Here is a 60,948-nt window from a genome sequence, read left to right as displayed (position 1 = left end):
AGAGAAGGTTATTCTTTAGTTCCCTAAGCACATAAGAAAACATTCATTAGAAGCTCAAGTGTTTATACATATTCATAAAAAAAAAATGTTTTCTAATTCTTTTTTCTTTCAAAAATGCCTTCTCTAACTCAAAGGATACTAGAAAAGAATTTATATCTCAAATGATTAAAAACGGTTACTTTTATACATTATTAGTTTTTGATTATTTGAAAACGCTTACAAATAGAAACGAAAAAAACAAAGAGGGTTTATCCATACAGCCCATAGGTGCTTGCTTACACACATTATCATCCTTAGCAATTAGAAATTCCAATGAATTATCAACTATTAGTTAAGGACGTGGCCACTCGCAAAACAAATTGGCTGCTGAGGGGTCATTCAAAGAGACATTCTCAGGGGGGGTCAATGGCCTTCAACTATATCCATTAGCAATTGGCATAGTAGAAATATTGATATATCAGAAAAATGCTCTTGTGGTTTTGATAAAACAACTTTGCCCACTTGTGGAATATATTAAAAGAGGCCCAGGCCTTTTTAGATGCATGATTTGAGAGAGAGAGAGAGAGAGAGAGAGAGAGAGAGAGAGACAGAGAATCTTCTAATCATTTCTCCTCTAGAATTCTTTTCAAAAAAATTCCCCACCTCTTCTCCTTCTTCTTTAGGATCTTTGTGATATTGTGGGTGATGTGTAAACATGGCACAGTCAGAGTCCCCTTTGAATATTTTTACTCTTCTCTTCCATTCATATATAAAGAAGAAGGAAAATCAACAACCCAACCCACCTCTCTTCTTGAAAAGAAAAAGTGAGGGGTGTGGTCAGCTTGCATCAAATTGGCCTTTGAATGATATAAAGTAAGTGTCAGCCTTCAGTTTCTCAGCTGGTCAAAAGATCCTTGAAAATAATTTGTTTTTTTTTTTTGAGTTTTTTTCAGTATATATTTATTTTCATGGTGGAGCCAAATTCTGGTCATAAATCATGATCATACTACAACACTCAAATATAAGCAATATTAATATTAGGAAGCCTCCAAAAACGAAGACAGTAGGCTTTAAGCAATTTGGAGAGTTTAAACTTAAACAAACTCAATAATTCTTTGTCCACCATTTCACAGACTATCATGCTCCCATAAAAGTCTGCAAAAATTTAGTCCCCCAACTTTAGTAAAGCATAATCAAACACAATTGACAAGAAGCATGCATTAAACAAACCTCCAAAAGCTTAAGATTTTAGCAAGGGCTTTAAATATTCTTAAGAGCAAAAAGAATTTCTCCTTTCTTTCTGTTTAATTTTTGGGCCACTGTGATTTTAAAATTATAAAATTTATTAATTATGTACTTCTTGTGGTCATCAAAGGCAAATACTTGTTAGTCAATTATGATATTTGAATAGAAACAGTGTTAACTTTTTGATCCACTAGCAAAAGCAATTTCCATCTTGCATGTGACAAACTGTCACACTTCTAACTCCAAATATAGAACTGCAGCCAAGCTCCCATGAAGTGTGGCTGTGTTTAATGATGGTCATCACATTTAAACCCCTCACAATCACCCTCCGGAGTATATGATCACCCTATCCTATAACTTTTGCTACAGAAGACACGGTGACAAAATCTCCCAAAATTCATCACAGTTTATAGTTCCGATAACTCCAGCCATAGTGAGCATTTGCCCCATACTTGGGTCGAAGTTCGTAACTTCGTACCTCATCTGCCCCTCTTGACCTCCTTTACATAAAAAGAAAAGTTTACGTAAATTCAAATACCCTTCCAGCATTCAAGCCCAGGTGATGCATCCAAAATTTTCGTATCAAAGGAACAAAAGTTGATCTAAGACTTAGCTGATCGAAAGTATTAGAAAAAGAGGTAGAACAGGCAGTGTGACTAGATTATAGGGGCTAGATGGAAGACTGCCAGTACACTGGAGGAATAGGTCTTTTAGGTATGGCTGATTCATGGAACTCTATAACCCAAGTCCAATCTTCCGGTGGTAATTTTGACACCAACTAATCACCAAGGCAATGGTACTCTTCCAAACTTTTAGCACAGATCTCCGTATACCCTTAACAATGTATTTCACTATTCATGGCTACCTGATTCACCAAATCGTTTATAACTAGTCTAAAATGTTCCATTCCTTGGAAACAGTACTAGAGCACAGTAGAAAATGACAAAAGAATTCAAAACCATATGGATGATTGGATGATTGTACATTGTAAGTGAGGACATATGCTCCATCTTGGCAAACAATCTTCCAACCCAACAAAGTTCATGTGTAATATATTCAATTGTTTTATTTTATGACATTTGATGCTTATTCATAGGGCAAACAACAAATTTTAACTTTGGGCATAGGGTGTGCCTTCAGAATAAGACCAACACCATTCTAAATGTACATGCTCGTAACTTACCTGCCATTACATTACACATGGATGTTGGTTGCTAATAGAAGAAAGAGAACAATGAAAAAAATAATAGGGGCCGTAATGATATAGTAGACAATACCCTGAAGGAACTTCACAATGAAGATGCTGAAAATACTCATCAAGGAGCCAACCGCTCAATTTTCCACACTTGTTGTCCATTGATCTCCTCCGGAGAATATTGCAGCCTATCAAGAAAACATAATTTACTCTGAGAATTTTGAGTTAACTACACGCTGCTCTTTTGTTTTTTTTTTCTGTGGCAGGGGGCAACAACATACGATCATTATATGTAAGTATTCAGATTCCAACAATATGATAAACAAATCATAAAATAATAAGATTTCCATTTAAGACCACCACAGAAAAGAAAAATCTTTTAAATAAGCAAGAGTATCCAAGATAACAGGATTTAAGATAACTTTTTTGAAATCAACTAACAGTATCAAAACCCGAAGGTTTGCTAGAATGAACTCAATCCATCAAAATGGTTTAGACCAACCCAACTCAACTTATATCAGAGTAACAGTTCATATCCAAGCCAGAGAAAGAACAAATTCTATTTAAGTTTCAAGTATCCACGATACAGACACCAAAATATTTTGATATTTTAGGCACATATCTGCTCCATTAATTTGTTACAAGCCATCTGTAGATGCTATAGAAAAAGCAATGCAATAAGAACCACCCATCATAAAGGGGATAGAAACCACCTGTCATGCAAGCGAGACTTTTGGCCTTGCCAAAACTCAAACAGCTCTGGCTTAAGTCTGTACCCTCCCCAGTTTTTAGGTTTAGGAATTATACTTCTGCACACAGAAAAAACAAGTGGAATTTAATTTCATATTGCATACAAAGAATGCCAATCTGTCTCATTTTACTTAAAGGTTGTTCTGATAGGAAAGTAAACACGTTACAAAGATTACACCCATAGTCCATGGCATATAAGATGGTTCTAGGGGATTGGGCCAATGACTTACCCATCAGAGAACTTTTCCTCTAGCTCTTTGTATTGGTCATACAAAACATGCCTTCCAGGAACTACAGTGCTCTGGAGGAAGAAGATGCAAATTATTTATATTATTATAGAAAATTAATAGTATCTGTAAAATTGAGAATGAAAAATGGAATAATAGTAAAATTAATAATACAAAACTACCTTTACCCACTGAACCACCCAGTCATCCAAAATCTTTCACATTTATCTTCCCATTTACTGTGTAATCTTTGTTTTACATTTTAAACTTTTGTAATTTATTTTTTGGTGGTAGGTTTAAATTTTGACGATACAGTCTGTGGCATTGCACTAAATTTGGTTTGATAAAATTGGAAAGAAAAGAGTTGAAGAAACATGAAGACAAGTTTCGCCAAATGAAGTTAATTATCTCCCTTATTGATCAAATAATATTAGTTTAAATTTTCTCACATTTTTAACTGATTCTTAAAGAAAACTTGCGAGCTTCAAAATTTATGCAACAATCAAGAATGAATGTATTCCGTCACGCTAGTGTTCAGGATATCAGAGAAATTTGAAAGAAACAAACCTGCTTACTAACTATTGCTCCAATCTGACTTCCTCGAGGGCGGCTATGGAAGTACTGATCGGATTCCTCATCAGAAACTTTCTGTACAGAACCTTCCACTCGTACCTACAAATCATTGATAATGTTAAGACATGATCTTCATCCACAAACATCATCAAAGAGCAATGCCCCAGTAGTGCAAAGGCATGAAAACAAACATTTGCTTCTAGATCAAACGTTGGTAGTTCAGTAAATCAAAAATATATTCCTTAAAGTCCAGGATGAAATCCCAGAATCACTATTAATGCTCAAGGTGGTCAAGGTGGGCCAGAATATAGGATCACATCCAAACTGCACTATTAATTGAGGGTGACCATCCAAAAGTAACAGGACTCGTAATCCAGAGAAGGCACCTAATTATGCATAGAAATAAGAAAAAGAAGCAAACATTCACAATCCAGAAAAGGCACCTAGATAACCCTTTTTTTTAATACAAGGAACACAAACTCCTCCACCCCCCACAAAAAAGAAAATTAAAGAAAGAATAATTGCATTAAAAGGAATGAGAAAATAAGCAATAGTACTATCAACAAAATACTTAAGTTTACTATCTGTATTCCAAATTTACAGAGCGAGTAACATCAGAGTTACTGAAACTTCAAAAGCAATTAGCATAGGGAGTATGCAATTGTGACTTTTTTTAATTTTTTAATGTTTATTTTTTAACCACATGCCATGGCCAAACTCAGTTCTGAAGTAAACCATGCAAAAGAAATCCTTCAAGCAGGCATTCTATCATTGACCACACAATTACCAACTTTCAAAAGTGCGAAAGATATACATACTCTCTCTCTCTCTCTCTCTCTCTCTCTCTCTCTCTCTTTTCAGGAGGTTATTTGTAGCTCCTAAGTTAAGAGGAATACAAACAATAACATCATGATTTTTTGAGAGAAATACATCATGATAATTTATGATAATGTCATTTGAACTTGTTTAGAGGAGTGCACAGCAAAATCAACACAAAATATCTCATCGCGAGAGCCCAAAGAAGGATATGGCATACATGCTTCGAGATCAGGTGTATGTGCACTAATGTGGTTTTCTTTTAGCCAGAAAATTACCATTCTTCTACTTTGCAAAGGGAATGGATATGTAAACAAAAATGACCTCTCTCACCCAGTTTTTCTAGTATCAGTATTTAAAGCATTTATTGAAAAAGCACCAAGGAGGTACAACCTACATCAGGCCAAAACAGATAAGTAGGTGTAACCCATGCACACCAACACTATATGCCCAACATTCTAAAATAATTAGTTCTAAAGTGAAAAACATGGCTTACCTGCCGATTAAGACCATCCCAGTAGAACAGAAGAGATGCATGAGGATTTTCAGACAATTCATGTGCCTTTCGACTTTCATAGTTGGTGTACCTGCATACATTAATAGCATTGAATTAAAAATATTACAATCATTTAATGAAAAACACCATTCACGACATTGTTGATGTATGTACGGCCATAAACAGACGGATACTAACCAGACAAAACCATTCTTATCAAATCCTTTGAGCAATACCATGCGAGATGAGCTGTAAAAAAAAAAAACTAAATTATGTTGAGTAAACTAATAAAATAAAATAAAATATTTGACAAAAAAAAAAAACTAATAAAAAATCAACAGATCATATATATGAATAAGAAAAATCATATTAAAATCCAAAATGATAATTGCAGAGAAAGAAATTTAGAAACTATAGTGAAACCAATAAAATTTCATCTAACATGCAAGAACAATATGTGAAACATAGCTTAGTATTAATAAAAGATGCATAGTAACGAAGGAAACAGATATTACGGTTTTCCATTCTTGCTAGCAGTTGACAAGGCCATAGCATTTGGTTCCCTCAAGCCAGCAGCCACTACATCGTCGAACCATTTGCGGAACTGTAAAATAGTTAAAGGCTTGAAATATGAGGGGAAGCTTTGCAACTAAATGTGACAAAATCAAAATCAACTGCGTGTTTAACTAATCCGTACCCTTTGCAACTAAATATGATAAAATTGAAATCAACTACGCATTTAAATAATCTGTACCTGATCAAAAGGATCAGCCTCAACCTGTTCCTCCAGAAACTCAGGAGAAATATAGTTCTCTCTTAGAGCTGATATATCAACTTGTGCTGGCCTTCCAATTCGAACACACATAGAAGTTCCAGGATATGGTGGAAGACGAAGCTTATATTTATCAGCAACAGATGGTGGGACAAATCTACCACCCAGAAAATGGTGTGGACCAAAAAATTTCTTTGCACACAACTTCGGAGCAGTCAGAGAAACCTGGAAGGTAGCAAGTTTTCGTCAACAATGTTCATCACAAATAAAACAATGTACATGTACATGTAAATACACGTCAAATTTTCTAAACAAAACTCAAAGTGCAATGATGTGTAGTTGAGGTGTTCCTCAAGAACATACCAACATGTCAGGTTTGATGCCTTCAGCACCACCACCCCCTTCAACATGCCACCCAGATGGAATATCTATGGAGACAATAGCGGAGGACTTTTGGCGTGTTTGATCATAGTTCTTTATACAAACAAGCTTTTGGATCAGAATATCAAAAGGGGGCCTTGGGGAACCTGAAGCATTACAAATGAAAGCAGTTAGATATATCATGTAGGCAGTTAAATAAACACCACAACCATCAAGAGTGAAGAATTTATAATCTGGATGAGACTTATCAAGTGGTCAGATGTCAGGGTCTACATGAACAAAAAAGAGTACAGACCCATAAATCCGAATTGAGAGTTTTTCAAAGGGCAATGGCTTATCCAAAAAAATTGAGCATGTCAAAGTTAATCCTATGAAAACACCAGAACTATCTTCTGCACTGAATTCTTATGAAGTTCGTGTATAGCAACATGTCAATTTAAACATGAATGAACTGAATATGTGGGAATTTACTAGGTCCAACATGAATGCGTTGAGAATTACCTAAGTTGAATTCCAATCTATGGTCCAAAAGGGAAAAAATTGAGATCTCATCAAGCTGTAGAACAAGTAAATTCAGCACCGGGGAGAAATAACAACCCAGACATTATTTTGAGAGATTGCCTGGCAATTTCAGGCATCCACTGTTCATATGTTCACAGAGGTTTTAGATAAATATAAAGTATTTCCTACTTATCAAGATAGCTCTTTTACACACAAGACAATAATCAAACGACAATCAGAGTGGTTGTGTAAAAAAAAAAAAACTGTATTGGCATGGTGACTACATAGAGAAAAAAATAATTTTTCCAAAACAAAAATTTAGTAATTACCATGGAATGAGAAACCAAACATTGCGTCTACAATAATATCAAAGTCCTTTGACAAGTCCAAAGGTAGATCTTCCACTGAGATGAATGGGACTGACAGTGATTCCAGCTGCAAAATCACTCCATCAAATAAGAATATCTTCTAAAACAAGTCTCCACGGAAAATCCAACAGCCCCCATATATATGTATAATATAACCCCGCATTCAAAGAGTTTTCAACTTTGAGTTCTATTCCATACTTGAGTAACCAGACTAGTATAAAGAGGCTTAGCAGTACGCTTTGGATAACAAACAGATGGTTTGTATCCAAAGTGATGCAGGTGACGAGCAGCCACAAGACCATCACCACCATTGTTTCCAGGGCCACAAATCGCAAGGACACGATTATACTCGCTCGGTTTATAGACCTGTCAAATAAATCAAGCAACAAAAATAAAACGTCATATCACATGAATGAAGTTCCTCAATCCCACTAAATGAACATTGCAGTAAGTAGTAGCGTATTGCAGAATACTTAGATGAAATAATCTCATTGCATCTCAACAGAATGCTGGAAATATCACACCATTCAGTCATAATGACAAGGAATAACACATCTTCTATTAGCAAATTAAAGATTACAATTTGAATTCGTGAATGTGCATGATCATCATCAAGAACAGGACCAATCAAAAAGTGCAAAAGCAAGGAAACAATAGCATAACAAACTGCAAAGACAATGAGCTCATATTCAATTAATCTCAATAGACAGAGAGAAGAGAACAGAAAAGCATTACCTCTGCTATGGAAGTGGCCACGCTCAAACCAGCCAATTCCTGCGAAGTCAATACAAACGAAACTTTATGCGAACCCATGATTAGGATTGTGAAAAAATTAACTATTAACGGAACCCATGATAGAAAGTTGCTTAAAAAACCAAAAAAGAGACTAACCATTAACTGGTCGACACTGAAGCCGAGAGGACCCATCAGAATCTCATCAATCTCAGCAGCTTCACGCTGCGTCAGGTGCGATATATCCTCAGTCATGCTGGGTAGTGACCCAACTCCCGCCGCGCTACTGGGTTTTGAACAAAAAGCACAAATTGCAGGGCTTCGAATTGGATGAAGAAAAGCCTAGAAGATGAACATACGATATGAATTCATTGAATTGCTGGTTATGGTAAGAATAGCTTTTTATTGAGAGAGGCTTAGTAGCTTACCAAGGAGAGTTTGGAGATAGAGTTGTGGAAAGAGCGAGAGACACTGTAATTGTAGTAAGTGTGAGAATGAGAAATGGGTTTGGGATTGGAAGAGAGTGATTGGGTCAAGAAGAGGAGACGTGTCATTTTTCTGCTTCTGCGTGCCAATGGCCACATTGGTCGAGCAGCAGCGTTTGCTTCCTTTGCATCGCTTCTGCTTCCACTTCTTGCTGATAGTGAATTGTGAATTGTGAATTTGTGAATTTGTGATGGACCAAGTGTTTGTTTTGATTTCTAAAGTTTCTGGCTTTTGGTGCAGTGACGTTGCCTTTTAGCATTAAGCTCCAAGAGACCGACCACAACTTGTACATACATAGACTAGGCAAAGTTCTCGTGGCTTACGGTAAAGTGTATAGTCATTCAAAAGAAACCTCCTTTTTTTTAAATTATTTTTTTCTAAGAATGTGATGATTTTTATATTGTTGATATGTAATTAGCAATTATCACATGTGAACAATATTTCTTCCCACCAGTAGGCCATTGCAAAACCCTACCACATGTTTCAGGTGGCAATTTTCAACACAACATGATTCAAATTCGACACAAAATAAGTGAGATTATCGATTTAACATGTGTTAATATGAATAATAGACGAATTGGGTTAATATCGAACACAAAAATTTCAATTTTGACAAGATAAGCACTTTAAACTAGTATTAGGTGAATAGAATTATTTATTTTCTCATGTGTATGAGTAATGGTATGATTATAGGCTTTTCCTTATAGTTTTGTAAGTATCATAATTAAGGTAGCTTTCATTTCACAATATATGTGAATCAATGTGAACATGATACAATTATATACGGGATAATTTAGTAAGAGTGCTGCTAAACGAACCTTAAAATTAACTGAGTACACCCTATTATAAAAGTATATATTGAATTACTGATTTACCTTAATATAAAATGACCAAAAGGATATATGGAATTGTGAAACAAATATAATTTTAGTAAGTACACCCTACTAACTATATTCAACCCTAATCAAGAGATTGCTTGTCCTTGTGTTTTTAACGAAAGATGTGGTAATTGCAAGAACTTGGAATTGCAAAAAAAGTGTCAACAGTTTTAGTAAAAGCACAAATCCATATGAAAAGTCAAAGATTTATAAACACTATTAAAAAAATCAAGCTGAAAATCAACTATAAAATAATGCTACAAATATTAAGGTATACCAAGGGTATTTTTGGTAGTTTTATAGGGTGTACTTAGTTAATTTTATATTTTAATTAAAATATTAGGGTGTACTTAGATCATAGGGTGTACTCAGTTAATTTTAGAGTTCGTTTAGCAGCACTCTTTAGTAATGAGTCATTCAGCACAGTTAATTAAATGAGTTCAATTAATATTGATTACTATCAAACACAAAACACGATCCGTTAATAAAAATTGTCACTCCTAACTTTACACAAGTGATGTGGAGGGAAGTTTGAAGATTATACATTATCACATTGGTGGAGAGATGAATGACGGGTTCCTTCAAAGAAGCACAACATTTACCAGCTAAATCCGCTGACCAAATGACCTAAAAATTATAACCTATGAACACCACATTCATCTGACTGCAGGATTATGTTTAATCAGATCCAACCAAAATATTTTCCAACGTAGAAGGCGAAACCCATTTGGTGGGATCAATGCCCATTTTATATTTTATATGGAGAACTCTTTTTTCCCACAAGTTCGCATTGGTTTACTCCCTCATCAATCCCATTATCTCTCTAACTCTAACTTGTGATCAAGCGGGATATTGGCGTGTGGTTCTAAAAATTAACACCATGATTTATCATATTTTACTAGAATCAGAGTTAACGTCTGGTACAATTGGTTGTGTCTTTACGTTGTCATATACTTTGGTTGCATATATCTTAACTTAATATATGTTTGGTGTCTATGAGTTTTCATTTTTGGGTCCTTAGCTGAGCGGAAATGCACAATAGAGTTGCAGACTCAACCCTAAAGTGCACACGGTATCGATGATTCACAATGCATGAGGATGGGAAGATCCTAACTGAGGAGTATCCAAATATAATTCCAGAAAAACTCTATATATTGTTCTTATGAAATTAAATTTGACACAACATGGGAAGTAAATGTGGTTTTAAATGGCACCAGCATATTGAAGAAAAAAAAAAAAAGATTTAAGGGTCATGGCCAGAATGAATCTTCAAATGCTGCATTATTGTTACTGTTGGTCTTTCTCAGTCAATGCCTTTTGAATCTTGTCAATGAAGCTCATCATGGTCTCTAAACCCTTTTCATCAAGCCTAGGGACTGTATGACCCTTGGGATGATGAATGATTGTAGGTTCTACACAGTGTTCCAACAGCTCAAGTCCATATGGCTTCAAGAAGTCCGTCTCTCCTGCAAACGTATAACACACTTTGATCAATAATCACTAACTAAAGTTGAATGATTATGAACCGTTGATTAAAATAGGTCTTGTGATACAAAATTCAAGAACAAACAACGTTCACACGTGCGTAGACAACATTAAATAAAGTAGTCTTGCAATGAAAAAACTCAACGAACTAACGGACCATTCACATGCATAAACCACTCTAAATCGTTGATTGAAATACCTTATCAATGTAGAATCCCATTTTCTTTGTGCATTTGGAACTTTGACCAAATAAAAAAAACAGAAATTACCTAAAAAGTGTAGGGACGGGCATTGAATGGGAGAAGCATAAGCATCGTCAGCCACTGCTGGGGACTTGAATTTGGCCCCTCCAATTATGATGAGGAATTTAATTTTAGGTACTTTAGTCAATGCCACCCCCTACAAGCAAAGCATAAAAAGTAACGCAAAACAAATCAAAATTTTATTATAAATTTAAAATAAAAATATAAGCCAAAACAAAACAACAGTCCCCACAATTTAAAATTTGTTACATTATAGCTTCTGTGTATACCTTCGTTTGTAGCCCCGGCAGCGCAGCTGACAATATTGCACCCTGCATTTATTCATTTCCAACTAACTAGTGATCAAAGATTGTAAACACAACAAAAAAAGAGTTAAAAAAGGAGGGCATTTTGATTTGGAGACAATTTCTTTCTTTAGGAATGCAATACCATCATTTTGTGATTTTCAATATCTCATTTCCAAATTGCATTTACTAGAAATGAAAAATATACACATATTGCTAAAATTAAATTCAAATATTAAAAGAGGTCACAAATCCGAATTTCTGCTCTCGATTCATGGAAAAAAAACCATGAAAGGATTTTAAAAGTGGTAAGATAAATACCTGGGAAAAACCAACTAGCCCATCAAATGGTCCCTGCTTTATAATGTAATCTTCTATGTATTCCAAACACTTGTCAAAGTTTGTGTACTCAGAAAATTCCTGCGCAAAAATAAAATAAAATAAAAACTTACCCTTCTACAGAAAAACAAAAAACAGCAAATCAGAATGGGAAGGATGAATCCGGGAAATTCTTTTTTCTTTTCTTTTACCTTGTTGAATTGGAACCACTCATAATAAGGAGGATCAAAAATGCCCTCAACGTCAGATTTACCTAGGGCCGGAAAAGGCCCATCAAGATAAACAAGGTCGAGCTTCTGCAGCACAGATTCAGGCCACTTACCCACTTGTTTCTTCATGATTTCTCCACTGGTTCTGAATCCATGGAGGCAGAGAAATCTGGGTTTCTTCAACAACAACCCTCCTTCTTCGCTTCCCTGGCTACCCATGTAATTTCTTAGTTTTTCTGGGGTTTTTCTGTAATAATAATAAGAAGAAGAATATGCCAATGGGTCGATGAGTTTTTTCTTCTTCTTCTTCTTCTTTTCAGTTCCGCTAGTGTGGGAGGAATGAAATGTGCATTGAATTTGAGTGGCGTGGTGGCTGAATTTAAAAGGCGAAGGTTCAAGGCAATTATTGTTGACTGGAACGACGTCGTGTGGGAATCTGCCTCGTTCAATGTGAACGGCAGCGGACCAACGAAATTGAGATATCATCATCTGATTTAATAGAGCCGCGTGTACCGTGTGAGTGGAGGGATGGTAGATATGGATGGTAGATGCGTGCGTTTTTCAATCGACGGTGGATGATGTGGGATGTGACATCATGTCACACGAGAGAAAGAAACCAAAGGTGGATTCAAATGGAAGGAGAACGCAAGTTTTGACCCGCGTTCTCTTCCATCACGTTGTCTGTTCAATTTATATTCAATTTATTTATATTTATATTTTATTTACGGACAATGTTAATTTCCACTTGGGGTGGGGCTAAGTTTTGCGTTATTCACTATGAAAGGAAAATCTCTTTCAGAATTCAAAGTATTTTTTTCCTTTTCTCAACAATGGAAGTAAATTTAACCATTTAGTGAACCGTAATTCTAATATATTTATCCACCTAACCTCACCATTTAGCTAACCCCATGGGCTTTAAAATTGATGATTATATTACTGGGATGCTTACACAAGCTTGAATTTACCAAAACAAATATGACATACTAATATATAAATATATAACAAATGCAAACACTAGAAAAAAAAAAAACAGTAACCAAGAAATATCTCTTTATTTCCTTTCACATGTTTGGTTTGTGTAGGAATGTAAAACAAACTTTGTTTAATTTTTCAATTATATCCATATGAAATCAAATAAAAAAAGAATGCATTTAATACTATATTGTAATTCTAAATTATTAATGGGGACAATATGATCATGAAAAATATGTATTTAATGTTGGCTCATTTTCTCAAATTTTTTCATGAGGACGAAAACAAAACTCAATGGGGGAGGAGGGCTTCACTTTCCCCCCTATTTTTCCATGTTCAAGGCAACGATTTCCTATGCATAGACTTACCAAACATGGAAAAACAATTGATTTCTCATACCCAAGCCTCCTTTTCAATATGAATCTCCTTAGTTCCTTACATAGCTCTAAAGACATTTTTTTTCCCTTGTGGATTTAACTTCTTGCTTCATGCTTAAGACAAAAGATATCTAGTAAAATGACTTGTAGTTCAATTGATTAAGAACATTTATTTTGCATTCGATATCCTAGATTTAATTCCCTCCTCCTCCAATATCATTTGTATAGAAAAGAAAAGAAAATAAAAGATATCTAGGGTTAAAATGGAAAATATACGGACCTCAATGAAAATGGAGGAAAACTGTACTGGCCACTTCGGTAATTTAGGCAAAACAATGTTGTCCAAAAACGTAGAAAACGAAGAAGTTTGTTTTGTTTCATTTTAACGAAATATTTGAAATACCTTGACTCTTTCCTCAAATTAACAGCTTCTATCCTCCTTCGTCTTACGCGCGAGGTTTCCATTTCTGCTACTTCTCTATAACTTTTGTCAGGGGCCTTGCTGTTGTCACCGTTCGAATCCCTTGTGTTGTTCATCTACGACGAAGGTATTGCCATTGACATCTTTTCTCTTTTTATTTCTTTTCAAATAATATGGCTTTTTTTCTTGATCAGATTTGATTTACCAGTTTCAGAATTCGAAATTCATCCGTGATTGATTATCAAAATGATTATATATGTTGGAATTCGTTAGAATCCTTTTGTTTGGTTTGCATCAAGAGATTGGGGGGACATGCAATTGAAACAGAGCCCTAATTCTTTTGGCTAATAAATTGGAATAAGGGTTTCGGATGGAGATCATATGTTTTCAGTCATCAAAATTGGGTTTTTTGTCTGCCAAATTGGGTTTAGCAGGCAGGGAAGCAATTTAAATTGGTATTCTCTTTAGGGCCTAAATCCTAATGATGGCATGTAGAATGGGTCTGATCAGCAACCTCAAGCCGGAGTCTGCCGACCCGGGCCTTGTGATGTACTGATGTACAATGTGAATTTTGTGTTGAAGGAGTGTGCTCTAGTAGAATATTATCTTCCCCATTGAGTGGTTCTTGAATTTATTTTATTGTTTCTTCAAACTCGGGCACTAGTTTTGTGGTTGAAGCTGCATTGTGCATGATATCCTCAGATAAATTCTTTGTGAATATTTTATATTTCTGGCTTATTCTACATCTCTTAAGTACATGTAAAATTTACTTATGTTTTGTGGTAGTCCATCTCCTTCAAATTATGGTTTATAACAAAAGTTCACGCATGGTCAGATATTTGAGATTCAAAAACTAACGGTGGGCAATCATCAAGACAACATCATCACCAATTCAATTTGAAATAAAATACGATTGTTCATAGAAGCCAAGTCAGGCCAGCTCACCAAACACAAACTCTTGTCTGTCCAATGGCGGCCTTTGGCAATGCTGCTCCATACAGATCAAGGTATTCTTTACACTATGCAATGTTTCTATTTTGTTTGATTTTGTTTGATGTTGATAAATGAATGATGGTTCTTCAGGGAAGGTCTTAGCACAAGACCAGCAGCTAGCTCTGATGAAATCCAATTGAGGATTGATCCAATGCATGCCGATTTGGATGATGAGATCACTGGTCTCCGATCCCAAGTGAGAAGATTGAGAAATGTATGCACTCCATTTATCTTTTATCTTCTTTTTTATTTTTTCTTTGTGTGTTTTATTTAGGTAACTGAATTTATGTTTGTACAAATTGGAAATAGTATTTTATTTCTTTGTATGTATGTATATTGGTCCCATAATTGTTATATATTGGCAGTTCTGTTACATTGTTCTCAGTGCATGCGTATTGCTTGATGGTTTAGAGACAGGTCCAAATTAAATGAATTATACTTGACCTTTTCAAAGATTGGACGCTTCACTTTAACTTTTTTGTTTCTATTAGCTATAGGATGTAATGCTTTAAGTGAGCCATATGTTTCTCATTTGAATTCTCAGTCTTAATTACTCACTTGCATTGCACCTGTTGTCGTGGTCTTGAATATATTGATGCTTGCTAAATGTGATAATGTTACTAGCTAGTAAATCCATGGTTAATTACTACATTTCTACTTGTTACATATTTCCTTTACTCTTCATTGCCATGCATTACTCTTCTGAATATGGATTCTGTCCTAATGTTTTAGTTATATATGTTATATTTGTGCCTTCTCTCAAAATTTCTCTAGAAGTTTATTTATTCTGTGTACAGTTCTATTTTGTCTTATCGGTTTGCTTGTAAATGTTGGTTTTGCTGGATATGTGCTTGCATTGTATTTCTTTGCTTGGAACTTATGGATATATAATGGAGATAGTGGCTGACGCCTGTCTGCAGACTCAGGCTTTTACTATCTTGTCTATTAGGACTATATCAGTTTTCTTGGAATTTCATCTTTTGCCTTGTAAAATTGTTTATTTCAGCAATTTGATTACAACCAAGTTATAGATAGCATTTAATCTTGTTCTCGTATTCTGGGGCAGGTAGCGCAAGATATAGAGGCGGAAGCAAAATTCCAGAATGAATTTCTCAATCAACTGGTATACCATCAACTCTAGACATTGCTACTTGCATAATTCACTTTATTTTGAACTGCCTGGGAAGGATGAAATGGATTACTTTACATTCTACATTCAACAATTTTTGTTAAAATTGATGGATTATAGGTCTCCATCAGTTTGACTTTATTTGTGCATGTGTGTGTGTGGAGGTGGTACAGCTTTCTGAAACCATTATTTGTGTCTGGTTCATTACAGCATATGACGCTGATGAAAGGTCAAGCAGGGTTGAAGAACAATGTCAGGAGATTGAACAAGAGCATCGTCCAGAGTGGAGCAAACCATGTTGTCCATGTAGTGGTTTTTGCGCTAATTTGTTTCTTTATGGTATACCTTTGGTCCAAAATGTTTAGATGAAGATTTCAAAGGTACTTCATGCCTTCCAAACTCTTTTGTTCAAGGCTAAAACAGGGTTCTGGGGTACACAAATACTAGTTTCATTGTAAAGCCATCCTCATCCTCCTATTATAAAACTAGTTGAACATCCTCAAGTATCTCAAAATTTTGTGCTTAAAGCTTGACTCTTGAAGAAGTGATCTATGTAAGAAAGAAACTTTATGTCATTGTGAAAAATCCCCACAAATCTTTTCAGCAGCACGAGTCTCCCAATTTTTTTGTCGGATGTGAGGTCTTTATGATCTTGATTTTTCTATACTATTATCAATTTTTATGTGGAGAATGAAATGATGCAATTCTATTCGTCAAATGCTTGTTACACACACACACACACACACACACACACATATGTGCTTACAAAGTTTGTAAATGAATGACTGGTTTAGCTAGTTAGCACAGGCTAACATTTGAATATCTCTGAGAACTTTGGATGGTTTGTTCTTGCTTGCTTGTTCTTACTTGTTTGAGGACTGTTCTTGCCCACTCTGCAAAGTAGGTTTCATTGTGGCCAAGCTGGCTATCTTTGTAAAGGAGAAAGCATTCTAGTTGTTTTGTAGGGTCTGGGCATTCCTTCTTGGTGTGGGGGTCCCACCATGCACATCTGTGCTTCATGCCGGATTGGTCTGCCATCCAATGATAAACATTCTGGCCGACCCTGGCAAGCTTCAACCATCCTTTGGAGAAAAACTCCATTGTGCTACTGTTCCTATCCATGAAGAGCATGTTTGTTATCTGTGCTCCATGTGGGGATGCAAGGATGTCTGTGTTGGGCATTACATTAGCTTAACTTGTTTTAAGATCACCAAGTATAAATCATGCATTACTAAGGGAACAGTTTTAATGCACGGTGCTCTAAACTCTATAACGCGTAATTCTTGGCTACAACTGATCCAGTTGTATACAGTTGCAAGCGTTTCTTTTTTCTTTGGTCAACACATGTCTAATACTAGGAACTCTGGCTCTTGATCAAATGGGAAGGTGAAACGTGAATTAATTAAAGGAAAAGAGAGCGAGCAAACCTGATCACAGAAATTCAGATCTTCAGACTGAACCACCTCTAACATGCACCTATCCACCATTGCACACTGCCTTGAGAATACATTAATCCCAGCCGTTGGATCCTTGAATGATCTTGAACCTCTCGTCATCAGCAATGTCAACCTTATACTTGGCTGCCCTCGCACATTCACCTCCTTCCTCCTACCTGCAGGGTTTATGCCACAAAATTCTCTTGCTTTACATCTCAACAAGTCACAGACCTGAAGCTTCCTGTGCTTCCCTATTTTCCCAACATTGTGCCTCATCACAACTGCCTTCTCAAAAAAATAAGGCCCATCATCTCTTTTTCAAATACTTCAACTGGCACCTGCCCAAAACTTGCTTGCATGACATTCTGAATCCACCATCCCATTTGGTCTCTGAGCTCTCCCCAGTGGAAAAAGTACCAACCTCGATGGCTTTGAGCGTCAATTTTTCATAGACCAACCCACAAAAGGAAACATTGCAGTTAGCCCATGCCACAAGTTTTTATAGTCATAGAATGCATCAGACACAAAAGTGAGGCCCTTCAAGAGTGTGGTTGAGTTTGGTAGACCTTCAGGCCATGCTAAGGCATATGAGTTTTTGGTGCCATCTCTTTTGTCATTCCCTTTGAGGCACAGCAGCCTTCCCTTGGATGCTTCTAAGTGGAAATAGAGATACTGGGATTCATTTTCTTCATATGTGTCACTCAAAGAGTTCATAAACCAAGTGTTCCCCTCCACTGCAGTCTTAGCAAACCTTATGTCTTTGAGAGGAAGAAATGTGACCGAGTCTCGGAGTTTTGAGCTAAGATTGGCATCCATTTCTGTTCCTCTCCATTTCTTGAAGAAATCCCATGAAGCAGAAGAGGTGGACAATGAAGTAAACCCAAAAGGAGAGGCTTGTGCATGAAATCGGATGAGAATCAGAAACAGAGAAAAAAGGCCAATGCTGATGAGAATGGTTAAGTGACTAAAGCTCTTGTTTTTGGTAAATGCCTTGGCCCTGCTTTTCACTTCCATAGTTTGTTCTGTTGAAGGTGAATGAATGGCAAGAAAGAGGCACATTTGCGACTTTTGAATGTTAAACAAAAGATTTAGCCTCGAGAGATTGAGAAAGGACATGCAGGGCGTGTTTCTTTTTTGCCTTGCACATTAAGGATTAAAGGTGATAATGAATTGGCTTATAGAAGGCATGTCACTACTTATAGAATGCTGTATATACACTTAAATGTAAGTTCTTTTTTTTTTTTGGAGGGGAAAAGCGATGGGTTTCATTCCATTCAACTGTAAATAGTACAAAAGGGCATGTTAAGGTGGCCTCGTTAAAACCTTCCCGAGGAAAACCAAGTGGGATAAAACCCCGGGGTAGGAAACAGTACCACCCATGCTAGCCGTACAATATAAAATTCCTAGAACAAGGGAATTAAAAAGAGTCTGCCACTAAAGCATCATGCAAAACTATTGGGGGGTTCCAGAACCACTCAGCCGCTCCATGAGAGTGTAATGCTATCCTAGCAAGTCTTGCAGCCACTTCATTAGCCTCCTTCATCACATGTTGTAATAATATACAGTCCTGCTGCGCTAGTAACAGTTTGCAGTCGTCAACTAAACAAGTTTTTTTTTTAGTTGGAGCTTAAATGTAAGTTAAAAATCACTCTTCAATTAACGGTAAGTATCTTTATGGAGCATATGCTTCTACAAAAAAAAAATAATAATAATAACGGTAAGAAAAAAAAAAAAAAAAAAGGAACCTAAACCCGCCTGGGCACTAGGCGCCCGCCTAGGTCTTTTAATTTTTTTCCCCCGACTTTAAAGAAAACCTACGTCTATAACGTGATGATTAGAGCATATGCGTGCACAAAAATCAGTGCTGCGGATGAAACTCTTTCTTCGTTTGGGTGATTGTTGCTGTATAAGCAAATGCTCTGCGATGGCATTTCCCCTAATTGTCTCACTTTTCTGTTCCTTGTAAAATAATGCACGAGTAGGGTTGACGGCGGCACAGGCCGGAGCTTCCATGAACAAGTCGTTAAGTATGGGCTCGGCATGATGTTTTTGTTCAAAATTTGTTGATTGGTATGTACTCTGCATGCGGGTTTCTGAATAGTGCACGTACATTGTTTGATGAAATGTTGGAAAGGGATGTTTCGTGAAACTCGATGATTAAGGGGTATTTGAGAAGTGGGAATCTTGATGAGGCATTGAATCTGTTCGGGAAGATGAACAAGAGAAGCATTATTACTTCGAAAAATTCCTTGATTACTGGGTTTGTTCAAGGTGGTCGGCCAACTGAGGCCAGATCACCAGTGGTTAGACCGGATAATTATAAGATCACAATTGCCAGTGTCCTTGCAGCTTGTGCTCATCTTGGTGCATTTGATCATGGGATATGGGTGCATGGGTACCCATGGAGAAATGGCCTGGAGAGTGATGTGGTCATTGTGCGGATGTGTGGACAAAGCGTATGCGGTCTTTCAGGAAATGCCCAACAAGTATACTTTGGCATGGACAGCTATGATTTCAGGGTTTGGCAGCGAGGCTTTTGATATTTTTATAATAAAAACCGTAGTACCGCTGCGTGGCTATACTCTTTTTATTAAAAAAAAAAAAAACACGTATAGCCGAGCGGCTATACTTTTTTAAATTTAAAAAGACCTCATGTATAGCCGCGCGGCTATACTATTTATAATTAAAAAGGACCCGCCTGCTACCTAGCGCCCGCCAAAAAAAAAGTATATTCGCGTGACTATACTATTTTTTAATTAAAAACTGTCGTATAGCCGCGCTGCTATATGTTTTAAGTATATTATATTTAATAAGATTATAGCCGCACGGCTATACTATTTATTAATTAAAAAAAGACCCTTCTAGTTGCATTAGTTTATACTTTATAGATATTAATTTGCTGGTTTCAACATCTCCAAAGCAAATATTGAAGAGAGAGAAATTACACGGTAAATCAATTTGAGAGTTCAATATTTTTTTTCTTCTTTTTTGGTGGGAATGCTTGCCTTTGGTCTACCTCGTTCTCTTGAGTGCTACTAAATTTTGTTACTACACGCATTATTTGTTGTAGAGAATTGCATGATGAGTTGGAGTGTTGGTAATTGCTTCACATTTCAAACAACACTCTCAGTTCCAGTGTAGTAGTATGTGTATATACTGCAACCATTCTAACTGAGTTATATTGCTCACACAAATCACCTATTAAGATATAACCTCATGGACAAAGCCATGAGAATTGTTTCAGTTTTCAGATTTCTAAGCATTGCAACCATTACCATTAGCTTATGCAATGGAAATTTGGGTATGCCTTGTAAACAAAATGAGAGACAGGCACTTCTAATGTTCAAGCAAGATCTTAAGGATCCTTCCAATAGGCTTTTATCTTGGGTTGGTGAGGGAGATTGTGGCAATTGGACCGGAGTTGTCTGCGACAATTTAACCGGTCATGTCCGTGAGCTGCACCTTGGAAATTATTATTCAGATGAGTATTTGAATTACAGTTTGTATCAAGACAACTCTTTGGGTGGCAAGGTAAATACTTCTCTACTAAATTTAAAGCATCTGAGCTACTTAGATCTAAGCAACAATGATTTTGGAGGAATACAGATTCCTAGCTTATTAGGTTCTCTTAAAAATTCAAGATATCTTAACCTATTCCGCATCAATTGGGAAATCTCTCGAGTCTACGCTCTCTAGGACTCCGGAGTAAAAGCTACTACGTACTGGATGAAGTTTGAGAATCTCCAATGGCTTTCTGGTCTTTCGAGTTTGCAGAACCTGGACATGAGTCGTGTAGATCTTAGCAAAGCATCTGATTGGTTTCAGGTGACAAACACACTCCCCTCCTCTATGCTGGTAGAGTTGCATATGTCCTGTTGTGAACTCAATCAAATACCAGTTGGTGTTGCAAACATGACAAGGCTTGAAGTTCTTAATCTCAGGTGGAACATCATCTGGGGTACCATACCTCAATGGTTGTACACTTGTAGCAATCTTGAGTCCCTATCCCTTTATTTGAATCTCTTGCGAGGTGAAATTTCAAGTTCCAATGGAAACTTGACAGCCATTGTCAATCTTGACTTGTCTGCTAATCAACTTGAAGGGAAAATCCCAAGCTCATTGGGAAATCTTTGTAAGTTGACGGTTCTTGATCTGTCAAGGAACTATTTCAGTGGAAGCGTATCAGAAATATTGGGAAGCTTGTCAAGGTGTAGTTCAGGTCCAATGGAGTCACTGAAGCTGTCAACAAATGATTTTTTAGGTCCACTATCCGATCAGCTAGGAAATTTCAGACATTTACGCCTCCTTGCTCTTTCGAGTAATTCAATATCATGTCCAATTCCAGTGTCCTCTTGAAATCTGTCATCCCTAGAAGAGGCAAGCATTTCTGAAAATCATTTTAATGGAACTTGTTTGTGCAAATAATCTCACGGGAGAATATTCGCCCAATATTCCTTCGTCTTCTCCGCCTCTCTTTCTCCCTGCAAAACAGATCGGAGTAAAAGGACCACACCCGGGGGGTGTTGGCCAAAGGCCCTCCGATGCCTAAGTTAGGTAGGACGTGCAATCAAAACATAGGCTGGTTACTCAAGCAGTTCACAAGTCAAACACCTCCTCTACTCGGGAGCCCAAGTCCACGAAGGAAGCCCAGTTACAGCTGGACAGCCCAACGGATAATTTACATCTCCTACATGCCACCACGCGCCACGCAGAAGCTGGGGGACATTTGTGGGAACCTAATTAAATCAAAACCGGGTGGCCGGAGCCGTGTGTGGTGGCCGGAGCCTTGTGTGAGAGAGAGAAAGAGAGGGGGTGGCTAGAGTTCTTGAGAGATAACTTCTGTCTTCTGCTTGCAGTGAGTGACATCAGCAAGCAATTGGAGCTTGGGCCGGATATGGCTAAGGTCCGCCGTGCTTTGAACATCCCTCTAAGGTTTCGCGAGTGGCGCTGGCTGTTGAGTGAGTACCGGGAGGAAGACGGTGGTCTGCCCCCTGCCGAAGATGTCGAGAGGTGGAAGCAGAACGGTCCTGACCCTGATGATCTGCTTGGCGGACAGGAAGAATGTTCTGCTGAATCTCTCTCAAAGAGAAAAGTTGCTGCCAAACCTTCAAGAGGTGAAGCTACTTCTTCGCATGCGAAGGATGGGTCTCCATCGAGGAAGAAACCAAGGCTTCCTTCTGCTGAGAAGACTCAAGTGGGGTCTGCTCCCTCATCATCTGCCAGGGTCAAGCATCTTGTGGGTGCAGATAGCACGAAGGTTGGTGGTATGCGCGGTATTCGGGGTGTTCCACCCGAGCCTCATGCTGACACACTCGACAACCATGATATGTTTCGTGAAACGGCTCGTGCCCGACCTAGTTCTGTCGAGCGTCAAAGAGATGCAGACATTCCTCCTAGAAGTTCAAGTCGTCTGCATCGGTCAAAAGATGGAGATCGAAACCGGAGGTCTGCTCATGATCCAGCATTATTGACTCCTTTGGAGATGAAGTTAGCGGAGGCTAAGAAGATGAGAGAGTCATCTGCCCGGGTTAAGGGTTCTTCCTCCACGTCGGCAGTTGGTCATAAGGTGAACAAGCCTAGCTCTGTAGGGGATGCATGCGTATCTGATCTGCTCAAGACGAACTTCCTATCAAATCCGTCGTCCTGTGCTGAGTTGGTCGATCACATCCGTCAGATTATTTGCACAAACAGAACTCTTCCAAAAAAAAACCTATTGGTCAACTCAAAATGTTAACAAGAGCACGGTGTCTTATGCAAAGAGTATGGCCGATCGGCTATGATATTTATAAAATATATTTATATAAAAACGACGCCTGTAAAGCCGAGCGGCTATACTCTTTCTGAAAAAACAAAATCCATAGTATAGCCGCGCGGCTATACTAGTGGAACCCACCTGGCGCCTGAGCCCATTTCGCCACGTGAAAAAATAGTATAGCCGCGCGGCTATACTATTTATAGTTTAAAAAAGGACCGGCCTGTCGCCTAGCGCCATTTGGCCACGTGTCAAAAATAGTATAGCCGCACGGCTACACTATTTATATACAATATAAAAATATAGCCGCCCGGCTATACTCCCGATTTGCAAGGCTATACTATTTTTATACAATATAAAAATATAACCGCACGGCTATACTCCCGATTTGGAAAAGGTTTGGCGACGGTCTGGCGAGCAACCGATCCTGATGCTAGTTCACTTTGCAAAGGTTGGTTTGAAGGAAGAACGGAACAAATTTTCCACTCTAAAATGAAATGCTGTAATATGTATGTGTCTGCCTGTATAGTATTTTGAGCTGTGGATAAGGAATTTTTGTGATTTCAGATTTGCTGGCCAAGTTTCCTCCAAATTCTATGAAGATGAAGCAGCCACTCTGTATGCAACCTTGGGATTCTTATCCAGAGATTGTCAAGAAACTGTTCAAGGTATGTGAATTGCAAACTGTTTGTGGGCTGATTTTGTTAAGTTATTTTGCAAATATAGGACATCCTTCGTGAAAGATGTCATACAGTCCATCTGTATTGCATTTGCCTTTTCTTATTTATGAGGTCTGTTTTCTTCTTCATGATTATACGACCTATAAACCTTGGAATTCTGGAAGAGATCGCTAAACCCTTTAACATGGACAGAAATACTGCGTCAAGTACTGGTTGCCGCTGGTTTTGGTTCAAAGCAAGGTGCAATGCGAAGGGATGCCCTTAGCAAGGTCTTCTAATTTAACTCCCATAGTTGCAATTGATTTTTCCAAGCTCCATTTCCTCTCTAGTAAATGTATTTAATTATCAACACATCTGTATTCTGCAAGTTAAGTGCTATAGACGCCCAATAATTATCAACACATCTGTATTATCAACACATCTAGTAAATGTGTTCATCACCCAAAACCTTGAGCATTCAAAGCCTTGTTGGCAATAGTCATTTAAGATCTGTCATTACGCCGAATAATCTGTTTTTACCTTGAGGCAGAGCCCCAGTTGGATAGATTCATTTTCAATACTAAAGGACCAAAATCTGAAATTTTAGGTTTTACATATAATATAACATGTAGTGATTGAATGTTAAAGGAAATAGTTTCTTCAAGTGATTGAATGTTAAAGGAAATAGTTTCTTCAGTTTCGTTTGTTGGCATTATCATGCATTCCTAAATAACATCTGTTGAGCATATGCTTATTTGTCTCTGCCTGTCTCTGGAATTATTTGCTTTAATGACCAGACATGCGCAGGAGCCTTATTTACTTTCTTATGGTGGTTTTATTTATGTTCTACAATTGATAAGTTTTATCTATTGTTGCATAAACCTATCTATAAATGTGAAATTTGGTTTTTCAAATTGAATCTTCTGTTATCTAGGAAATGAGCTTTACGGTGAAGTATGGTTTACGTCCTGGTACTTTGAAGGGTGAATTGTTTAGAGTTCTGCTAGAGCAAGGAATTCATGGGTTGATAGTTTCTGAGTTGGCGAAGTTATTGCAGGTAATTTTCTTGAAAATATTGTTATCATAATCTCTCATGTTTTAATCATTAAGTTGATACCAGCCAAGCACAGCATTCCACTTGAATTAGTGATGGACTTTGTTTTTGTTTTGCAGATTTCTGAATTGAATCTTTCGAGTGGAATAGAGGAACTAGAGTCTTTAATTGGTTCAACTCTTTCAAGTGATATTACATTATTTGAAAAGATTTCATCATCCACATATCGTGTACGTATTAATTCTTCTGAAAAGGAAGTGGAGGAATCCCAAACAGATACCGAAGACTCTGGAGCAGTTGATGATGGCCTCCGTGACAGTGGTACATGTAGCCGTGATGATGATTCTGGGTGCAATTCAGGAAATTCCAAAATTAAAAAGCTGACTTATTTCAAATCTTCAGAAGATGGTCATTGGGAGGTGATTGATACAGAAGAGGTAATCTGCTGAACTTTTGTTATACGATCAATGTGATTGTAGTAGATATTGCTTGACCTTGTATAAGTTATAATATTTACTTGCTTTTTCTCAAACCAAATGCAGGCGTGCTTTGTTGTCAGTTTTGGATGACAGGAGTAAACGAGAGGCTCTTCTTATTGAATCCCTGGAGAAAAGAATAGCGTTTATGTGCCAAGCGATGTCAAGTAGAATTGGAAAGAGGGATAGAATTCACAACTTGGTGCAATCTGATCAATCTGAGCTGGATAATGTTAGAGAATACACTTATTCACCAGTATCTGATGTAGACAACAACTTATCTGGAATTGCAAATGATTCTCTGCCTTCATCTGGAGTTGTGGTTCTTGAAGTTAGAAAGAAAGGAGAACAACAGAAACAGAATGGAGCCGGATCCAAGCATTTGATTCATGGTTATGGAATTCCTTTTACCTAGGTCTGAATGCTGTCAAACATGGTAAACGATCCTATTTTGATACACTTACTAGAAGTGAAAGTTGTCATGATTTGTATTGGAGAGATGAGAAGCACTGCAGGATTTGCCATACAACATTTGAGCTTCATTGTGATCTGGAAGAAAGGTATGCCATCCATGTAGCCACATGTAGGGAGAAAGAAGCGAGTGATACTTTTCCTAAGCATAGGTCCTCTCATCACAGATCCAATCACTAAAAGCTGCGATGCATGCAATTGAGGTAACCCATCATTTGGATTTTGGCTTTGCATTTTGTGATATATTTGTTATAGTATTGAAGATGTCCTCCAGTTAAAAAGATTTCCAGCTACACATATCTTTGATAGACTGGAGGAGAATAGGACTTCAGTTGAGGATCAACCTAGGAATGAGTTAAGTGTTCATGGTTTGGATAATTAGAATGTGACTTTGAGATTTATGTGCAATCAAATCCGATAGCTTTTATGTATAAAAGAATAAAAATAAAAAGAGAAAATCTCTGAAGTGCAATAAGATTTTAGATGAAGAGATGCGGGATGGCGGGAAAACGAGGCCAAAAGAGGAATTTAGCATGTGTTACTGAGAAGGGATTGATGAAAATGGAGCAGAATGATTGATTAGTATCCACCTGCCCTATCTGATTAGTTCGGGCTTCTGGTAGCTAACCCTAAATAGTGGGATTAGTTTAGTTGGATTTTGGGGCCTGAACCTTTTGATTGTCTGATGCTTAAAACAGGTTTTCTAGGTTATGTATCGAAGACATTTCTATTCGCCCCAAACTTTTTAATGTTTTTCCGTGCTATATTGATCTCCACCTCCCTCTGCTTTGTGCAGTCAGTCATCCCAGAAGATGCTTTGTTGGGTGCTTGGAAAAAATCTGCTCATAAGCTATGGGTGAAACGACTAAGACGTACCTCATCTTTGGCTGAGGTTTTATGGGTTTTCTATTTTCCTCTTTCACACTATCTATTTTCTGTTTATTTTCTAGTAAGAATCATCAGTTTCTTTATTGTTTACTCGTGCAGGTTCTTGGTGATTTTGTTGTGCCATCAACGAGGACCAATTATGTGAGTGCAATATAGTGCAAGGTTCTCGTAATTTTAGTGAAGAACTGATTGCGTCCTTTGCATGTATGCCCCAAACAACATCTGCAGTTGCACTCTGGCTGGTGAGATTGGATGCCTTAATTGCTTCATACTTGGAAAGAGCCCATTCTCAGAAAAGGCTGGAAATTAGTGTCAGAGGTAATGATTGAATATAATGCAGATTGGTGCTTGACAATTGAGTGATTTCTTAATTGTTTTCATAGCTGTTCAAATTTTCGCCATCTTAAAAGCTTCTTTTAATTCAGGGAAGCATGCTCCAAAGCAATAGCACCGCCTTTTTTCGGTAGATTAGCCAAATTCAATCCCACATTTTTTTGACAGATTGAGGAGCATTTATATGTCCATTGTACTGCCAGATCAGTGGAACTGTTGCGGGCTTTGAAACTGCAGTACTTTGTATGAAGCTATGCTTCAAGTTCTCTCTTTAGTTGCTTGTGTCGTTTAGATGTACAGCATGAGGGAAAGTTGGACGTTTAATAGATTCAAGAGTTTCATATCACTGAAGCCTGCTCCAGAGAAATATCCTCACGTTTATCCTATATTTACGTTCTTTTAGATTCAAGAGATTCAGATTTTGTTCATGTTTGATTGTTCTAGTTTTTTAAAATCAGGAATAAAATGTTGTCAAATGTACATTGTTGTAAAGAAAAACAAAATACTGTTTAAAAAAAATAGAAGATCTGAAAGTCGTCTTTGTGATAATCTTTGTTAGCTAGAACAATGTTTATTGTAGTTGAATATCCTCGACCTCACAGTTTGTTGCCAAAGATTTGTTGGTTTATTGAAATTTGTATTTCTTCATTGTGGATTTCATAGCTATTGATTGGTAAAAAAATAAACATTCACCAAGTATGCTCGAATTATATTACACAAGAAATAGCACAAGATAAATAAAACATTTAGGGTTTGGCCGTACTTTTTCTATGGCCTTTTTTAAGATAATAGTTGCGGCATAATTTCATGAAAAACTCCATGCATTCCTCGAAGCCTTCTTCTGGGTTTCGGTAACAAGTCTCAGTGCCTTGAGCAACACACTTTGTATATGCCTCAGTCTTTGTGGCCATTTTAACCTTAAAATTATCAGTTGAAGAGGAAGGAAGAAACTGAGAGGGATGCTGCAGAGAAGGAAATAAAGATGGAGAGGAAGAAATATCTTTATCTTGCACTGAGGCTTTGATGAAAGCTACCAATCCCAACATAATTATCACCTTGAATAATCTCAAATGAGTTCTCTCCATTGCTAGCTTTTACAACTTGTTTTGAGAGGTTTGTATATTTTGTTTTAAAGTTGAATAAATATATAAAATGTACTTAAGAAATTTATTTTAAAGAATATATATGTTGTGTGTATAGTGACTTTTTTTGGCCACCTATTTTACTAATTTTTTATATTTTTGTTGGAACCTATTTTACTAATTAAAAATCAATGAGAAGTGAAACATAGTACGTCTCTTTGTTAGTCATAAGTTATCTTTCGGTATTTATTTATTTTTTTTCTTCCACATTAAGAATCAAAGGTGATCATTAATTGGCTTATAGAAGGCATGTCACTACCTATATTATAGAAAGCTACATATACACTTAAATGCAATTTTTTACTTTTATTTTTATGGAGCATCTACTTCAACAAAAGAAAAAAAAGCGGTAAGGGGAAAAAAAAAAAAAAAAAAAAAAAAAGGATCCAAAACCCGCCTAGGTGCTAGGGCACATTTCGCCACGCGGCTATACTATTTATAAAAAGAGGACCCGCCTAGCGTTAGTGCACATTTCGCCATGCATCACATATAGTATATCCGAGCGTCTATACTATTTTTTAACAATAAAAACCTAAGAAACCGGAGTATAGCCGTGCGGCTATACTAATTATAGAAAGCTACCAATAATCAACATCGCGCTTAAAGCAACACAGTCATTATTAGTGTCGTCCAGATAACTCTCTCTCTTCTTCCTTGAGCCGAGTCTGAGCCTCTTTCGCTGTGTTTCCAGACATGGGGAAGAAGATGAAGAATCCAGGAAAAAGGCAAAGAGAAAGCAGCGAAAGCTGAGGAAAAGATTGCTCGCAGAGAGACCAGAAGCTCTCACCTGACGATGACATCGATGCCATTTTGGTAATTTCATACTCGAACTATGCATATATATACATATATGTTTGTGTGTGTGTGTGTGTGTGTGTGTGTGTGTGTGTGTGTGTCATTTTGTGCTTGTTAATTAGAGTTATGGATCATTTGAGAACAGCTGAAATAGTTTGTGGGAGTTTTAAACAGTGTTGGAAAAATCGGCCTAGGCGGCCGCCTAGGCACTGGGCTGCCCATTTTTCGCAATCGTTGTCTGTGATTCCCATATGTGTGTCATTTTGTGTGCTTGTTAATTAGAGTTATGGATCATTTGAGAACAGCTGAAATAGTTTGTGGGAGTTTTAAACAATGTTGGAAAAATCGGCTACGCTCGGCGTCCCATTTTTCGCAATCGTTGTATGTGATTCCCATATATATGTCATTTTGTGCTTGTTAATTAGAGTTATGGATCATTTGAGAACAGCTGAAATAGTTTGTGGGAATTTTAAACAATGTTGGAAAAATCTGCCCGCCTAGGCACTCGGCGGCCGATTTTTCGCAATCGTTGTCAGTGATTCCCATATGTATGTCATTTTGTGCTTGTTAATTAGAGTTATGGATCATTTGAGAACAACTGAAATAGTTTGTAGGAGTTTTAAACAGTGTTGGAAAAATGGGCCTAGGCGCTGGGCTGCCCATTTTTTGCAATCGTTGTATGTGATTCCCACCCAAGATTCCTTTTTTGTTATTGTTTTGAAGATTCTGCTCCCTATTTTCTATCTGATAGTTTATTTTCACCAAAGGTATGATGATTGTGGAAATTCAGAATTCCCATCTACGTTCGTTGCAAGAATTTCCTAAACTGTACGTATTTTGCAGAGAGACTAGAACTTAAGGCTTTAATAATATATGTTACTGCCTCAAACTAAAACTATTATTCTACTCAAGTATCAATGGACCAACTTTTACATCCCAAAAGATAAGTATCTTGATGTAATTTCATTGATATTATTTAATCTACTATATCAATGTAAATTACAATTTTCTAATATATATTTCTGTGATGCTTTGCTGGAAAAGTAGTATCCATAAACCAAAATTTCCAACAGACCATATGGCACTATCATGGAGGGCGTCAAGTTGGGAGGGTCGTTGATAAAGGATATAGAGTTCTTGGTATTGATTCTCTGAGGATTATTGATGGTTCAACGTTTTATCACACCCCGGGTGCTAATCCTCAAGCTACTGTCATGATGCTTGAGTATACTTGGAAAACATATCATATATACATAATCTTCACGAAAATCTTGTACAAATTGCTGATTAAACCTGCATTTTGGTTTCGTTTGTTGTGCATGTGGTGCAGGTACATGGGGCAAAGGATTCTGCATGACAGATTAGTCCATGGATCAAAAATGAAAAATTCATCTGGTCACTTATGTTTCCCAAACATAAAGCCGATTAGTGATTACTGGAATATATGTCTCTGAGACATTTGATTAATACTGTAGAGATTGGAATGTAAAATTTTAAAATCTATATAGTTGATGTCATGTTTATTTACCTATCATCACATTTGGTGTTGAATTGATCAGATCTGGTATGGTTCAAGCAAAACTTTCTGTACTCAGCTTGACTAGATTAGCCTTCCGGTGATTAAATATATGCCTTACTATTAAATCTAAATTAGCTCTAAAAATACTTAGTTTGTTTTTGTTAAGAGCGTAATGAGGAAGGAAACTAGTAAGGAGGTGATGATGACACAACACAACTGCAAGCACTTTCAGAACTTTTGATCACATGGGCTGCTCTAACTTCATGAAGTCCTTCAGGTAGGCCTTATTTTTCTTTAGTTGTCATGATTTTTTTGTACATCGTTCGCAAAAGAAAGATTTGAAAAATTATTACCAAATTAACGAATGAGGCATTGCGCACAATCATGGCATGGTTAGAAAGAGATACCCACAGAAGGACTGAAAGTGCAGCAGATTAACTGAAGTCAAACTAATTTGGAGATCCTATAATGATATAAAAGTGAGACTCTTTTGTATTCAAGACAAAGATTACTAATATACAGATGTAGACAAAAAAGAAAAGAAGACGAATAAGATTAGGATATGCTGTTAGCCCTTCTTTCTCAGCCCCTTATAATAATATGGGGAGGCATCTCCTTTCATCTACTTTTTTCCTGCTTCAACTTCATTGCACATTTTCATGGACACATAGAGTGGAAGAATCTCATTTGCTAGGAAAGAGCGCATTCAAGGCTCGGATAAGGAGGAGAAAAATCTAGCAGCAGAACGAGCCTGGCCCCAACAAAATCCCTGAAAAGCAGCCCTTGATGGATGTTCACAGCATAATCCTCAGGATATGCCATTTGTGCTTACTGGTTTATTCCATCTCTTGAAGTCTTTGAGCCCTTATATAACTTGTGCGGGGCCATCGTTGAAACACAAGCAGAAGCAGCTATACATACTAGAAGAAGTATACTTTTCAAATAAGCAAAGCAGTCATAGGGCTTCTCTTTCTTGGCAGGCACTGGTGACTGATGCAGCTACAAATGTACAATCACTTTCATTGACCTGCCAAAGAAGAGTTGCCCTACGATTGCTTTTGGCTTAATGAAATTTGCAGCCTGCCTGATCATGCAGTAGAGCCCTGTCATGCAAAACATATACGGCAAGGTATAATATTAGGCTAGGCTAGCCAGGGATATACGTAGGTTTTGTCATATTTGAAAATAATGGTAGAGGTAGAGCTATAATACTGAAGTTATTTTTGTTGTACAAAGTTGTTCTGCTTTGTGACTGAGCAAGCAGGCAAATTGACTTTACCATGTGGCTTTGCACGATGCGGGGAAGTAGTGTGATTTTATATGGGTGGAATGGAAGGTGGAAGCCATATATACAAGCAATTACTAATTTCCCTGATCCCTTTTGTTAGTTGTGGCCGTATAGCTTTGTCTGAGAGGATGTTCTTGCTATGTGCTTAAACAGTGCATATAAAAATAAAACAATTCTGTTTAAAAGACCAGTAAGTTTCTTTTCTACAGCTATTTTTGACACCCAAGGGAAGTCTAGCCGACCATTTCCGTGAGCTGCACCTTGGAAATTATTATTCAGATGAGTATTTGAATTACAGTTTGAATCAAGAAAACTCTTTGGGTGGCAAGGTAAATACTTAAATTTAAAGCATCTGAGCTACTTAGATCTAAGCAACAATGATTTTGGAGGAATACAGATTCCTAGTTTCTTTAGTTGTCTTAAAAGTTTAAGATATCTTAACCTCTCAGACTCAAAGTTCGCTGGAATAATTCCGCATCAATTGGGAAATCTCTCGAGTCTACGCTGTCTAGGACTCCGGAGTAAAAGCTACTACGTACTGAATGAAGTTTGGGAATCTCCAATGGCTTTCTGGTCTTTCGATCAGCTATAATATTTATATAAAAATGACACCCATAGAGCCGCGCGGCTATACTCTTTTTATAAACACCATAGTACAGCCGACATGTCAAAAATTGTATAGCTGGTCGACTATACTATTTTTTAAACTAAAAACTGTAGTATCACCTTCCGGCTATACTTTTTTTATTTTAACAAAAAATTTATATAAAAAAAGGACCGGCCTGTCATCTAGCGCTCATTTTGCTACGTGTCCAAAATAGTATAGCCGCCCGGCTATACGCTTTTTAATTAAAAACCACAAGTAGCGCTGCGCGGCTATACTAAGATAAGGACGGCCTGTCGCCTAGCCCATGTTGCCACGTGTCACAATCGTATAGCCGCTCGGCTATACTATTTTTAAATATGATAAAAACCATAGTATAGCCGCCCGGCTATACCCTTTCTAATTAAAGAAAAACCAACCCTGATGCTAGAGATTTTTCTGTTGACATGGGTTTTGCTAACGGTGAAGTCCGCGCGACTATACTATTTATAAAAAAAGACAGCCGTAAAGCCGCGCAGCTATATTACCTTTTTTTTTAAATAAAAACCGTAGTATAGCCGCTCGGATATAAGCTTTTTTAATTTCAAAAAAACCCAGAGTATATACTCTTTTTATTATTATTAAATAATCAATAATAAAAAAAAAAACCCAGAGTATAGCCGCACGGCTATACTACCTGAAGCCAGGCAATGAAAACCCGTTGTATTGCCGCGCGGCTACACTCTTTTTATTAAAGAACTGATTATATGAGTGCAATATAATGCAAGGTTCTTGTGATTTTAGTGAAGAACTGACTGCGTCCTTTGCATGTATGCCCCCAACGACATCTGCAGACTGCAGTTGCACTCTGGTTGGTGAGATTGGATGCCTTAATTACTCCATACTTTGAAGTTGGTAATTCGGATATTTTGGAGAAACTTAAAATAAGTTATGATGATCTAGAATATAATGAGAGGAAATTTTTTCTTGACATTGCATGCTTCTTTAACATGAGACACAAAGATCATGCAAGAGAAGCACTGGACGGTTGCGGTTTTTATGCAGATATTGGAATAGATATACTTGTTGAAAAAGCTCTTCTAGGTATTGATTCATATGGGTTTCTACGGATGCATGATTTGCTCCAAGAAAAGGGTCAGGAAGTTGTCCGCCGAGAATCTCCTGATGAGCCAGGCAGGCGTAACAGGTTGTGGAACCGTAAAGAAGTCAATTATGTCTTGAGCCAAAATACAGTAAGAGAATTTAGTACAAGAATGAGTTTAATTGCTATTGGCTAGTATATCATATAACACTTTTCTCTTATGTTATGAGCTTCACATTTATATACTCATGTTGATTAGGGAACAGAAACAATTGAAGGTATAATGGTGGACGTCGAATACCTAGGAGTTGTCCACGTGAACTCTAAATCCTTTTCAAAGATGAACAAACTCAGATACCTTAAGCTAATGGGTGTGGACCTCTCCAACGGGCTCGAATACCTTCCCAATAGTCTACGGATTCTTGAATGGTCTGAATTTTCCCTAAAATCTTTGCCATCATCTTTCTATCCCGAGCATGAGCATCTACGAGAACTTAGCATGTGTCATGGTGACCTTGAATATCTTTGTGGGGAAGTAAAGGTATCTTCTCTCTTATTCATCTTTCTTACCTATAGTACTTTTTGAATTATATGAAAGCTAATTTTGCTACGTTTTCACTTAATGTCAGCCGTTACACAATTTGAAAAGGATTGATCTCCGTTACTCTTTGAGTCTTGTCAAGACCCCAGACTTCAGAAGTATTCCATTCCTTGAGCATCTGATTCTTGAAGGTTGTGAAAGGTTGCATGAGGTTGACCCGGATCCAGCTCTGCAGAGAGGCGCCTTTCAAGAGCTTAAGACTTACTGTCTCTTCTTCATTAATTTTTTTTTTTCTCTCTGCTTCCTATCACGGCTTCTTCGACTTCTACTACAGCTGCTCCTCTCTCTGATTCTTCTTTCTCAAGTGTTTCCAATTTCATTTCTGTGAAGCTTGACCGGAACAATCTGAGCAAGCCAACATGAATAGTTTTTGCGGTCATGCTTCACAGAAATGAAATTGGAAACAAAGAAGAATCAGAGAGAGGAGCAGCTGTAGTATAAGTCGAAGAAGCCATGATAGGAAGCAGAGAGAAAAAATAATAATAATAATGAAGAAGAGACAGTAAGTCTTAAGCTCTTGATACCATGAAGAATTTCTCGAAAATGCCTTCTTATTCAATTCAATGATTTCAAATGGTTACAACGAGATAGTTTTTATATAGAAGGATCAGAATATTAAATCCTATATCAAGAGAGCTTTTGAGTTGTAACTTGTACATCAAGAGAGCTTTTGAGTTGTACAAGACCGACACTATGATAACACTACAATAAACTAATGTTATCTAAAACACCACTATACTGACACCATCATAATAAACTCGGGCCCTAATACCTACACCACTATGGAATGTTTGATAACGTGGACAGTGAATTATCCTTTAGTTTTTGCTGTCCCTGAACACCAGCTCAGAAGAAGATCTTGATAATATTGGACGAAGCAATTCCCCATGGCGTCGGCTTCCTTTCCTCATTAATACATTTAGATTTAAGTAGAAATCCCCTTGTTAACCTCCCCTGGAGCATCCGTCAACTTTCTGGGCTTGTATCTCTTGACGTGCATGATTGCAACAGGCTTCAAACATTGCAAGGGCTTCCGCTATTTTTACGCTTATAATTGTAGTTCACTGGAAACATCTCCTTTAGACATGACTAAACATATCCTTTTCCAACATGTGGAGAAACAAGGCTGCATGAATGTGGATTTTATTCCCACCTAGGTCAAGGTGTGAATTTGTTGTTCCTGGGAATGAAATTCCAGAGTGGGTGAATCATAGAAGTGTGGGGTCTCCATCAGTCAGTGCGAGCTGGATCCGGGTTGGCTTACTGATCATAAGCTAGTGGATCGGATTTGCGCTGTGTGTTGTTTTCGCTGTCCCTGAACACCAGCTGTATGGCTCAGAAGAAGATCTTGATAATTTTTTGTGCAAACTGAGCATCAATGGAGAAGTCGGGACTCCGTCAGTGAATTATGCATTGGAATCCCTTCTTCCTGCTATGTCGAACCATCTTTGGTTATGCTATCTCCCACCTCATGAATGCTATTTCTATTTTTGGTGTGAGGATATTTACTCTAATATTGAAGCTTCATTTGGATTCATTGGCTCAACGATGGAAGTGATCGAGTGTGGGTTCCATTTAGTATACGAGGAAGATTTTGAAGTTCTCGTTGAGCAAACAATGTCAAGGCAGACCAGCAGCGTTAATTAGCAACAAATTATTATGGAAACCAACAGCAGCAGCTGTACCAGAATTTCAGGTTGTGGCAGGCATTGCCAGACCTCGAAAGCTTTGTATAGAGATTTCACCTTTGACCTCGAATATTAAGGAAACCAACAAATTATTGTCATTATGCTGTTTAGGTCAACGGCAGAGCAGCATAATGTGCTTTATATTAATGGATGGGAACGAAATATATGTATTATGGTTTTCCCATTGTTGTTTATCTATCGCATCACTTTTACAAAAACATGTTAGACTAGAATTTTTCTAGCTTTCATCGGTCAAACATCCAGCAACCGAAGGGCCATTACAGTAACAACAGAACACAGTTGAGTTGCAAGAGGAAAAGGGCTTGGAGAGGCCTAAAAACAATCCAATCAAACCTGCCGCAACCAAAATTGAATTAAGTGCAATTTTAAGTATTAAACCTAAAAATGAATTAAGTGCAATTTTAAATATTAAACCTAAAGTCCAGATTAACTAGTCTAGGACGAAAAACCTAAAGTTTAGAGTCTAAATGAAAACCAACCATGTTATCAAAGTTGAAAAAATAAATTGGAAGTCAGCATTTTGAAAACATGCTCACTTCCAAATAATTTTTTTCAAGCCAATGTTGAACAAAGATTTTACTGTTTAGGTCAACGGCAGAGAAGCATACATCATGTGCTTAAATTAAAGAATGGGAACGAAATTTATATATTTCGGTTCCCTCATTGTTACATATGGCATCACTATTACAAAGAATTAGAGTTGATTTCCTCCAAACTCTATCAGTCAAACATCCAGCAACCGAAAGGCCAAAAGACTCTTGAATTGCAAGATGGAAAGGGAATGGAAAGGCCTAATAACAATATAACCAATCCTGCTTCAGAAAATTATACCAACCTGCTTCAGAAAATTATACCAACGCTATATTTATCTATGATACAAGTGACACAGAAAACATATCATAATACAGTGCAGCATTCTATTTACACATTCTGTACAATGGATTCTCTCAGTTCATCAGTTTACAATCATTATTAGATTAAAGTAAGGAAATATAAAGGAGAGAGAAAGAATGAGTTGAAGAGGGATGATTTCACAGACAATGCTAAAATGACACGCCCAAATTACCGTCTTGGTCCGGTATATGTCAACTTGTTATCTTTTGCTCACTGAAAATCACCAGGGCAGGTTATTTTCAATTCCCCAGCTTAAAAGAGGAGTGAGATAATGGAGATATCGATGGTGTCAGTTTGTCAGCAGGATCAAAATGCTTTACAGAGGTTGTTAGCTTTCATGTTAGATGAACACTGCTGCTCAATTGGACGACCTTTGGGACCACATAGTCGGCTCCTTTTTGGCTCGGAAATTCTCACGTGCGAAACTGCAGTGGCAAGTGCATCCACTAAACCACAATCATCCTGGTCTTCTTCTGACTTGCAACTATCAGATGACGAAAGAGGACCTGAAGTTTCACTGAGAGAGCTATCTACCGACTTGTTTAGACATGCTTTTAGTCTGGGTGGAATGGCAAGTTGGGGGCAAGGCGCTCCTGCTTGGTTCTTCAATCTTGATTTAATGGGAAGTGCCTTTAGTGTTCGCTCAGTATAAAACAATATCCATGGATGCCCTGTTAAAACGCCAAATAAATGTCAGTTGCTTGGAGCTATAAAACTTGCAAAAGAAATCCTTAGTTCGATGATCATCAGAAAAACCAATACTAAAATGCAGAAATTGGTTGGAAGGAGCATGCACACACTTTGTGACAATGTCAATAAATACAAGGAAACAAGGGCAGCAAAGCAAAGAACGTTCAGTAATCAAGGGTTAATTAACAGTTTGGGCTAGGTAGTCATTCCCTCAAAATTTCAAAAGTCCAACGGTAGTTGATCAACCAACAATTTGTGTGGCTGTGACAAAATAGGGGTGGAAAGAAAGGCATCTTTAGACATTTTAAAAACATATTAGCTGACACGTATATAAGCAAAAGCATCTTAATTGGAGAAAATGTATGACAAGTTATTGGAGTAAACCTTTAGTCGTACTTTTCCCTTGACACAAAAGACCTCTCAAATAAGCCTAATCCCAGAGAAAGAAAATGTAAGTTTTCCAAAAAAGAGAATGGATTGCATATACCTAATAAAAGGGGGTGTGTATATGCTTAAAAATTCCCATATTTGACAGAACCAGAAACTTACTCAGTACTTCATCTGCTGTGATCCGTACTGAAACATCCCTTGTCAGCATTCTCCCAATAAGATCACGCGCAGGCTTCGAAATTGATTCCCATATCCCCGTATGGAAATCAAGCTTCACAGTCTTGATTGCTTCAAAAACTGCTTCTAAGGAGTCTCCTTGAAATGGAAGGACACCAACCAAGAGCGCGTGTAGGAGGACACCAGCACTCCAGATATCCACCTTCTCAGAATACTTTCCTAACAAAACATCTGGTGCAACATAAGCCGGACTTCCAGCCAAACCAGTCAGATTTTGCCCTGCAGTAAGCATGAGAAAACCTTTCACTTAACTAATCCATATAAAAGAGAGGAATAAAAAGTATGATTAACACTTCCAGAAATATACCAACAGCTTACAAAAATTACAATCTTGTCTACAACTAAATACACATATGTTCATTAAAATGTTTGACAATAGAGACATGTTCTCCCCACTTATCACTATCAAACTCCGTATCATATCACACAGAAATTTGACGGAAAAAAAAAAAACAGAAGTTACAAGCGCAATGCAGTTAGGTTTAATAATTTTAAGTACCTCAAATTTAAAGAAAAAAGAGACAGAATATACTAAACGTTCTCGACAGCACAGAATGCGGTATCAACAGAAATCATGGAATGAAGCCAGGAATCGTAAAATCATATATATCAGCACATCTCGTTAATAAATTTATAAATAAAAAATTGAAAGGGAATCCCAATAAAATGATGACAGATGATAGATACAATGTTCACCTGGGTGGAAGAACCAAACACTGAGAACATGTTACGATGTCAATGTTGCATTCGAGGTACATAAGCTTAAAGGTTTAATATAAACTAACTTCAGAAATGCAATCTAAAACAGAGCTCTGAACACTATCAATTTCATAATGATGGACCCAGACACCCAGCCAAAGGATAATAATAATGCCAGAACATATTTCCTGCAAAGAATTGACAGTATCTATGGTTATAATCAAAACATCCCTCAAACAGTCTAACCTCAGAAGAAGATACCAACTCATCTTAAGAGCATCAGAACTTAAAAAGTCTGACACAGTTTCTTAGTCTTCCGTGATACAGCCATACGGCTGACCCAAGCAGTTTAGGATCTTGCATATAGATGCTCAAGACTAATATGGGAAGCTCAACTATAGCCATAGAGAAATCTGAACATATACTTCTTACATGGAGATTGTAGTTGAGTTTATCCTCAGGAAGGATAGATGTCATGGTTTAATATAGTCATTATGCCTTATGCTAAATGCAACTTAAAAGCTATCTTACAAAGAATGCTGGATTTATTTATTTTTACTCTTCCATGGAGATCATACTGCGACCTTTCCTCACACCCCTACAATCTGTGCTTGTGATAGTTGTTGATGGTATGAAAAAGCCTTTAAAACACTTTCTTCAAACTCAAGATCCCCTACTGTCGGGAAAAAAACATATACTAAAAATGTAGATAAAATCCTTGAAAGAAGAGGTAAGGTGCTCACCATTTGATATTCTCATGGCCAGCCCGAAATCTGCAAGCTTTATCTTTCCTGCTTTTGTGAGAAGAATGTTCTCAGGCTTTATGTCTCTGTGTACAACCCCCATATCATGACAATACTTGATAACTAGCATCACTTCCTTGAATATATTGGCAGCCCGGTGCTCTGAATACTGAACCTCCTGAACCATCTGATCAATCAGGCGCCCTCCAGAGCACAACTCCATCACAAGATGAAAACAATTTGACTCCTCATACACAGCCTGCAATGTCACAACCCCCGGATGACCAGACAAATGCTGCATTATCTCCACCTCCCTATGAACCGTCTCCTCCCCTTTTTTCAGAGTCTTACATGCATACTCAGCACCACTAATCCGGGACTGACACAACCAAACCGACCCAAACTTTCCATGGCCAAGCGTTTCACCTGAAACATAATCTTCCTCAATCTTATTCTTCCTACCCATCTGGGTAGCAACATCTATACACCCTATCTTCCTCTTGATACCTCTTCCTGGAGCAACCAAAGACGAAGTCCCACATGGCGGAGCAGTGGCAATGCCTGCAAGCCTATTTTTATGCGACACCACAGGTTCAGTGCCTCCATCATCATCATCATCATCATCTTCTTTGCACCGCTTCTTCAACCTTGAATAATCCTCTAGTGAATAATGTGATGTAAGGATCGATGATCTTGAATTGCACGCCTTTGATGTCACATCTTCCGGTAGATCTAGGCATGGGTCAGCCTCGCCACCTTTCCTCTTCTTCCTCATCAAGTCAGAGTAAACACTACTTTTACCCAGAAGCACACTATCAGTACATTGAAATTGCAATTCACACTTCTGGGTTCTGTTGTTCCTATATAACAAGAAATTATTTTTTTCTCAAAACAAAATTCAGTGTAATCAACTAAATACGCCTTTTCTTTTTGTTTCCCATAAAAGAAAAAAAAAATCAAGAACAAAAGAGTTCCTTTATTTTACAACGGAATTTCGAGTGAAAACAGACGAACAATTTGACTCGGAAAACTGCACAACTACATTATACCCAGTAAATTAAAGAAACGACATTGAATTAAACAAAGCAGAAAAACAATTTTCTTTTTCTTTCAAAATCTCGGAAAATAAATCAAAACCCAAACCCATCACTAGGATTGAATCAGTGAATACGACCGAGAAAAGAAGCGAAAAACTTTTAAAAATTGGGAAAAGAAAGAACCTTTGAACTCACCCAATACATTCACATTTCAGAGCTGACGAAAGAGATCAGAGCGAAACCCATAAACAGTCAGCGTCGTTGGTCAACGAGTATCAGCGAACCCTGGACTGTGAGAGAGAGATTGATCGAAACAGAAACCCTAGAAATTTCCGATTACAAGATTTGATGAGGAAACAGGGACGAATTTTATCACGGTAAAGAAAACAATATATAAGAATTGACGCCAAAGGTTTGGGGTTTTAGTCTTTTGCGCCTTTTTACCTGTGCCGACGTGTCCGCTTTTTATATGACGGGTTTCAGAATCCGAGTCTAATTGGGATGGGAGTGTGGAGTGGGGTGATCTGGTGCGGGCGGTACTAGGGTGCGGCTGCGTGCGAGGCGATGAAATCGGGCGGTGGAATTTGGTGCGACTTTGACGACACGGGGATTTGGGGGCGGCTGCGTGTTTTACTCTGGGAAAGACTGGCAGTGAGCTTTTGACGCATGTGATGTGATATGTCATTTCACATGGGCGCCAGACGACACGTGGGAGCCGTGAGCCTGAATAATGTAGAATACTATTTCATGCTTTATCGATGGGGACATGTTATTTGGTACGGATTGCGAACCCTTATCTTGTCTAATTAGGTTGGGTTTGGACATTGTAATGTATCAACGTTATATTACGGTTTGAATTGGTTGGGTTTATGTCTGAAATTTGTAGTATACTTGGACTAAACCAATCTACTTTCAGTTAATATGTACTTAAGCAAATAATTATATATTCCCCTACTTACATCAAAAAGAGATTTACAACGAAAGTTCAATAATAGTTGACAAAACTTTCCAGCATTAACTTAATAAGTCAAGTTTTTTTTATTCATGACCGTTTTTTAAATGGGTTGACATGAATACAAATAATTAAAATAGCGAATGATATGATATGACTTATTTCACCCATTAAGAATAGTGGGTGAAAAAATTTCTCATATCCTTTGTAATTTAGTCTACTGATTGTCTTAAAAATAAGAAGAATAATTGTTCATTTTAACCTACATGACATATTTCACCCATTTTAACCTACATGACTCATTTAGAAAATAAAGTATATTTCTTAATATATTGTTAAATGAAAACACGTCGTATTAGACAATAATAAAAATAAAGTTGAAATCACTATAAAACATCTTTTAGCCATACATACCCGGAAAAAGATCAATAATAAACATTTGTCAAAGTTCCAAACAAAAGGTAAAATTGTTGATAAAATGTCTTAAATATTTACACACAATATATGAGACTTGAGATATATAAAAAGTTAATGAGAAAAAGAACAAGTTTGAAGTACCACCCATGACCATAATCACAAACAATTAAAAATTAAAAAAAAAACCCATGCTTTTAATGAGTTGTGTATAATATTGGTAGGTCTAAAAATGACAGCTAAATTCTAATATACACAATGATAAAGTAAAATTAATCAGTTTTTAAATTCTACTTGTTTTGCAACGGCCTCTACTTGTCTAATAGAGGTGTTGAACGTATTGTGCCATGGCAAAGTCCATGGATTAGGTTGGGTCGAAGTTTTTAGCTCAATAGGTATGACATGACATGAGTACGAAATAGACTCGAACTAGATATGACATATTTTTTATTTTATTTTTAGAACAAGTATAATTTCATTAATATAGGGGCAAAAATAAGGGATGTAAAAGAAGAACACACCCCAAAATAGAGGTTCTTGTTTACAACAAATCTGGAAAAATAAATCCAACATGACTGTGAGGGACAAACATTACAGATGAAGCCCAACTCACTGAGAGTTAATAGATAGATGATCAAGAAGAGTCCTTGCAGCACTAGTGCATAAGAGAGATCATGAGAACAACATATTCTAGTTGAACATGAAACCATAAGCACCAAAAGTGAAAAGACCTTATTGCTCAACACTCACCCAGTCAACACCTTCAGCATCCCACATAATCTCACATCACCCAATAATGAAATATCCATTTAGATCTAGCAACTCTACCTCTACAATATAAAGGATTTAGAAAAGCCAGTCCAAAAGAACTAGATAGGAACAAAATGAGGGAACACAAAACCCATCATAAAAGCTGGATCTCTTAATTACATAAATTCTTAACTAGGCATGACATTTGGCATGGATTTTCCTCTATTATACAGAAGTTTGTAAAAAAAAAAAAGTTGACATTTAAAGTAAAAAAAATATCTTAATATCTAATTATAAGAAGAAATATAAATCAACTTTTGTTTTTGTTTAATGAAACTCCTAGTCGACTATGTTGAACCTTTTTTTTTTTTTTTGGTTGGGAAAGAAGATGTTGAACTTAAGAATAACATTTTTTTTTTCTTTTATGTCACAAATATTGGACACACTAGCCTCGGATTAATCCGTTCTGTTTTATTCATTTTTGCTGGCCTATTTTTTTAATTTTTTCTATTGGGCTTAGTTGCAGAGATGTTTCACGCAATCAAAAAGTTGGAAGCGCGGCCTTTAACAAAACCACAGTATATAAGAGGCGCCAACGGCACAATCAGCCACCGCGAGACTCCAAAACTTCAACTGTGAAAATGGCTCAGTATGCTCCAACCTTAAACCCTCCCAAGACCCTCATCCCCAAGCTCCCAAACCCCAACCCTTCTTTCTCTTCCATCTCAACCTTCAGAACCCCAAAACCCAAATCCAAAAACTTCTCAACAATCTCCATGTCAGTGACGGCGGGCCAAAATCAACAGCAGCACCAGAAACCACCGTCCTTAGACGTTCTGATCAACAGTGCTCGCAAGGAAGAGGTAATTGGTGCTATCAAGAATTCGTCGTCTCACTGCCTCTCCGAAACCAACCTGCATCTCACAGTTCCCGGCCTCAAATCCAAAACTAGAGGCAAGGTATAAAACCCAAAGGAAAATAACAAATCTTTTCTTCTTTTTGCTTTATTTTGTTTATTTCAATGCCTCTAGTGAATTGCGCTGAATAAACAACTTAGGCTTTTGCTTTTCAAGCAACTAGCTTTTGGGCTTTTGACTTGATGGAAAAAGAGACTAATTCTCTGTTTTCCAGGTTAGAGATGTTTATGACAGTGGGGATTATCTAGTTATGGTCACCACGGATAGGCAAAGTGCATTTGACAGAATTCTTGCTTCCATTCCTTTCAAAGGCCAGGTCTGTTCTTAGTTGTGACCCCGAAGAAATGAATTTCTTATATGTGAATTTTCTGTATTAAATTTAGTTGAATTTTTTATGGAAAGAGAAAAAAGAACAGTCAGAAAGCATGCTAATTAAAATACTCACTACATGGTTTATGGATAATTAGTAGCAGTATCTGAATTTCTTTGGTTCTGTGATTTCAGGTTCTCAATGAGACAAGTTTGTGGTGGTTTGACAAAACTCAACACATAACTTCAAACGCAGTTGTTTTGGCTCCAGATGAAAATGTAACAATTGCAAAGAAATGTTCTGTTTTTCCTGTTGAATTTGTGGGTAAGATGTTATAATCATAGTGTTTAGCACTTTTTAATTGCCTAGTGAGCTACTTCATTGTTTTTGTGCTTGAAGTTTCTTTCTATTCTGAGTGAGGGAAAATGCAAGTTTTAGTAAAAGTAAAATTTTGTGTTAAAGATGTTACATATTCAAGGCATTGGTTGAAAAAAAGAAGAACTGGAGGAAAATGGACTTTCCGATATACTCATTCTGTATCAATATAAATTCTTTTTAAGTGGTTAGTATCCTAGATTGCTTAATGTCCCAGCAAACTTGTATTTGAGGAATAGGATTATGGATTCAAATTTCTTTTAAAAAAAATATTCATCCATATGTGTCTTATTTTTGAACTTTGGTGCTGGAAGCCTCCATTTTACCTTTAGAATTTCTGTTTTGGCAGCTCTTTTGCTGTTACCTGCACTATTTGCTCCATTTGTATAAAATTAGCTATTTATGCATATACGTAGTGTTTTGAGAGGATAACAAAACAATATAAACATACACATGGAAGTTTTGAGAGGAAACAACTATATAGAGGTTTTAGATATTTTTTCTTCTCATAATCATGAAGGAAAAGTATATAATCCCCAAACAACTTGGCTTGATTTGAATACGAGTACTTGCACCATACATACATAAATTAAGCTATCTTTACACTACTTTTGCTTCTAATTTTGTAGTCAGAGGTTTTGTGACGGGAAGTACTGATACGTCACTATGGACAGTCTACAATAATGGTGTTCGGAATTACTGTGGCAATGCACTCCCAGATGGTGCGCTTTCTAATCAATGCATTGCTTTATTTTCAAACCAAAATTTTAAGTCTGATGGTTTATTGATATTATAGGCTTGGCAAAAAGCCAAAAGCTTCCTGCAAATATACTCACACCAACAACTAAGGCGGCAGATCATGACGTTCCTGTTACCCCAGATGAGGTTTGGTCTCTATTTGAAATCATTTGTTACCTAAAAGGGAAAAAGGAGGGAAGGAGAAGAAATCTGGGTAGATTAGGGATATTAAGCTGTAAACCTAATAACTGATAAGTCGATTTGTGTTGGAGATGAAACCAAGTCATTATGGGATGTTCTGCTGGATTTTCTTTTGGAATGGAATGTATTAATATAACATACATGTGCCTATATATAATGTGTTACATGTGGGTCTTCATTTGTTCTCCTCTATACACTTCAGTTCAGTTAACTTGATGCAATTTTCTTGCAGATTGTTGAATGTGGACTAATGACTCAAGCCGAGTATGATGAAGTAAGTAGGAAAACATTAAGCTTGTTCGAGTATGGACAGGTAACTTGCCTTTCTTGTTATCATCTTACTGTTATGAACCTTTTAAAATTTAACGATCTGAAAACATAATGGGATTATAGGTTTTCTGAATGAGATTGTATTATGGACTTTCTATTTTCACACAAAAAGTAGAATAGAAGAAAGGCTACAATGAGGAAAAGTTGGAAGAGCAAGCGTGAACAAATTCTTTTGATGAGTTTCTACTGTCTTTGATTTTTTGTTCTTCCTTTTGTTTCAATTTTTACTGGTTCCATATTAAACATGTGGGCTCAGAAGTTTGTGTCATAAGCTTTGATCTCTGACTTGAAGAACGTTGTATTCGGTGTCCTTATGCCTGGACAATAGCAAGAATTTTGTGTGCGCGCATGCTTGTGTTTAAGTTTATTGAGCATTATACTACTGATCAATCCAAATAAGTATATTGGCCAAGGTACTCAACGGTGTATGCTTGTGGGAATGATCATAATTGACTTTAGATACTGACCGAATCAATTTGTTATCTAAATAATAGATGTCAGCCACACTAACCAGTTTTACCATTTCTTTCATGTTGCAGCGCGTGGCTCTGGAACATGGCTTGATATTGGTAGACACAAAATATGAATTTGGAAAGGGCAAAGATGGTTCCATTCTTTTGATTGATGAGGTTTAACATTGTCTTGTTTAAAGTTCTAGTAGTTCTTTCTCAATCACAATACACATATTCAGATAATGTAACGAGAGTTAAATTTTATTTTTTCCTCCACTTGCCATTCTAGGTGCATACACCTGATTCAAGCAGATATTGGATTGCACATACTTATGAGGAGCGGTTTAAGAATGGCCTTGAACCTGAAAATGTTGATAAAGTATGCGATGTATTTTATACTTCATGTTCCTTTTGCTTTTTTGTTCTTTTGATCTTAGACGAATTACATTTTATCAGCAAGTTGCTGACGTTTAAATCTTTTGATTCTAAGGAGTTCTTGAGGTTGTGGTTCAAAGATCATTGCAATCCTTATGAAGATGAGGTAGTCACATAACCCCAATTATATTTCCTTTTTGGGTTTGAGAATGTGAAACATCAAATCTCACTCTGATAGTACAAAAACTTAGGTCCTCCCTGATGCTCCTGAGGAACTCGTTCGTGAGCTATCTTGGCGGTATGCCACTTCTTTATTGTGCTTTATCGTAATTTATATTATATAATAATGTCTTCTACATGCTTCTTGGATGCTAAGATCCAAACTGTTATTGTGATTATGGCTGTGTTTGCAATTGCTTTGTTGATTTTTACACATAAAGTGGTCAGCAGAAAGCATAGCTAATGATTCTATGCATAAGTGTTAAACTACAAATTGCTAGTCAAGTTCTTTGTGATCATCATGTTTCTGCTTGTGTTGTCTTTTAGGATGATTCTATTTAAACCTAGAAGATTGCTCGGGCAGTCTCTTTCTTTTCCCTTGCTTTTCTCTCACTTTTCCCTCAGTTTCTTTGCAATTGCTTCGTTGATTTTTACACATAAGGTGATCAGCAGAAAGCTAGCTAATGATTCTATGTATAAGTACAAATTGCTAGTCAAGTTCTTTGTGATCACATGTTTCTGCTTGTGTTGTCTTTTAGGATGATTCTATTTAAACCTAGAAGATTGCTTGGGCAGTCTCTTTCTTTTCCCTTGCTTCCCGCCCCGCCTTCCTCCTTCTCCCCTCTCTCCACTGGCCCCTTGTGTCTGAATAGAATCACTCTGCTTTGTGTTATTGTTTGATCAACTCCATACTGAAGTGTGTAAGTTTCAAGTTTTTGCATCTACCACTAGCAGAACTGACATTACTCTACGATGACAGATATATTTTCTTGTATGAGACAATAACAAAATCAGAATTCAAGCTGCCCTCAACAGAGGTAATAAAAAAAAGAACTTGTTATAATTGATATATTATTATTATGTATATATTATTGTGACATAATTTTGGCTTTTCGTTCAGGAGCCAATACATGATCGGATATCTCGAAATGTTGCACGGGCGTTATCATCTCTTACGTAACTTCATACTATGAAGCACAATTTTGTATTGGAATTGACTTTACCCAAAAATTATCAGAAATGATGGATAGTTAATCTTAGGATGAACTTTGTTGTCTTGTTTCAAGAAAATGTCTCTGGTATGGGGGTTAACGTGGCTTGTATCAAATAATGAGATGGATAATTGGGTATAATAATTAAGCAAAAATGTTTTATGCTTATTATTTGTTGGCTCTTCTACTTTAAAAAGAAAAAGAAAAGGAGTAAGCTTCCTTTTAAGAGCACTTCCACCCATGGTGCCATGACAAAGAGCAAGGGCAAGTAAGGGTAGACAGTATTCATGTGAATAGTGATTGTCATACCCTTTTTTATTTTACTTTTCCACCCGTTCCCATGGCAACCTAAGGGCAATTACTATTCATATAGGATTAATTTTATTTATATGTACAAAAAATTTGCTAGGTATGTATTAAAGAAAATATTTCTGAATTTTTTTGGAAATATTTGTTAAAATATTTTTACGTTGATGATGTCATCACCCTTAGGGAACAGCTCGGGCTGTTCTTGCTTTCGGGTCTGCCTAGGCTTGGTGGTGCGCACCATCTGCCAAGGCTGGATTGCTGCGTTGCAAATGGTTTTTGAGGCATAGGGGGCGTTTTGCCTAGTTTAGGCCGTTGGGTGAAAATGCTCTAAGTGGATCATTGCTCTCATAGTTTGTAATTGCTGACCATAAGGTAGATTACAATTACATCATAGTAGGCACAAATATAGTGGTAGGAATTGTGGGCAAAAGATGTATGGTGGGCATCCATAATAATCCAACTGATTTATAACACTTAATAACTTTTTTCTGAGAGCCAAAAAAAAAAAATTTGTGTTTTTATATATCTCACTATGGGAAATGTTAAATACAGCCTTGATCTCTTGGATCACAGGGGTCCAAGAGACTGTGGTCATCCAACGGTTCAAAAAAGTTTATTAAAAGGAATGTAAGAGTGAGTGAACCGTTGAATTTACATCCAACGGTGAGTGACTACAAATCTTTTGGACCCCTGTAATCCAAGAGATCGGAACTGATGTTAAATATCCTTTTATTATCTTCAAACAATTTTGATAATTGGAATTAAGAATAATTTAGTAATGACATATTATTCAATTTCTAATTGAGTATCTATTTGAGTTTTAAATTATTATTTTTTAAACTTTAACTAAAGGATGACTAAAGTCAAAAGCGTGTGTGAGAATTCGTCTGGCCCAATTAAAACATTGCAGGTCAAAAAAAAAGGGAAAAGACTCGAAACATTTTGGTTATATGACTGGTTGCATACACGTCATGATGTCTCCATATCGGACCCTTCTATAAGTCTTCATACTGCTTCCACCCCAAGCTCTTTAGTCTTCTTGATAAAATAAAATAAAAAGCTCTATAGTCTTTGGTTTTGACATCAGCAATGACGTTATTGGCTTGGTTACCGAGCTAAGCCAAGCGAAGATTTGAGCCTATAAATTGCCATGTTGAGTTGGGTATATGGTCCCATAAAAATCTAACCATGTCTGCAGACTCTGTGAAGCTGCTTGGGTGTTGGGCAAGTCCTGCTGCTCTCAGAGTCAAGTGGACTCTAAAACTGAAAGAAATTGAGTACCAGTATGTTGAAGAAGACCTCCAAAACAAAAGTCCCCTGCTCTTGCACTACAACCCTGTGCACAAAAAAATACCAGTTCTTGTGCATGATGGTAAGCCGGTGGCGGAGTCGCTGATTATACTCGAATACATTGAAGAAACATGGATGCAAAATCCAATCCTGCCAGAAGATCCCTACGAACGAGCTCAGGCACGCTTCTGGGCAAAATTTGTTGAAGAAAAGGTAATAGAACAAGCTATACTGTAATACTATTACCACTTGACTTTAGTTTCCATGAACGAACTGGGATCAACAAGAAGTAACTATGTTCTATTCATGCATTACCAGTACATTTCTCACATAACAGCAAATACTGCAAAAATTTCTGGTCGATAGACGGAGTGAACTATTGAGCAATTTTTACAATATATATACAAAATTTGGATAACCAATTTAGAAACTATATCCCATTTATTGTTCTTCATTTCAGTGTGGGCCATCAATTATGAGTGCATTCACCAAGAAAGGGGAGGAGAAAGAGAAGGGTGCAAAAGAAGCAAGAGAGAATCTTAAGATCCTGGAAAGTGGACTTGGGGGAAAGCAGTTTTTCGGAGGTGAAAGCATAGGCTTTGTGGACATAGCTGCTGGGTGGATTGGATTGTGGGCTAGAATAGTCGAGGAGATTGCAGAGGTAAACCTGATTGATACCGAGACCATGCCACTGCTCAACGCTTGGTTTGGAAGAGTTCTTGAGTTTCCCATTCTTAAAGAATGCCTGCCACCTCAAGATATATTGCTGGAGCACAGCCGAGGCTTTCACAAGATTTTGACTGCAGCATCGAGTTGAAGTCTTTGCCACCATCTCTGACTGGTTCCTGCATATTTTATCATCCTTTCATTCACAAAAATGGTTAATATACGAACCATTTATGTACGAGGAATAAAATGGGCTTCAGCTCAATTCATGATATCATATATAAAAAACTTGGTAAAACACATGTGAAAACATTTTTGCATTTTCATAAGCATTTAAATGAAATAATTGCCGAGAACAATTCTTTTTTTATAAATGAGATAATTGCCGAGAACATTAATACCTTAAGAATCATGACCAAATATTTTAATTGTTTGACTGAAGGAAAAGGATCCAAGAAGCCATCTTCCCTAACAATCTACAACAAGGGCTCCATCTCTTTGTTTCTGTTCAAATAAGGAAACCAGAGAGACCATCTGATCTATCTTTTTCTCCACCTTAACTAACAAAGAAGCAACTTCCCTGAATCAAGGGACCTCTATATGTGGCACTTGAGCTATTATGCTTTCGATGTTCAAATGTTATACTCTCTATATTTTTATGAACCATTTCACCATTGTCTTTGATTCACGAACAAACAGTCAGAGAAGCATAAATTGTTCCCCATGAGCCTTCACAGGAAGCGACTAGAACTTACTGTACAGCACAGATTATAAAGTCACACCTCGAAGGCTTGAACAAGGGCAGAAGTCTCATCATCCATCTCAATCATGTCCTTCTCCATCATCTTAAGGATGTCAGAGGCTGATCTCTGAGCAGAAAGGTGCAGTCTAAGCACTGATTTGTATAATGGCAAACTTGCACAACCCAAATCATGGATAACTCTGACATACCAATTTGCGTCCTCAATATTCCCATGCCTTTCGAAATAACCAGAAAAGGCCATTATAGTATCATGCGATGGCCTCCAATGACAATCTTGCAACATACTGAACCCTCTTTGCATCGCTTCAATGGCTTTATCAATGTATTGGCTTTTCAGCCATCCTTCCATAAGGATCTCCCATGTCTTATAATTCGGGTAACCGCCTCTCTGCAATGAGTGCAGATGCAACGACTCAGCTTTCTCTACCATTCCATTCCGCATGTATGCACCTAGAAGGACATTGGAGATTCGAACATCGTACCTAAAGCAGGTGGACTCCCACTCCATAAAAATCCTCTCTGCTTCCACAATATCACCTAGCTTCACCAAACACAACAGTATATGCATGTAATTAGTACATGGAATTCTCCCAGGTACCGCCTTACTAGCTTCCCATAAACGCAGGACGTCCTCTTTCATCTTTAAAGAAGTATATTGCGTAATGAGAAAAAAATAACCAAGGCGGTTATAGTCAGACAGCTTCTCTTCAGCCCTTCTTAGGGCCAAACTGGCTTTGTCAACAAGGCCTGCTTTCATATAGACATTGGCTAAAGTAGACAAAGTGCTCCATCCAACCTGAACATTCTCATCATTCACCATTTCTTTGTAAACCATCTCTACTGAAGCAACCCCGGATAGCTTGGCACATGCATTCATCCAGAGGTTGTAGGACAAAACAGTTAATGGTATCTTGTTTTTCTTCATTTGAACTACAACAAGGGGCACTTTCCTAAATTGACATGTGCCCATATACAACTTCATCATCTCATTATAGGGATGAGGGCTCACAATCAGCCCCAACCCACCAAGCTTCAGCATCAGAGCCTCTGCTTTCTCTGTGTCCTTTTCCACAACATAGCCATGAAGAAGAGGAAGACAAGCAGCTTTTTTTGAAGCAGTGGCAGCTAAATTCTCAAAATACTCTTCAGCTTTCAACATACCCTTCACTTTTATGATTGATTCCAACCTCATGGCATGATCACCCGGCGACAGTCGAAAATCGCTTTGAGCCTCCATCCATGCTAGTATCTGATATCCACAGAAAAACAATCTAAAAGTTCAAAAAACAAACACCATTCAACCATTGTGAAAATTTTATTCTTACTTTTTCTAAAGTGACAATTTTTCCAAATTTTCATCTTGAAAAGGAAGAAATTTCGATTGAAAAACTCTACAAAATATCCTAATCTTCAAGCTTTAAGCATATTTTGTGCAAACAAACGAAGAATTGAAACCTGGAGGGCATGGTCGAAGCGCTTAGATTTCAAGAGTTGAATGGAAATGCGACGGAGTTCCAGAACAGAGACCTTGTTGCCGCGGTCGACCCATTTCTGAATCACAGTGGTTGCGCTCCGACCCGGATTTTTTAGCCCAAAAATCTTGCTCTTGAGCTCGTCGTCCTTGCGCCTTTCAACTGGGGAAGACGAAGAGCAGAGCGACGACAGCTGCCTCCTCCACCCGACTGAGTTCGCGAAGTGTGGGGAGCACCGTCTCAGACCGGTGAAGAGCCCACAGCTAGTCGCCATGGAAGTCCAAACTGCAGAGCTCACCGATCCTCTTCGTTGGTTGAAGAAAGATCAGGGGCGTCCGTACGTGTCGGGACCAGAATATCTGAAAGTCAGTAAGTAAATATGTTGCCGAACGACACCGTTTTCATCTACTTAACCCCACCACGCAACGTGTTGTAGTCGCGTCGATTATTCGTTTCTCGATTCTTCTTCTCTCGAATTTCCAGAGCTTCCAATCACAACAACAATTTGAGGAGCTTCATCCTTCACAGTAGCCAAACACCTCTAAAATGCGAAAATTGTGCTTACTTGGTCCGGTGAGGAAGACGAAGCTCAACGACTCATTCTGTTTTCTTCATCAATTTCGCTTTACGCTTGGAATTTATATCTACTGAAATGCAGCTTCGGAGGCGTTTGGTCGTCGTTGGACCGTTGATCAAGTTGATTGGCCTCGTAGGCTTTCCTCGCTGAGCGAGGCACTGTATCGAACACATGGTGAGCTCCTCGGCTCCTCGTTTTACTTCTCATGCCTGATTGCTTTGTGGTCAAGAGAATTCAGAATTTTTGTTCATGTGAATGCCTTTCAAACAATTTGGTGTGATTAGGTGCACCAGTAGCATATATGACAATGTGTATTCTCAATTGAACCTTTTCATTCACGTACAAATTCACATAAACTGCCAATTAAAATAGATCAGTTTGTCAATTTTGGTTTACTATTTGACCTTAATCATACTAATAATATTTGAGAGGAAAAGTAAGTTCTAACATCCGAAATGTTAAGAATATATGACAAATGACAGAAGATGCAGCCTTTCCCTCCTTCGGATCGGAAACTCCAACAGAGAAGAAGACATGAAACAACAGCTTGCGCTTTCATGGCCTAGGGATCGAGTTGAGAAACTTCTGCTGTTTCTGGGGTATCTTTCTTTCCTATTTCTACTTCTTTTTCTCTTTCATTTTTCATTTCACTTTCTTTTTGCTTGCTGTATTTTCTCTCCCCATAGAAATATGAGACAAAACCCCACAGAGAGAGTGCAAGAGCAACCCCCTTTTCTGCTTGAAACTTCTCGTGGTAAAAAATAACAGCTAGGATCTCTGTAACTGGGAGCAGAACAGCAATTACAATACCAGAGAGCAAGGATGAGGCACAGAAGATAATTCCTATGGCTCCCAGAAAGAAACCCTGCCAAACTATTGCACTAAATACAAGCACCACATAGTATCTTCTTTCCCCAAGCTCGAAGTTTCTTGCTTCTCTTGGAATAACCTAAAAAGGTTTAAATCAATGTATAAGACCATTCATTAGAGAATATTATAACTCATATTAGTAATATCCTAGGCATCAGAGAAATTTCCCAATTACACGGATGCTGGGAATCTAATTCAGGACCTTTTCTAGAGAGCAATTACTCTCTAAACCACTACACTAGTGGATCATTTGTAAAAATTTCTCAATCATAATGGGACATATGACATGACAATTTGTTAATAATGCCCACATTCATCAGTTGGTACTTATAATATTTTAGATTTATTTAATTCTGAAGCAATTATTCCTCTAAATCATCATCATCATCCATTACAACATGAGGAATTGCCTTAGGCGACTGGGAAATCACACTATCTCTTCAGAGGAAAATACAAAAAGGATAACTTGTGGGTTTTTGTTCACTTAAACTTGCAACTTGCAAGCTAGCTAGCCAAAGCTTATCCTCGCAGTTCTAAAAGTCACTTTATAACTTTCTACCTACTAGTTCCACCCTAAATTAAGTGTGTATATATATATATATATGTAGTAATATTATCTTTTTATGGCTATAGGCTCTTTACAGTAATAAAAAATTAATAAAATTTCACATTATTACAACAATATTGAAGTATGAGAAACCTTGTCTTGTGAAATTGAGAATCTATATTATTATTAATCAAGTAGAGTTAGAATGTGCGGTTCAGAAACGATGAATATAATTAAGGAAATTATTATGATTATGATTAAGATTGAAGTATAATCTCCAACAACTATGAATGATTGGATGATGATGAAGGAGAGGTTAGGATTACCACTAACCTTGAAGTCATTGTTGATAAGCATCCCCACGGTGCAGAAAATGGTAGCAAACAAACACATAACCAATTGAATCTCAAGAACCAAAGCATAAGTAATGGTCTGCTTGGCCTTCTTGTATGTCAACTCCACCAACGGCAACACAAACCCGTACAAAGCCGCTGACGACAACGTCATCATAAACCCGGCAATATACTGCTTATCCGACTCACCCTTTGGCCGATCAGCGCTAGTGTTCAGCCCCAAAACAGCCGCTCCAATAGTCAATAAGAAGACGCAGTTTATAGAGTAAGAAGTGAACTTCTGCTTCACGAGAAGAAATGCAAAAAGGGCAGTGAAAACCAGATGGGCAGCGGTGATTAGGGCTGCCGTGGAGACAGGAAGGCGGGCCACGCCGTAGGCGTAGAGGTAGTCGTCGAGGCCGGTGAGGAGGCCGATGACGGCGGAGGCTATGAAGAGCGGGAGCTTCATGAAGAAGAGTTTTGTTGAAGGGCCTTCAGTGGTGCGGCGATGGTAATAAGCTAGGGCTATGGGGATGAAGATGATTGGCCAGCCGCCGGTTTCGAGCCAGCTGGAAAGCCAGACACGTTTACCTCCATGGATGAAGTAGAGGCGCATTATCAAAGGGCCTCCGCATGCGCCTATTGATAAGAATACGCAGCTTAGTATGAGAAGGGCTCTCTTCAAGGCAGCGTTGCGTTTTTCCTCATGATTGGCTTCCATGTGCATGGTAATTTAGCAAGAATTGATGGGTTTGGTGTGTTTCAGAAATGGAGTGTTGGAGGTAGGGGAGAGCAAGAAGTGGTCTGGCTTTGTGGGAATGAAATAATGGAGCTGTTGATAGTGACAGGAGTGACAAAATTGGAAAAGACAAACTATGCTTATCAAAAGTATAGGAGTCAAATGTGCCGGGTGAGATTATTGAATAGTCAATGTGTACAGCTTTGCCGTATTGAAAATGAGAGTGATCCAAGTTAGAGGGATTCTGTATTTTATTCGTCATTGATGATAAAAATAAGAGATATTTAGTGATATACCCATTTCTAGCACTAATATTATAAATAAACCCTACACAATTGAATTCCTATAAACAAACCCAAAAAAAACCCAAAAAATGATAGCTGGCCTTATTGAATTTAATATTGATTATTAAATTACTTTGATGCCCTATTGAGTGCTTTGGGTATTTTTATGAGATTTTGGGGTTGAGCTTGTTTTAAGAAATTGATGGCAGTTTTGTAATTTATAAGAAGTTAAAAGCTTTTTTGTTATGTTGTAAATGGGCTTTGGGTGTGTTTCTAAAGTTCATTTTATGTAGGGTATTTTTATAATTTGGGCTCCCATATTGGGTATAATAGTGAATCTCCCTAAAAATAATTCTATTCAAATTTGAAGTAATTTATTTTTATCAAAGGAAATAGAATGAAATGCAAAGACTATGAATTCAAATGATATATAGTATTCATTAGCAATGTACATATAATACAACCCTAATAGATCGATGGATGCATGTACATAAATATTCAGATGAATCTCATTTCCAATAAAGGCCACTCAATGATTTATTTGCAACAATTTTATAATAACAGTGTTTTTGTTAAAAGCACTTATGAGCAGAAGCAATTCTAAACAACTGAATAGAAATGACTTTTGCATATTCGGGAGAGAGAAGCTTTTGAAAAATATCTTAGCATAAATACTGATTTTGGTGCATCTAAGAAGCAGGTGTTTAAACTTTAAAGAAGTACGGAGGAAAATGTATTATCGAGAATTAATGGATGCCCAGAACATTCTCTCTCTCTTGGTGGCAAGGAAGTGCTTATCAAAACGGTTGCAATGGCTATGGCCAACTATGCTATGTCGGGCTCTAAGCTCCGAACTAACATGTGCAAGTATGTGGGTGCATGACTAATTACTAACCTTAATTATAGATGTGCTATGTATATTGGTTAGCAATTAACTAGTCATGCCTTCACGTGCAAAACACTACTAATCATAATAAAATTCGAGAAAAATTATGCTATTTTCTCAACCGTTGTAATTTGGTATTTATACATATGACTGGATGCTTTGTGCTTGATTGTGTCACGCCTGTTAATGGTCAATAATGCACTGACTGATTGTGCCACGCCTAGTTGTTTGCTGGTCCTCCTTTTTCATATTTTCTTATCTTCTTTTTTAGTACTCTCCTTATATTGGCTCGCCACGACGTTACATTTGTGGACACAAGCGTGTAGACAAAGATCAGTGGCGGCAAAGGGTTGATTACTGGGATTCGGATCCAGCAAACAAAGTGTGTATTGCTATGTCTAACTAATTTCTTATACAGTGACTAATTTTGTATTATGTTTTGAGTAACAAATTGAGTGTGATAAAAATGTTGAAAATCGAAAGAAGCAAACAATCAGTCATATTGAACAACAAACCTCCCTATGATCTGTAATTTATGCTTGTGTTTTGTGTTTCCTCTGTTTTTGCTTTGTTCTGCTCTGTTTCTCAGAGAGAGAGAGAGAGAGAGATCTTTTAATGTAAACCTTGTGAGTAAAATAAATGTCATGCTTGTCAATAAATTATTCTGTGGATGTTTTAATCTCTTCTTTCTTATTGCTTCTTTACATTGTAAGGGAAAAAATATAGCGGGAAGAGAACAGCCGTTTCTGGAAATGAAACATGATGCATTGGATAGAGATTGAACTTAATTAATCCCGTTTACAATAATCAGAATCTCATTCTCCGTGTTTTTTTGGCTGGCACCATTGTCCCGTTTACAACCATCAGAATATGTGTCTGCATGCATTCTGTCTTTTTTTATAGCTATATTGGGGGAGAGGGGAATCGACCCTGTTTTTTGATCCCAAACTCTTGGTCGTGAGCGGAGCGACGACAGCTGCCTCCTCCACCTGACTGAGTTTGTAGTGAACTGTGGGGCGCACCGTCTCAGACCGGTGGGGAGCCCACACCTAGTAGCCACGGAAGTCCAAACTGCAGAGCTCACAGGTCCTCTTCGTTAGTTGAAGAAAGATCAGGGGGCGACCGTACGTGTCGGGACCAGAATGTCTGAAAGGCCGAAAGTAAATATGTTGCCGAAACGACAGCGTTTTGATCTTCTTAACCCCCCGCCACGCAACGTGTTGTTGAAGTCGCGCCCTAAAACACAAAACACGGTCGGCGGGTGAAATTACCGAATTGGACCGTCACAATTCTAAACGAAAATCCCAAACCCAAGTTCTGGAGCTTGATCGTTCACAGTAGCCAAACACCTCTAAAATGCGAAAATTGAGCTTGCTTGGTCTGGTGAGGAAGACGAAGCTCAAAGATTCATTCTATTTTCTTCATCAATTTTGCTTTATTCTTAGAATTTATATGTACTGAAATGCAGCTTCGGAGGCGTTTGGTGTCGTCGTTGGCTGCAGAGTCGACTGTTGATCAAGTTGATTGGCCACGGAGGCTTTCGTCATTGAGCGAGGCATTGTATCGAACACATGGTTAGCTCCTCGGCTCCTTGTTTTACTTCTCATGCCTGATTGCTTTGTGGTTACGAGAACTCAGAATCTTTGTTAATGTCGATGCTTTCAAACTTAGGTTCGCCCTCTTGTGGTTCTGTAGCTGGTTTCGCTACCTCATTGGGAAATCGTTATTTCCATGCCTCAGGTTTGTCACTCTCTCTCTCTCTCTCTCTCTCTCTCTCTCTAACAGTGAGTGACAGAACTTTTGGATTCAAGGCTTGAAGTTGATGATCTTTGCAGGGTTTTGCTGCGCACCTGAAAGAGACTACTATGAAACTCTCGGTGTTTCGAAACGCGCAAGCCGAGATGAGATTAAAAAGGCTTTTCGTGTGGTCAGTATACAAATTGTCAATTGCATGCAGTTTCTGGAATTGGTTTGTGTGTGACTTGAAGTGTGGTTTATATAGAAGTAATGGCGTTCATGGGGAAAGCAATTGTATTGCATTTAGCATGTACATTGCAGAAACAATGTTAAGATCTTGGGATGTTATTTCAGCGTAGTTCCTTTTAAAAATGTGTCTGCTTGTTTGAAAGGGGATTGTATGTGGTGGAGGAAATTTTTTGACTAGAATGAATTTTATACTAAGTACTAAGTTGAAATGTAAAATTTGCATAATGCTGGTGATGTTTCTTTCTTGATATCTTCCTTTTGCTTTTCATGTTTCTTTCCCCTCCTTTTTATTAGGCAAGTGGGAAAATCTTTATTTGCATAATGCTGAGTCGAATGGGATATGAATTTAGGATTATCAAGTATGATATGTCCATAAACTTTCCCTATTATACTCTATTGAAGCCATGCCATAAATTGTTTCTCTATTATACACCATTGAAGCCATGCAAAATTCTTGATTGAGTGTACTCTTGTCTTGTTCCACAACTTTAGCAAATCTTCTCTTTTTGATCTGTTGACGCTGGATATTTTTGCAGCTTGCCAAGAAGTACCATCCAGATGCAAATAAGGACAATCCTTCTTCTAAGAGAAAATTTCAAGAAATAAAAGATGCCTATGAGGTTTGACTTAATTTACCTAACTTTATGAATTTTTCAGAGTTGTCCCCTCGTTATGTTCTTGTCAAATAATTACCAAAATTTGGAATAGTTTTTATGCTTTCCTTAATTTTTATGTGTAACATTTACATAATTATCTTTTTATTTATTTATTGTTAATTGCAGACTTTGCAAGATCCTGAAAAGAGGGCACAATATGACAAGGTAATAACTCTGTCTCTCTCTCTCTCTCTCTCTCTCTCTCTCTCTCTCACACACTTTTGGTGTTTAAAAGTTAAATCTATTTGGTGTACGTCTTCATTTGTGATTGTGTTCCCTTTATGTACTTTGATTATATGTGTACTTGGAAGAAAAAAATTGACTGGTGCGCATGCTGAGCCTTGCCATCAAAAGTTTAATAGTTTTTCTGCAGTCAAAATCCTGAACGCCATGTACCATTTTTAGATCTTACTTATCTGTTCTTTTTGTCTTTTTTTTTAATTTAAAAATTTCCAATGAAGAAGCGCTCAAGCGGGTCAGAAAACGTAGGGTATACTGCTGGGGATGCAGAGGGGTTCAGATATGATAATCAAACTCATGGTGCTGCTGGTGCAGAAGGGTTTAGATATGGTTTTCAAACTCATTTTTCCAGTTCATTCCATAAAATATTCTCAGAGGTATTTCAGTGCATGTTCTATCGTTGATCTTAAGGCAGTCTGTTGCTGCAGCTTGTTGAAATCTCAAATTTCTTTACTCTGACAGTGATTTGATACTGCAGATCTTTGAACATGAGTTCGATCAAGTTGCAGCTGATATTGAGGTAAACTTGATTCACATAGGTTACACTTTTTGTGTGGTTTTCCTTCTGTATTTACAAGCTGAAATGATTGATGTTGTCTGTGTTTCGTAGGTGGAGCTGTCACTCTCTTTCTTTGAAGCTGCTAAAGGATGCACAAAGCATCTCTCTGTCAATGCACATGTTCCCTGTGATTCTTGCTGTGAGTCGAATAAATATTTTAAGATTCCATTACTTTTTACTTTTTTTTTCTTTCTGATAGGAGATTTTGTAATTATAACACGGATTTCAAATATTTATATAATCGTTTCTTTTGAAAACCTTTCACCACAACATAGATGTCCATTTATTTGTTTACTCTTTTATATGGGAAGGGATTTTTTTTTTCAGTTCGTTTTTTATTTTATTTATAATTTGATTGCATAAGAGTGAAGACTAATATTTTGCATATGTTCTGTTGCTAAGTGAGCGCTGTTGTAGAAGGAACTACTTTTTGGACTCTGATATTTCCCATTATGTGTGACTTTGATATTTGGTCTGGGCACAGAGTCCATACTGGGTCTAGAATATGTGTATCTGTCCAAATGTCAGGGTTCGGCATATGATTTCTATGTTTGGGCTCTGGGAGTTCAGAGTCAGGGGTCAGGGGTATATGGTTGGGGGGGTTTGAAGCTCGAGGTCTGGGTTTGGTCAGAGTCTGAAGTTTGTCTTCGAATTTGGGAATAGCACCTATCTTGGTGGGTGAGATTTTTTTTTTCTAGGGATCTTTTAATGTTCCTTCCAAAAATTCACAATCTGATCTTAAGTTCCCAAATAAAATACTTTAGCAATATAATATGGTTGTCCCTAATATTTCATGATGCAGATGGGCGTGGCTCTCCACTAAATGCCAAGACCAAAGTTTGTCCTACTTGCAGAGGTATTGGGAGAGTAAGTTTTAAAGATCTAACTGATGATGGTTATGGGGATATTTCTTCTGAAAGGAGTCAGTTTGTGAGGATTATTATTATTATTTTTTCTTTTCTATCATCCTACAAGAGTGACAAATTATTAAATTGTCTGTTCTGATGTTTAATCTCCTACCAGGTTACAGTTCCTCCATTCACATCAACATGCGGTACTTGTAAAGGGGCGGGCAAAATAATCAAGGTTTAATGTGACTTCCAATGAAAAAATTCATTGTATTGAATTGTGTGAAATAATATTTGTTGGCGTTTATTTATCTGTTGCAGGAATCTTGCATCTCATGTGGAGGGTTAGGGGTTGTTGAAGGCACTAGAGAGGTTAAAGTTTCGATACCAGCAGGTTGGTAATAGATTGTTTGATTTGATGAAGGAAGGTCGCAATGTGGATTTTTTGACATGTGTGTGACATAACTATCATTTGGCTCTTCAAATCTTGTATTGTATGTTACTGGAGGCATGTTAAAAATTCCATTGGA

General features: G+C 37.4%; 9 protein-coding genes and 1 long non-coding RNA gene across 17 annotated transcripts in view; 5 read left to right on the top strand and 5 right to left on the bottom strand.

Moving 5' to 3' along the window:
* Positions 894-8,776, bottom strand: LOC18792072 (pyridoxine/pyridoxamine 5'-phosphate oxidase 1, chloroplastic). Of its 3 annotated transcripts, none has more exons than XM_020554878.1 (15): positions 8,464-8,776; positions 8,195-8,377; positions 8,039-8,077; positions 7,502-7,669; positions 7,265-7,370; positions 6,417-6,580; positions 6,036-6,278; positions 5,797-5,885; positions 5,480-5,530; positions 5,282-5,372; positions 3,964-4,068; positions 3,400-3,470; positions 3,133-3,228; positions 2,502-2,607; positions 894-1,134 (listed from the first exon to the last, which is right to left on the bottom strand). In XM_020554878.1, the coding sequence occupies exons 1-14, from the start codon at positions 8,617-8,619 to the stop codon at positions 2,541-2,543; spliced, it is 1,629 nt and encodes a 542-aa protein (XP_020410467.1). In that variant the 5' UTR covers positions 8,620-8,776; the 3' UTR covers positions 894-1,134; positions 2,502-2,540. The 3 variants fall into 3 exon arrangements, with proteins under 3 accessions (XP_020410467.1, XP_020410466.1, XP_007222244.1); XM_020554877.1 differs by lacking the exon at positions 894-1,134 and adding an exon at positions 2,176-2,407; XM_007222182.2 differs by lacking the exon at positions 894-1,134 and having other exon boundaries at positions 2,176-2,607.
* On the bottom strand, positions 10,501-12,449 carry LOC18788753 (dihydrofolate reductase). The gene is made up of 5 exons (XM_007227511.2): positions 11,962-12,449; positions 11,753-11,851; positions 11,417-11,458; positions 11,154-11,283; positions 10,501-10,865 (listed from the first exon to the last, which is right to left on the bottom strand). The coding sequence occupies exons 1-5, from the start codon at positions 12,196-12,198 to the stop codon at positions 10,687-10,689; spliced, it is 687 nt and encodes a 228-aa protein (XP_007227573.1). The 5' UTR covers positions 12,199-12,449; the 3' UTR covers positions 10,501-10,686.
* On the top strand, positions 13,707-16,553 carry LOC18793904 (bet1-like protein At4g14600). Its single transcript, XM_007223351.2, has 5 exons — positions 13,707-13,876; positions 14,585-14,756; positions 14,833-14,956; positions 15,809-15,865; positions 16,082-16,553. The coding sequence occupies exons 2-5, from the start codon at positions 14,719-14,721 to the stop codon at positions 16,238-16,240; spliced, it is 378 nt and encodes a 125-aa protein (XP_007223413.1). The 5' UTR covers positions 13,707-13,876; positions 14,585-14,718; the 3' UTR covers positions 16,241-16,553.
* On the top strand, positions 28,694-32,269 carry LOC109948536. Its single transcript, XR_002271145.1, has 3 exons — positions 28,694-28,895; positions 30,208-30,673; positions 31,068-32,269. It is a non-coding gene; the product is annotated as an uncharacterized LOC109948536 (long non-coding RNA).
* Positions 36,424-40,794, bottom strand: LOC18792549 (serine/threonine-protein kinase PEPKR2). Of its 3 annotated transcripts, none has more exons than XM_007222757.2 (4): positions 40,565-40,794; positions 39,333-40,192; positions 37,813-38,109; positions 36,424-37,244 (listed from the first exon to the last, which is right to left on the bottom strand). In XM_007222757.2, the coding sequence occupies exons 2-4, from the start codon at positions 40,105-40,107 to the stop codon at positions 36,880-36,882; spliced, it is 1,437 nt and encodes a 478-aa protein (XP_007222819.1). In that variant the 5' UTR covers positions 40,108-40,192; positions 40,565-40,794; the 3' UTR covers positions 36,424-36,879. The 3 variants fall into 3 exon arrangements, with proteins under 3 accessions (XP_007222819.1, XP_007222818.1, XP_020409773.1); XM_007222756.2 differs by having other exon boundaries at positions 36,679-37,244; positions 39,333-40,126; XM_020554184.1 differs by having other exon boundaries at positions 36,679-37,244; positions 39,333-40,123.
* LOC18789294 (phosphoribosylaminoimidazole-succinocarboxamide synthase, chloroplastic) lies at positions 42,826-47,565 on the top strand. Its single transcript, XM_007226176.2, has 12 exons — positions 42,826-43,444; positions 43,617-43,718; positions 43,907-44,036; positions 44,717-44,809; positions 44,884-44,972; positions 45,259-45,339; positions 45,896-45,985; positions 46,098-46,187; positions 46,299-46,349; positions 46,435-46,481; positions 47,163-47,220; positions 47,304-47,565. The coding sequence occupies exons 1-12, from the start codon at positions 43,127-43,129 to the stop codon at positions 47,361-47,363; spliced, it is 1,209 nt and encodes a 402-aa protein (XP_007226238.2). The 5' UTR covers positions 42,826-43,126; the 3' UTR covers positions 47,364-47,565.
* On the top strand, positions 48,849-49,969 carry LOC18792586 (glutathione transferase GST 23). The gene is made up of 2 exons (XM_007223879.2): positions 48,849-49,206; positions 49,454-49,969. The coding sequence occupies exons 1-2, from the start codon at positions 48,892-48,894 to the stop codon at positions 49,808-49,810; spliced, it is 672 nt and encodes a 223-aa protein (XP_007223941.1). The 5' UTR covers positions 48,849-48,891; the 3' UTR covers positions 49,811-49,969.
* Positions 50,006-52,208, bottom strand: LOC18790350 (pentatricopeptide repeat-containing protein At5g27460). 2 transcript variants are annotated; one of them, XM_007226532.2, is made up of 2 exons: positions 51,878-52,208; positions 50,006-51,671 (listed from the first exon to the last, which is right to left on the bottom strand). In XM_007226532.2, exons 1-2 carry the CDS (start codon positions 52,166-52,168, stop codon positions 50,436-50,438), a joined length of 1,527 nt encoding a protein of 508 aa, XP_007226594.2. In that variant the 5' UTR covers positions 52,169-52,208; the 3' UTR covers positions 50,006-50,435. The 2 variants fall into 2 exon arrangements, with proteins under 2 accessions (XP_007226594.2, XP_020416740.1); XM_020561151.1 differs by having other exon boundaries at positions 51,950-52,192.
* LOC18792941 (purine permease 3) lies at positions 52,818-55,232 on the bottom strand. The gene is made up of 2 exons (XM_007227553.2): positions 54,222-55,232; positions 52,818-53,420 (listed from the first exon to the last, which is right to left on the bottom strand). The coding sequence occupies exons 1-2, from the start codon at positions 54,945-54,947 to the stop codon at positions 53,034-53,036; spliced, it is 1,113 nt and encodes a 370-aa protein (XP_007227615.2). The 5' UTR covers positions 54,948-55,232; the 3' UTR covers positions 52,818-53,033.
* The window catches only part of LOC18793945 (chaperone protein dnaJ 1, mitochondrial), a 10,015-nt gene continuing 5,523 nt past the window's right edge, over positions 56,457-60,948 (top strand). Inside the window, exons 1-12 of one of the 3 annotated variants that reach the window (XM_020561158.1) lie at positions 56,457-57,512; positions 57,598-57,703; positions 57,801-57,869; positions 57,965-58,056; positions 58,652-58,735; positions 58,898-58,936; positions 59,233-59,388; positions 59,490-59,531; positions 59,622-59,709; positions 60,373-60,437; positions 60,594-60,656; positions 60,740-60,812. In XM_020561158.1, coding sequence (XP_020416747.1) covers positions 57,486-57,512; positions 57,598-57,703; positions 57,801-57,869; positions 57,965-58,056; positions 58,652-58,735; positions 58,898-58,936; positions 59,233-59,388; positions 59,490-59,531; positions 59,622-59,709; positions 60,373-60,437; positions 60,594-60,656; positions 60,740-60,812 — 904 coding nt within the window. In that variant the 5' untranslated portion in view covers positions 56,457-57,485. The remainder of the gene's footprint in view (positions 57,513-57,597; positions 57,704-57,800; positions 57,870-57,964; positions 58,057-58,651; positions 58,736-58,897; positions 58,937-59,232; positions 59,389-59,489; positions 59,532-59,621; positions 59,710-60,372; positions 60,438-60,593; positions 60,657-60,739; positions 60,813-60,948) is intronic. The other 2 variants (XM_020561155.1, XM_020561152.1) reach the window with 2 other exon arrangements.

Source organism: Prunus persica, chromosome G1 (genome assembly GCF_000346465.2).
Source record: "Prunus persica cultivar Lovell chromosome G1, Prunus_persica_NCBIv2, whole genome shotgun sequence".
Lineage (NCBI taxonomy): Eukaryota > Viridiplantae > Streptophyta > Magnoliopsida > Rosales > Rosaceae > Prunus > Prunus persica.
The sequence above is the reverse complement of the archived record's forward strand: the minus strand, read 5'-3'. Positions and strand labels throughout refer to the sequence as shown.

Coding starts and splice junctions, on each gene's coding strand:
- LOC18792072 (XM_020554878.1), bottom strand. CDS start 8,619: ATGTGGCCATTGGCACGCAGAAGCAGAAAAATGACACGTCTCCTCTTC. Junction 8,378..8,463: donor CTATCTCCAAACTCTCCTTG/GTAAGCTACTAA, acceptor TTCATCTTCTAG/GCTTTTCTTCATCCAATTCG. Junction 7,670..8,038: donor TGGCCACTTCCATAGCAGAG/GTAATGCTTTTC, acceptor TTTATTTGACAG/GTCTATAAACCGAGCGAGTA.
- LOC18788753 (XM_007227511.2), bottom strand. CDS start 12,198: ATGGGTAGCCAGGGAAGCGAAGAAGGAGGGTTGTTGTTGAAGAAACCC. Junction 11,852..11,961: donor AGTGGTTCCAATTCAACAAG/GTAAAAGAAAAG, acceptor ATTTTTGCGCAG/GAATTTTCTGAGTACACAAA. Junction 11,459..11,752: donor GGCTAGTTGGTTTTTCCCAG/GTATTTATCTTA, acceptor GAATAAATGCAG/GGTGCAATATTGTCAGCTGC.
- LOC18793904 (XM_007223351.2), top strand. CDS start 14,719: ATGGCGGCCTTTGGCAATGCTGCTCCATACAGATCAAG. Junction 14,957..15,808: donor AAGTGAGAAGATTGAGAAAT/GTATGCACTCCA, acceptor ATTCTGGGGCAG/GTAGCGCAAGATATAGAGGC. Junction 15,866..16,081: donor ATGAATTTCTCAATCAACTG/GTATACCATCAA, acceptor GGTTCATTACAG/CATATGACGCTGATGAAAGG.
- LOC18792549 (XM_007222757.2), bottom strand. CDS start 40,107: ATGAGGAAGAAGAGGAAAGGTGGCGAGGCTGACCCATGCCTAGATCTA. Junction 38,110..39,332: donor GGCCATGAGAATATCAAATG/GTGAGCACCTTA, acceptor TGCTTACTGCAG/GGCAAAATCTGACTGGTTTG. Junction 37,245..37,812: donor CACAGCAGATGAAGTACTGA/GTAAGTTTCTGG, acceptor GCGTTTTAACAG/GGCATCCATGGATATTGTTT.
- LOC18789294 (XM_007226176.2), top strand. CDS start 43,127: ATGGCTCAGTATGCTCCAACCTTAAACCCTCCCAAGACCCTCATCCCC. Junction 43,719..43,906: donor CCATTCCTTTCAAAGGCCAG/GTCTGTTCTTAG, acceptor CTGTGATTTCAG/GTTCTCAATGAGACAAGTTT. Junction 46,350..46,434: donor GCAATCCTTATGAAGATGAG/GTAGTCACATAA, acceptor ACAAAAACTTAG/GTCCTCCCTGATGCTCCTGA.
- LOC18792586 (XM_007223879.2), top strand. CDS start 48,892: ATGTCTGCAGACTCTGTGAAGCTGCTTGGGTGTTGGGCAAGTCCTGCT. Junction 49,207..49,453: donor CAAAATTTGTTGAAGAAAAG/GTAATAGAACAA, acceptor TCTTCATTTCAG/TGTGGGCCATCAATTATGAG.
- LOC18790350 (XM_007226532.2), bottom strand. CDS start 52,168: ATGGCGACTAGCTGTGGGCTCTTCACCGGTCTGAGACGGTGCTCCCCA. Junction 51,672..51,877: donor GCTTCGACCATGCCCTCCAG/GTTTCAATTCTT, acceptor TGTGGATATCAG/ATACTAGCATGGATGGAGGC.
- LOC18792941 (XM_007227553.2), bottom strand. CDS start 54,947: ATGCACATGGAAGCCAATCATGAGGAAAAACGCAACGCTGCCTTGAAG. Junction 53,421..54,221: donor TTATCAACAATGACTTCAAG/GTTAGTGGTAAT, acceptor AAACCTTTTTAG/GTTATTCCAAGAGAAGCAAG.